At 40.7% G+C, this 71,424-nt stretch overlaps 4 protein-coding genes across 9 annotated transcripts; 1 reads left to right on the top strand and 3 right to left on the bottom strand.

The window, feature by feature from the left end:
• Positions 1 to 19,085: 19,085 nt before the first annotated feature.
• LOC121795536 lies at positions 19,086 to 24,484 on the bottom strand. 4 transcript variants are annotated; one of them, XM_042194078.1, is made up of 10 exons: positions 24,123 to 24,484; positions 23,307 to 23,463; positions 22,616 to 23,026; positions 22,373 to 22,535; positions 22,055 to 22,296; positions 21,096 to 21,979; positions 20,677 to 21,008; positions 20,349 to 20,603; positions 20,071 to 20,276; positions 19,086 to 19,988 (listed from the first exon to the last, which is right to left on the bottom strand). In XM_042194078.1, exons 1-10 carry the CDS (start codon positions 24,152 to 24,154, stop codon positions 19,308 to 19,310), a joined length of 3,363 nt encoding a protein of 1,120 aa, XP_042050012.1. In that variant the 5' UTR covers positions 24,155 to 24,484; the 3' UTR covers positions 19,086 to 19,307. The 4 variants fall into 4 exon arrangements, with proteins under 4 accessions (XP_042050012.1, XP_042050014.1, XP_042050013.1 ...); XM_042194080.1 differs by having other exon boundaries at positions 23,307 to 23,482; positions 24,123 to 24,216; XM_042194079.1 differs by having other exon boundaries at positions 23,307 to 23,503; positions 24,123 to 24,195.
• Positions 24,485 to 24,861: 377 nt separating this feature from the next.
• LOC121795534 (sorting nexin 1-like) lies at positions 24,862 to 30,173 on the bottom strand. 2 transcript variants are annotated; one of them, XM_042194075.1, is made up of 11 exons: positions 29,939 to 30,173; positions 29,658 to 29,798; positions 28,935 to 29,070; positions 28,636 to 28,769; positions 27,010 to 27,084; positions 26,582 to 26,741; positions 26,217 to 26,350; positions 26,079 to 26,147; positions 25,775 to 25,854; positions 25,362 to 25,422; positions 24,862 to 25,280 (listed from the first exon to the last, which is right to left on the bottom strand). In XM_042194075.1, exons 1-11 carry the CDS (start codon positions 29,948 to 29,950, stop codon positions 25,074 to 25,076), a joined length of 1,209 nt encoding a protein of 402 aa, XP_042050009.1. In that variant the 5' UTR covers positions 29,951 to 30,173; the 3' UTR covers positions 24,862 to 25,073. The 2 variants fall into 2 exon arrangements, with proteins under 2 accessions (XP_042050009.1, XP_042050010.1); XM_042194076.1 differs by having other exon boundaries at positions 29,658 to 29,795.
• Positions 30,174 to 51,469: 21,296 nt separating this feature from the next.
• Positions 51,470 to 53,241, top strand: LOC121796775. The gene is made up of 2 exons (XM_042195558.1): positions 51,470 to 52,033; positions 53,206 to 53,241. The coding sequence occupies exons 1-2, from the start codon at positions 51,470 to 51,472 to the stop codon at positions 53,239 to 53,241; spliced, it is 600 nt and encodes a 199-aa protein (XP_042051492.1).
• A 9,100-nt stretch (positions 53,242 to 62,341) lies between these two features.
• Positions 62,342 to 65,376, bottom strand: LOC121797320 (peptidyl-prolyl cis-trans isomerase CYP18-2-like). Of its 2 annotated transcripts, none has more exons than XM_042196072.1 (5): positions 65,122 to 65,376; positions 64,909 to 64,970; positions 64,302 to 64,435; positions 63,297 to 63,389; positions 62,342 to 62,858 (listed from the first exon to the last, which is right to left on the bottom strand). In XM_042196072.1, exons 1-5 carry the CDS (start codon positions 65,302 to 65,304, stop codon positions 62,842 to 62,844), a joined length of 489 nt encoding a protein of 162 aa, XP_042052006.1. In that variant the 5' UTR covers positions 65,305 to 65,376; the 3' UTR covers positions 62,342 to 62,841. The 2 variants fall into 2 exon arrangements, with proteins under 2 accessions (XP_042052006.1, XP_042052005.1); XM_042196071.1 differs by having other exon boundaries at positions 63,305 to 63,389.
• Between the last annotated feature and the right edge of the window lie 6,048 nt (positions 65,377 to 71,424).

The following is a 71,424-nucleotide window of genomic DNA, read 5'->3' as shown; positions in this document are numbered from 1 at the left end:
CACACTTATGAAAAAGTTCCTTCTCTAGACCTTTGATAAGATCTTGTTGAACAAGAGAATGGATCCTCCTTTCATTAGCATGACCAAGTCTAAGGTGCCACAAGTACGTTTCGTTCATTGAACTTGAAGGTTCCTTTCGTTTCTTTGAAATTTTCGATGCTGTATTGAGTTCTGATTTGCAATTTTTAAACTGTGTAGAAGTGATTGTGTACAGATTGTTTTCCATGATACCACGACAGATATAAGAACCATCTTTCTTAATAACGCAGTTGTCATTAAAAGAAATCAAATATCCATCATAAACTAATTTAGAAATTGAAATTAAATTTCTTCTAAAAGAAGGTATCAACAAAACATTCTTCAAAATAAAAAATCTATCACTACTAAAACGCAAATAAATGTCTCCCACTGCAACAGCTGCCACTTTGGTAGCGTCGCCCAGCTGGACTTTGATCTCACGATCACGTAGCCGTCTTGTCACCTGCATTAAGTCAGGATCAAAACAAATATGATCAGTGGCTCATGTGTCAATAACCCAAGTGCAAATTGATGTTGAAGTCAAACAAGACTCGACAACTAGAGCCTGGTGCATACCTGTAGCCTTGCCCCATTTAGGACAGTCTAGCTTCCAATGCCCCTTTTCTCCACACTTGAAACACTTCCCCGTGGGCTTCTTGTTAGCCCTCTTCTTCTTCTTTCCCTTAGCTATCTTGGCCGGTCCTGAGTTCGGTACCTGCCTTTTTCCTTTGCTAGGCTTTAAGCTAGAGGAACGAGGAGCCGAAATCATCATGGCCGCCTTAGCCTGGACCATAAGGTCCTCTGCCGACTGAAGTTCAGTCAACAGCTCTACCAAGGTGTAATTCCTTTTGTTCATCTCGAAGTTGAGCTTGAACTGTTGGAAGCTAGGGGGAAGACTTTGAAGGATGATAGTCACCTGGGACTCGGGATCGATCGTCCCTCCCAAGACCTCAATTTGGTTGAGGTGGCCCATCATCTCGAGGACGTGGTCCCTCACAGACGAGCCTTCCTTCATTGTCTTCGACATGATACTCCGAAAGGCTTGAGACTTAGCCGTTCGATTCTGAGTACCAAAAAGATTCTTGAGATTCTGCATAATCTCGGCGGCAGTTTCCATAGCAGAATGCTGATGCTTGAGTACTGATGACATAGATTCCAACATGTAGCACCGTCTATGTGCATCTCTGACTCCTGCCGCAGCGTTAGCCGCCGGTACTGGAGGTCGCAGGGTGGTGAGCACAAAGATGTACTCATCTGCTGTGAGAACGATGTCCAAATTTTGTTTCCATTCTATGTAATTTTGGCCCTCGAGTTTATTTTCTTTGAGAATTGCAGAAAGAGGATTGAACGACATATTGACGATTTGGATTGCACTACAAAACAGAGTATTTTGCTATTGTCATAAACTTATGTAAGAAGTTTGATTAGATTAACCATAAAATTTTTCAAAATCTTACAACTGTAAAATTAAAATTTTGTACCCTCCAGAGGAAGTCAATACGCATTAAAATCTTACAGTTTTACTGGTCACAACACCGACAAATAGTCCAGAGACCACAGAGTGGCATGGCCGCCAAATGTTGCCTAAGCAAGACCATCTCTTTAGCATTACAGAGTCTTGTTTCTACAACACACTCCCATAACAATGCTTATGTGAGCTAACAAGATCAAGCTATCTCATAAATTCTGTGTGAACTTCTGAACCTCGTAGTTTCTTAGGATTATTGTCCCCACAGAGCAGGTGGCGATAATATTGGAAACCACATTCTAGTTCATACTATTTATATTTGAGAAGTCCGCCCTCATGAACTTGCTATTTTCTTAGGATTATTGTCCCCACAGAGCAGGTGGCGATAATATTAGAAAAAGGCTTCATAAATTACAGACCAATTGATGGAGACCATATACAAACGTTGAGTTCGTAATTATAGCTTAGATATTTCGGTTATGGTTTTTCTTTAATTATCCTTAGTCTTAGGGCAGAGAAAGACTTGGTTAAATTCTGTTGGTATTTAATCTACTAGATAATTAAATCTTTTATTAATTGGTATCTTCCTTTAGGGAATAACTATTCTAGAATATAATTCTTATTCATGTCTACTATAAGATTTGACTAAAATAAATGAATGATTTAATTCTTAATAAGACATGAAAAATTAAATTCAAATTAATTCCATGTTCAAGATTAGGAAGAGATATTTCATTATTTAATGTATTCATACATATCTATCCTTTTTAGGATCTTAGATATATAAATATTAGGAAACTATTAAATTATTCTTATCCATATCAACTAGGAATCAAAATATTATTATTTATTTCCATAGATATAGAAAATAATAAAAATATTCCTTAAATCTAGATAAATATTAGGAAACTATTAAATTATTCTCATTTATATCATCTAGGAATAAAATAATATTATTTATTTCCATAGATATAGATAATAATAAAAATATTCCTAAAATCTAGGTAATCTTCCAAAAAGATTTTATTTCCATTAAATAATAATATTTTAATGATATCTTTTAATAAAATAATTAAATAATCATTAAAATAATCTTTCATCGTTATCTCATCGTACGAGGTTCGCACGAACGATGAACGACGAAAATCCGACGAGTTCTTCGTCGGACCACGACGCACGAAGCGTCTCGGCCACCAGCGCGCAGATGGCCCGCCAGTGTCTCGGCCAGCGGCTCGTCGAGTGTCGCCAGCGTCTCGGCCAGGAGCGAGCGCGGAGGCGCGGTTCCTCTCGGCCAGCGGCGAGCACCCGTCATGGCGTCTCGGCTTGTCGGGTGCCGACGCTTCTCGGCCAGGCGCGCACGCGGCGGCGTGCGCCTCTCGGCCAGCATCTCGGCGCCCGTCTCGGACATCCGAGCCGTCGGGTGGCGCGAGCTCTTGGCCAGCGGCGCGCACGATGGTGCTCCCGCTCTCGGCCAGCTCCAACCTTCCGCCTAGGGTTCGGCCTGGCGTCTTGGCACCTCGGCACGTTCTCGGTTGAACTGCCGTGCCACTCCATCAGCCGCGTCAACCTTGACTGGCGGCGCGCACGAGCCTTACTCGTCTGCGCGTCACCCCTTGATCACGGCTCCCGGCTTCCACTATCTCAACATCCCTACCTCGATCACACGTGGTGCGTTCGAGCAATTCAAGTTCTTTGATTTGATAGTTCTTGAGTTCATCATGCATAAAATTAAACAAAAACACCAAGAACATGCTTCGCAATCAAATAACACATGCATACATGAATTTCGCGAAATTTAAATCCAAATAATCAGAGCCAAAGACTGGCTCTGATACCAACTCAAGGGGCTGGCAGCAGAAGCGTGAGTTCAAAACGGACATGAATTTGATCTATTTAGCAGATTATTTAGACAAAATCTATTCGCGTAATTATCACATATATCATGCTCATAACTTGAATTAAAACATGCTTTAGCACATAAAATCCCTAAAACATGCTTACTACGGAATAAGCCAATTTACCTTGTTGATTCAATCAAGAATCGATGATGGCTTGCTCCATCTCCACGTTAAGATCTTCAACACAAGACCTCGGATCTTCTGACTGGTGTCCCGGACTATACGCTGATATTTGTGTGGGCAAATCTCACCAACGTACTAGGACTCGAATAATGGAAGACAGAACTCAGCTCACGGAGGAGGCACAAATTTCGAGCTCTCTCTTTGAGGGGGATGAAAATTTTGATAATAAATTGTTATATTTTCTGTCTCCTTTATTCTCCTATTTATATAAGTCACATATTGGGCCCAGTCAGGGATCTAAGGAAGAATTTGGAACAGGCCTCACCCAATTAGCTTTTTACTAATTAAATTGAACCCACAATTTAATATAAGCTTATATTAGAATATTACGAGCAGCCACTACAGAAGTAATATTGCACTGCCTTCCAAATCTGAAATTACAAGTATTCCGGGTTTCCTATAATTGCATTTGATTCATTTCCCGCGCTTAAGATTTGGTCTTGCTTAGGCCTAGACTACCTATCGCATTAAAACTCTTATTCTGATTAATGTCTGCTATAGAATTAATTAATTAATGTCTGCTATAGACTACATTAATCAATTAATCAATTAATATCTGCTATAGACTTAATTAATTAACATATTTCGAATTCCAAGAGTGGATTTAGCTAGAAACTCTTATTTATTATTCATAGAGTAATCAAACTCCAACTAGCTAGGTTCCGAATAATAAAACCTTGTTTCGAGCTCCTCTTGTGGATGTTATCAAACGAGACTCTCCTCGCGCACGTTTCAACATACTAACAATCCTAGCACCTCTAGATAATGATCACCACTACCCAATATACCTGGATCGTTGGGTTACTAAAAACTCGCACCTTTGGTAAGTCAAAGTATTGGATCCTCAATATCGTATGCTCAATGCTAACGTACATTGATTAAGAGATTAATTTTCAAGACCTCGTCTTTCAGTAGATAGCATAAAGACTCGTCTTGCTGTTAGATCCATTCAGTGCTATACCACACCAACGTCATCTTATTTCAATAAGGTTTAGAAATAATCGGACTGACATTGCAACCTTTCGCGATAGGTAGTCTAGGCCTATCTAGGTTGTGAAATTCTTATTTTTCTTTGTTTAGAACTGACCGTGTTACATTAAATTGGACGACGCCCACAACCGGTCTACTAAAACAAAGACTTAGACTTTGTTACGTTTGCTCATACATTTAAATATGTAATAAACAACCATTAAATGTAAACCATAACAACATTATGACAAAAATAATTTGTTGCATTTATTGGAAAATAATCATTAGAGTTTTACAGTATCCAATCACTCGAAAGGTGATTTCTAGTATACAAAACCCTAACACACCCTCCTTTGGTCCTTCATGCACCACATGAAATAGAGCTCGGCCAGAGTAAGAATTGACAATGTATTTGCTTGGCCCAGGAGGTTGCAGGCTAGGAAGGCTTGGGCAAGGCGAAGGGCCGGATCAACAATATCGTCCGCTCTGGACTCAGACTCTTTAAACTCGGGGGCATGTCTGTTGCACAGGCTTTGCCAGACTGCTTGCTGATCAAAATCCGGCCTCCTCTGAGGAGATCAATGTCGCGCCCGAACCATTCTCCACTGGCTACCTCGGTCTCGGTATGGAGTCCCATCTTTTGCTTACGCCTGAACACCCGGAAAGAGACGCTCCTGGCCTCCAAGTTTGTACTCCCGGAAAACGTGAAGGATGTGAAGAATTCTTTTGCCAGGTCTGCGGGCATGAAGGTATCCTCGCTCTCCAACAGCCACTCAAACCCGATCCCAGTAATATACTGGGTAAATTTCTCCTCAACCAGGATCTTCTCCAGGGATGGTTGGTGGAGTCTCTTGCCTGCCTTCATCAGCTTTGTGGCCGTCACCCTGTGGTGGACCTCCTTATTCCACTTGGTGTCTTCAAATACCAGCATCTGCCGGAGGAGGTCCATGGTCAACACCACAGTTTGTTTGGCATGTTCAGCAGCAGGAGGTGTTGCGGGCCTTCCTTGGTGCCTACGGGATGTATGGGCCCACCGGAGCTCTCTCCTCTCTGTGTCACTGCCCCCAACTCCTTCTTGTGGAGGGGTTGGTTGGTCTATCGTCAGTAATAACGATGCACCACCGGAGGTATGGCTTTACCCTATGACCATTCACCATGAAGGAAGGCGCATCTGAATCGCCTCCCTGGAGTTCGATTGCACCATTCGCTCGGACAGCGACAATGGTATAGGGACCTATCCACCTTGATCTGAGCTTCCCTGGCATCAATTTCAGCCTGGACTGAAATAGCAACACTTTCTGGCCTACTTTGAGCTCCTTCTTGCGGAGATTTTTATCATGCCACATCTTCGTCTTTTCTTTGTACCACATAGCAGAGTCGTAGGCATCCAGACGGAGCTCCTCAAGCTCCTGTAGTTGCATTCTTCTTTCTGCAGTCCCTGCGTCGGTATTCATATTCATTTCCTTGATGGCCCAGTAAGCTTGATGCTCCACTCCCACTGGCAGATGACACATCTTTCCAAATACCAGCCGGTATGGGGACATTCCTATAGGCGTTTTGAAAGCGGTCCTATATGCCCAGAGTGCGTCTTCCAGACGACGGCTCCAGTCCTTCCTCGTGGGATTGACTGTCTTCTCTAGGATAGCCTTTATCTCTCTATTAGAAACCTCAGCCTGACCATTGGATTGCGGGTGATAAGGTGTGGATAGGCGGTGGTGGACTCCATACTTCCGCATCAAGGCTTCGATAGTTCTGTTTACGAAATGAGTTCCTTGGTCAGAGATGATAGCCCGTGGTACCATGTATCGGGTAAATATGTTTGATTTCAAGAACTTCGCTACTTCTCTGGACTCACACGTCCTAGTTGCCTTTGCCTCGATCCATTTGGACAAATAGTCCACTGCCACTAGTATATATAGATTGCCTTCAGACGCGGGAAAGGGTCCCATAAAGTCCATTCCCCATACATCAAATATTTCACAGACAATAATGGGGTTTTGAGGCATCTCGTCTCTAGTAGATATCCCTCCAGTAAGTTGGCATCGAGGGCACTTCTTGAAGAACTCATTAGCCTCTCTATGGATGGAAGGCCAGTAAAACCCGCTATCAAGTATTTTCCTTGCTGTTTTCTTCGGTCCAAAGTGCCCACCGCAAGCCAGTGCGTGGCAGTGGATCATCACATCTTCCTGTTCCCACTCTGGAATGCATCGTCGGATTACTTGATCTGCCCCCATTTTCCATAGGTAAGGATCGTCCCAATAGAAGTATCGGGAATCGCTTTTAAGCTTTAGCTTCTGTGCTCTTGTAATCTCATCACTTCTAGGTAACTCGCCCGTTACCAAGTAGTTGGCCATGTCCGCGAACCATGGCTCCTTTCTCATGTTCTGTCCCTTGCTTCTCTTGTTGCCTTGATCAACTCCCTCCGCTTGGTTGATCCACCGGCATTCAGGTGATGACTCGATCAGGCAGAGATGCTCTTCATGGAAAGCGTCTGGAATTGCTTCTCCATTGTCCTTTTGCAAAATTCGACTTAGGTGATCTGCCACCTTGTTCTCACATCCTTTCTTATCCACTTCTTCCCAATCAAACTCCTGTAGAAGGAGTACCCACCTGATTAACCGCGGCTTTGACTCCTTTTTTGCTAAGAGGTATTTGATGGCCGCATGATCTGTATAAACAATTACTTTGAAACCAAGCAAGTATGGTCTGAACTTTTCAAACGCGAAGACTACCGATAGCATCTCCTTTTCGGTCACATCATAGTTCTTTTGTGCCTGATTCAGAGTTTTGGAGGCGTAAAAGATGACATAACTCTTCCCTTCGATTTTCTGACCTAATACGGCCCCCACAGCATAGTCACTAGCATCGCACATCACCTCAAAGGGGTGATTCCAGTCGGGGGCACGTATTATTGGAGAGCTTATCTATCGATCTTTTAGAGATTGGAACGCGGCTTTGCAAGCATCTGAGAACTCAAACTCGACCTCGTTCTGAAGAAGTCGTGTCAGTGGTTGGGCTATCTTTGCAAAATCTTTTATGAATCGTCTATAGAACTCAAACTCGACCTCTGATCTCCTTCTGGTTGGTAGGATATGGAAGTTTTGCAATGACCGCTATCTTTGCTAGGTCGACCTCGATCCCTCTGCTTGACACTATGTGGCCCAAGACTATTCCTTTGGTAACCATAAAATGGCATTTCTCGAAATTCAGAACCAAGTCCTTCTGGCGGCATCTTTCCAATACCCTGTTCAGACTATGCAGCCCTAGATCAAAATCATCGCCATAGACAGTAAATTCGTCCATGAAAATCTCAATGCAGTCCTCCAATAGGTTTGAGAAAATGCTCATCATGCATCTCTGGAAGGTGCCTGAGGCGTTACAGAGGCCAAAAGGCATTCTCCTGTAAGCGTAAGTGCCAAAAGGGCAGGTGAACGTCGTCTTCTCCTGGTCTTCTAGATTCACAACAATCTAGAAATAGCCACCGTAACCATCCAGGAAACTGAAGTACTGCTTCCCTGCCAACTTCTCCAACATTTTATCAATGAACGGCAGAGGGAAGTGATCCTTCTTCGTAGCTTGGTTCAGCTTCCTGTAATCTATGCACATTCTCCATCCAGTAACTGGCCTTGTCGGGATTAGCTCATTTTTTTCATTTTTTACCACTTAAATCCCTTCTTTCTTAGGCACCATCTGCACTGGGCTGACCCAGTTACTGTCGGGAATGGAATAGATAATCCCGATTGAAACCAACTTGACGATTTCCTTTAGCACCTCTTCCCTCATGTTGGGGTTGAGTTTCCGTTGTTGGTCGCGGTGTGGCTTGGCTCCTTCCTCCAGTCAGATGTGATGCATGCATAAGTCCGGGCTGATGCCTACCAAATCTGTCAGCTTCCAGTCGATGGCCCTCTGATTCCTTCTTAATACTTCCAACAATCTGTCTTCCTGCCCCTGGTTAATTGATTGTTGATGATGACAGGCTTGGTTTCATCTTCACCCAGGTAGGCGTACTTTAGATGTGCGGGAAGGGGTTTTAACTCTTTTGTAGGTTTTGGTTCTTCATTGGGCAGAGGGTTTTCTGCTGTATCTCTTTCTAGTAGCTCGCCTTGATCATGCCGCTTCGCTAGGCTAGATACTTGAGCTGTCCCTCTTGACCCAGCTGGCTTTGGGCGCCCGCAAAAATCATTTATTGCACTTGCGACGGCTTGGTCGTCCATTTCTCCGACCTTCATAGTCTGAAACCATTCTTCCACTTCCTTTTCGACTTCCTTATCTGCGGTGGAGTCAGTGAACTGCCTTTTTAAAAATTCTTCCTCCAAATACTCATGTACCAAGGGCTCAGTCACATCGATGGAGTACACGTTCTCTCCGTCGGCTGGCCTTTTCATGGCCTCATCAATATTGAACGCGTATTGTTCTCATTTGAAATCTAGGCTAATCGTTCCATTCCGTACGTCTATGATAGTGCTGGCTGTGGACAAGAACGACCGTCCTAGTAGGACTCCGCTTGACTCCTTTGTTGCGGGCTCCGTCATCTTGATTACGAAGAAATCAGCTGGGTACAGAAAGTTATTTACCTTAACAATAACATCTTCCAAAATTCCTTCCGGGTGAATACATGATCTGTCAGCCAGCTGTATCATTATATCCGTGTCGACTAGCTTTGCCTTTCCCAGCCGTTGATAGATGGAGTTTGGCAGAACATTGATAGATGCCCCCAGGTCGCACATGGCATGCTCCACCTGGACGTCTCCGATTGAAATTGGGAGCGTGAACATTCCTGGGTCGGTCTTCTTTGAAGGGAGGTCATTCCGTTGGATCACGGCAGAGACAGTTTCATCTGCAATCATTCTAGCCTCCTCATTGACTTTCCCTGCCAGGTCGTCTTTAATAAAATTGCTGACAGGGGGCATTTTAAATGCCGTTAAGAGTGGTACTTTAACGTCTACATCTTTGAACATACTCGCCACATCGATTGTGGCATCCTTCCTTCTTGCCACCAATCCGCGGTACGGATACGGCTTAACTCTCTCACCCCCCTCTTTCTAATTTCCTTCTGAGTTCATCTCCCACTTTTTCCTTGCCTTTCTCTTTCGTTTGATCCACCACCTTGGGTTCTTCCTTCTCTTCACGGTTTGGTCCAGGATCAATTGTTTGGGACGTCGCAGGATAACTGGGGCCTTGGTAGGCCCTTCCCGACCTTAGGGACACTTCACTAATGTGTTCACGCCCAGGCGGCTGTTCAGTAGCTGGAATTCTTCCGTCATTTCCCTTTAACTCTCCTAGCGACGTTGCAACTAGAGAAAGTTGTTGTGTCAGCATCTCTAATGCCGTCCGCTGCTCCCTCTGAGTTTCCTGGATTTCCTGCATCGCATCATTTGTGTGGTGCGGTACTATCATATTGCTCGGGCTATCATTGGAGTAGCGATTATATTTTTGATTTGGCGGCCTCCCTCCATGGTTGGGCTGCGGGTAGTCAGATCGCTCGTAATGTTCGAGCAGGTGTGGCTGATGGTTGTAGAATTGATTTCCCTGTTGCTGGCCTCCCCGTTGGTGTGGCGGGACATAAGTAACCATCTGGTTTTTTGGATGCCTTCCCTGGTTGCTTGACTGAGAAGCTAGCTGCCTTTCCTAGTTGCTATACTGGGGGATTTGGTGTTGGTATCCTCCCCAGTCTCCTTCCTTTTGTCGGCTTGACCAATTGGATTGTCCTCCGCTTAACCAGTTCCCTTGAGGGGCACTTGACCAACCTGCCTGACCTCCTTGCACTCTATTTCCTCCAGTGTTTGGTCTATCCATGATTCGGGACGGCCAGTTGGACTGCCCGTCAGAGGAGTGCGTCTGATGTGGAGGGGGTAGTTGTGGTTGGTTCTAATTTTGATCGGTCCATTTAAAGTTTGGGTGATTCCTCCATGGAGCATCTCTCTGCTTCCCCTGGATCCAGTTGCCATTTGCATTCCAGTGGCCTGCGGCATTCACTTGCTCAACCTCAGGGGGAAACTCGCAGTAGTAGTAATGATGTTCCTCTGGCGGCGGTGGTTGCGGCACATACTGCGTTTCTTTGGGTGCAGTTGGTGGTGGTGGTCTGGCTTTCTCCACTGCCTCCAGCAGCCTTTTCTCCATTTGCTCAAATCGAGCCTTCTAGCTTTTCATCATTGCGCGCCTCTGCTGCGTGCTCTGCCCCTCGTCAGTACTGCCCTCGGGTTGTCTCATACGACCGCTTGGCCTCGATCAGCCTCTCTAGAATATTCTTAGCTTGGCTAAAAGGGGTTTTTGGGAAATCCCCTTGAGCTGCGAGGTTGAGGTCGTTCTTGCTGTCCACCGTGAGTCCGCTGTAGAAGATCGAGTAGATCTCCTTTTCTCCCAGATTGTGGTTGGGGCATGCTTGAAGCAGCCCTTGAAATCTGTCCCAGTACTGGCCGAGGGGCTCGTCGTACTCTTGTCTGGCCTCTGTAATCTCCCTTTTCAGGGCACTTGTCTTTGATGCTAGGAAGAAACGGTCGAGGAATATCATGCGAAATTCCGCCCAAGTCCTGATGGATCCCTCTGGTAGCCTTGACAGCCATACTACTGCGTCCCCTTTCAAAACGAAGGGGATAGCCTTGAGCCTGTAATCTTCAGACGTGGATCCAGCCGGGATGGACTGAATATCTCAGTATCGGCAGAACTCCTCCAGAAAGGCGTACGGACATTCATTCGAGAGACCGTAGAAGTGGGTCAAGACGGCCAGCACTCCTGATTTGATAGCGATGGTCCGCATCCCAGGAGTGGCAGCAATGGCATGTGTGGGCTCCTTCTCATCCTGAGCATGCAAAGATCTGATTCCCTAGTCGTCGATGACAACGGCCATCTCTGTTTCTGCTTGCTTTGGTGGTGGTGGTAGTGGGTTTTGCTCAGTTGCTGCTGCTGCCTCTAAAGCTGCTCTGTAACGAGTGGTAACTACGCTGACTTCCTGGACTCTCCAACGATTGTTAGTTCTTCTATATATCAAAGGATGATTCCAGTAATCGCCTTGGTGTTACCTTCTCATCAACAACAGGAAAAACAAATAAGAAAAGAAAGAAATAAACTATTTACTCCTACGCACTACACACAAACATAAAGTAACACCATGCTTCCCCGGCAACGGCGCCATTTTGGCTGGCTCGGAAACGCGCGGATTAAGATTGGATCAAGTTATATGGAGGATAACTGAATCGGTTGGACCAGTTAGAAAATTGTCGTTGCCACTTAATCGAATCAATCCTCGAACCGAAACGCGCCAAAGATAACATTTATAACTCCCTATTTCACACTACTTTAACAGTAAATCGGCAAGTTCGGGGTCGATCCCACAGAGAAGTTGGTGTGTCGAGTGTGTGAGTAGTGAACAGGGGGGTTGGCTGTTGCCACGCTTTAACTTGGGAGTTTTAACTACGGTTTTTATCTAGGAAGAATTCAATCTAGCTAGCTTGATCAACGGAAATTTAAACACTGGGTCAAGTAAATTGCAGGTAATAACAGAAAAGTAAATGCGCGATTTAAAAGAGAGAATAACTTCGATTAAACTAAGATACGATTACAGCGGGAAAATAAACTAAGCTAACACTTCGAAAATAAAGAAGTGGTAAACTGAGAAGAATCTCAGCGGGAAACTTAAGTTACGCCGACAGAAATGGTTATTCTGCAGCGCTCCCTTCGGTCGCCCTTTTAACTATCTAAACTAGAGATCTGAACTAAACTAAGCTAAGAGAGCAGAACTAAGCTAAACTAAGCTAGAGAGCTGAACTAAGCTAAACTAAGCTAAACTAGGCGGAAAGTAAAGTCTCGGATACTTTCTTGTGGTGGCGCAGCCTCTATTTATAAGCTCGATTCGGCCTGCAGCTGGATAACGATCTTGACAGGGAATATTCACTCATGCAGAGGATGAGCGACTCATTGATTGCTACGTGCTCTTTCTTCTAGAATAACGACGCTTTTTGATAACAAATTTCTGATCGGTTCGTCCTGGCGTCTTCACAAGCTGGCACGTGTCCCCTTCTAGAACGTCATCCTGGGTAACAGAATGGTGCGCCACATCCAGCTCATTTCCTCACGTTTTCCTTCTAGAAACCAGCGGTCCCCACTTTAACTGCTTGACCTCGCCCCTTGATCAACTCCCTTGATTTTTAGTCTTTTTTCGCCTTTTGTACGTGCTTGATCAGTTCGGCCTTGCTGCCTTGGACAACTAGCATTTCTGCACATTTTAACACTTGTTTGCGCGATAAACCGATCAAGTAGTATATGTTTTACCCCCAAAACCGATGCATGAAATGAGCCTTATCAAGGTTCAACGAAGATGGAATGACCATTATACCCCGCCTTGTTATTGTGGAGTAAATTTGTGATTGAGGGAACTAATTTCTCCTTAAATTCGAAAATTACATGTATTAATAATAGCTCTTGATTTTCTTGATCTTGTGGCTGTGATTTGTTCTCTAGTTATAGGTTTAAGGGCTCTTACCCTAGATCACTACTCTATATATATATATATATATATATATATAGAGAGAGAGAGAGAGAGAGAGAGTCCCATTATTCACAAATACACTCTTAAAGACCGAACTAGAGACCAAATTAGGGCCCTTAGATCTAGGGTTTAATGGATGAGATTAGACCATGCTATATGAATTTCGCTCCTTCATTAGGTAGACAATTTACTTCAATGCAGGGGTATTTCGGTCAAAACATATATGAGCTCATCTCCTACCCCATCTCATCTTCTCTTATTTCCTCCATCTAAATCTCCCCTCCATCCATCTCTCTCTCTCTAAACAAAATTGAAATCCCTAGAACTCGTCGTCCTCAACGCATTTGGCCCTCCTTCGCGGTACCGCTGCCTTCACCGACGTGAGACGGCATGTGCTGCTGTCACTCTCACGGCTGTCACGCCCTTTCAGCGCCGTCACCTCACCATAGTCGCAGATGTGTCGTAACAGCCACCATCGGTTTGCGCTCGGAGTTATCTGGCTCCACCTCTGCCTATTTCCACTCGAAGCTACGTTGTCGTCATCTCCTTCGCGCTGCATCTGCTCACCGTGTTCATTGCTGCTCAGATCTAATCACCACAAAGGAGAAATGTACGGTGTTTCCATACTCTACCTTGTGAGAGAAGCACTCTTCTCTATCTATCACAAATCTAATACCAAAAGCCCTGCCGAAACTGCCTAGCATTACCATCAGAGCCACTACTGCAACTGGAAGCCTCATCTACAACCCAATACCATAACTTCATCAGTTTTTACAAGGGAAGGTGAAAGAGCCTCATGGGGCACAAATATTTTGGCATGTTAAATTTAAAAGCACAAATATAAATACACACACAGGTACATGCAGGTTATACATGCTGTAAATCTATTGAAAATCAATTCATTCAATTAATCTTGTCAGTTGTCATCACTAACTATTGAAATGTGCTTCAAATTGTATGCATTATAAAATAATGTTCTGATTTATGAATGAATTATAAAACTCACATTGCTTGCTTGCTGTCGAGTGACCACTCTAGAGTGGATTCCGTGGACACTGCAGAAACGAAGTATTTGTAGAATTTGGAGTCCTACTGGATGAAGTAAAAACCTAATATAATGAAGTATTAACCTTTTGGAATGAAGTAATAAACCTACTGGAATAAATTGTGCTATTATTTAAAGTGAATAAAGTAAAAAAAATCCAATGAATTTGAAAGAAACATGTGTTGAATCATGTGAAAACCTATTGGAATGAACTAAAATCCTATTTGAATGAAGTAATGACACATTTGAATGAAGTAATAAACCTACTGGAATAAAGTAAAAATATGTTCATTTCCAATTTATTACGTAATGGATGGAATGAAGTAATACACTTACTTGAATGAAGTATAAACGTACTAGAATGAAGTAAAAATATATTCATTTTCAATTTATTACGTACTGAATTGAAGTAATAAACCTATTGGAATGAAGTAAACACCTACTAAAATGAAGTAATACTTACTGGAAATAAGTTCTGCACTGGTATTTTTCAATTTATTAGTTCAATATGTTATACGCCATTATTAATAGTCATTTGGTTCTTTTCATTTCTAATATTATTCATTCATTATTTATTAATTCATTTAACCAAACTATTACTTAATTCAGATAGTTCCATCACTTCATCTATTAGTTTGTAATTTATTACTTCATTTATTTGTTTTCTGACAATATAATGATACATTTATTTAATTGTAATTTGTTACTTCATTCCAGTAGTTTTGATACTTCATTTCAGTGGTTAATTACTTCATTACATGTGGTTATAACTTCATCAAGTACGTTATTTAGTTCATTACAAATATATTTTTTTGCAAACTATGCATACAACACGGTTCAATTCATATTACGTCATTACTTGATGTTATTACTCCATCAAGTGCGTTATTTAGTTCATTAAAATTATAATTCTTCACAAACTATGCATATAATACAATTATGTTCATATCACTTCATTATTTGAGGTTATAACTTCATCAAGTTCGTTATTTAGTTCATTACAATACTAATTCTTCGCAAACTATACATACAACACAGTTCTCCAACTGTTCTTCTCCACTCCCAAAAATTCCTTCAATCTACAGCGACGATTTCCACCAGAAATCCTTCTAAATCAAACCGGATGACGATAAATTGTTCTCGAAGCATCTCTAGCCCGAATCAAGCAATATATGCATTTCTTTTTTGAATAATTCTCCCAAGTAGTATTTTTATTTTGCACTTCATGCTTGCCAGTAATCTGCATCACAACTAAACAATACGAAACAAGAAGAAACACACACAAAGATTAACACAACCAATCATATAACTCAAAGGTCGTGGATTTGGCAGAATTATACTTGTTGCAAAATTATTATTATCATTATGTGTTAAATCATTTGAAAACCTACTGCATGCAATGAACTAAAAACCTGTTTGAATGAAGTAACGACTCATTTAAATGAAGTAATATGGAATAAAGTAAAAATGTGTTCATTTTCAATATATTACGTGCTGGAATGAAATAATAAACTTACTTAAATGAAGTAAAAATCAACTGAAATGAAATACAAACCAACTGGAATGAAGTAAAAACCTAGTTCAATGAATTCGAATGAAACATGTGTTAAATCATTTGAAAACCTACTGCATGCAATGAACTAAAAACCTGTTTGAATGAAGTAACAACTCATTTAAATGAAGTAGTATGGAATTAAGTAAAAATCTACTCATTTTCAATATATTACGTGATGGAATGAAGTACTAAACTTACTTGAATGAAGTAAAAACATTTTCATTTTCAATTTATTAAATAATGAACTGAAGTAATAAACTTACTGTAATGAAATAAAAAACTACAAAAATGAAGTAATACCTACTGGAAATAAATTACTTCATATTGATATGTTTATTTCAACAAGTGTGAAAAATTGAACAAAACCTACTGGAATGAAATAATTTACTATAAGGAAATAAGCATTTCTTCTTCTCCTTCTTCTTCTTCGTCTTCTTCTTCTTCTTACTTATGCATACAACCTAGTAATTCATTCAGATAAACTATTACTTCATACTGATCTGTTTATTACTACCAACGTGAAAAAATAAAAAAAAATACAAATTGTTAATCTCTTATTAAATATAATTCATTCATCAACAAGGTTCAACAATAGATTTTTCATCGGATGTGTTAAAAAACTTTAGCAAAATTAAAAACACATCAGGTATCCAAAAAAAATGAATAAAAAAAACTGTGAACCTTCAAATGAGTTGTAATCTTCTTCTACCTCTAAATCTGAATTTGTATGAAGAGTGCCAATTGGTGTTTGTAGATCATCCATAATCAGAATTTTTCTATGAGATTCTGAAGGTAAGCTTGAGAAGTAATCGGAATTCTGGTCTCACGAAGTACCTCAATTGGTGTTTGTAGTTCATTATGGTTCGTATTGATCGCATATAAACTACTGTTAGTGGAAAATAAAAACAAAAGAAAATATATTCATTCAACAAGAATATAAGTTCATTCCCCTGTATTACTACTTCATTATAATTAAATATTAGTTCATTATGAGTCGTATTTATCGCATACAATATAGAGCATGTCAGCATATCATATTACGATAAAAATACTTCATTAGTGTATTTTTTTACCGCATTAATTCGACCTTTTTACTTCATTATGAATCTGTTTACACTATAGAATGAAAAAATTAACAATTACAAACCTTCAACTGAGTTACTTTCTCCTTCTAGCTCTGAATCTGAATCTGAATCTGTATCGAATAGAGTGCATCCTTGATATTGTAGATCATCCAGAATTGATCCAATACTAGCTTCTTCATTATTGGTCGATGAAGATCCATCTTCAACCGCAGAATTTGTCGGTGTTTTTCCTACTCCATCGAGATGCTGATGAATTTCACGTGTGGAATTCTCCATGGATGACAATTGAGGCAGTTCGTGAATTGAAGGAATTGTGAAAACTGAGGAAAATCGATCGAGAATTTGATGCAGATCGCGATTGATCGACGATACAGCAATTGCAAAACGATCGTGAATTGAGGAAGCAAAACCCAATGGAGTTGAAGCATTCGTATGCTGCATCGATCAGCAAAGTAGTGAATCAGCAAACGATCGTGAATTGAATGATTGAGACAGATCGCGATTGACAACAATTGCAGCAATTGCAAAACGATCGTGAATTGCGGATTGAGACAGATCGCGATTGAGGTAGATCGTGGAGATCGATGCTGATTGAAGAAGAATATACAACTAACGTAAATTGCGAGAAAATTGATGAAGATTTCGTAAAAATTGATGAAGATTGCTTGAAGATTGTGTGAAGATTGTGTGAATTGAGAGAAGGAAAGAGATTCACGTTTTTTATGAAGATTAATAAACTGATTTCCGAAAATACCCCTCAACATGTTTTTATTGAATAAATAATTAAATTAATTGTAAATTAATCCTAACCACAAGATTAAAATAATGGAGGGCCCTAATTTGGTCTCTAGTTCGGCCCTTAAGAATGGTTCGACATTGATCACATCCCTATATATATATATATATATATATATATATATATATATATATATATATATATATTAATTAATTTGGGCTAATCTTTTTGGGCCTCACTAAATAAATTGGAGAAATAAGGTGGGCTAAGATAACAATTATCTTGGGTCAAATTAATTAATCCCTAGGCCGATAATTTAATTGTTGAGAGTTATTTAGTTAATTTTTTTTGGAATATTTCGAAGGATGAAAAAATTATCCCAAGTCCGAAATAAATACGAGGAGCCAACGGAGGAATTATGGGCGTAAGCGGCGTCTCAAGCGACGCCTTGGGCGGCCGCCGAATAATCGAAAAATGAGAAAAAAGAGATAAAAGACTTTACTTGGGATGCATGCATTCTATTTATTTATTTAAAAAGTGTGTTGATTTATGTATTGTCTAAATGTTAAAGGTGAATCCTCGCAAGTGAAACGTGATACCAAGGGAAAGAAAGTACTTGTGAATTAAGTTGTCGAGGTGGGCTTTTTTTAAATAAGGACGATGTCCTAAATATTTTATCGATGGGAATGGAACTATGTTTATCATGCCGTGATTTGATTCTTTTAACGTACCTATCTGATGTGGCTTTTTCCATTAACATTTAAATCAAATTTGGGTCCTCGTAGGGCAGCAAACCCTACTTAGATTAGTGTACACCTATGGTAGACCGTGTGCTAACGTATGGGTTGGCCGGTCTAGTGACTTGGTTTGTGGCCACATTCCATGTCATGTATGTGCGGATATGGTTAACGTCTATGGGAAAATGACTTATCAGTCAACTTTTTACAATGGGAATGATTTTGAGTGCCTCGGGCCTTTCTAAAGCTAAACCCCGATGGTTACTTATGTATGGCATAATAAATATAATTTTTGATAACTTGTTTTTGTCATAAGTCCACTGAGTATTTTTTTAGTACTCAACCCTGCATGTGTTTTCCTTATGTGCAGGTTGAGCGGTTCTTTCTCTTGAACGCTTCTGCTGAGACATTGTTTTTACTCGTCATTTATTTAGCTTTGAACCTAATTATTTGGAAATTTGAAAACTTGATATCTTTTGGATAATGTCAAACCCTTGGTCGTTTTTTTTAAATATTAATCACGATCAAACTCTTTATTGAAACCCTAGTTTTCTTCGTCTGTTTACTGAGTTCTTTTAATCACGATCGCTCGTATTTATTAACCCTAAAGGGCGGTCGTGACAGTACTCTTTAGGGAGGGACAAAAAAGGAAATAGTTCATACTCTCTGGGGACAGAGGAAGTAGAATTCTCATACATCAGAGTCTTGAGATTTAAAGTAATAAAATTATGTTTCTTCTGTAACCCTAGCCTCTTGCTAGGGCCGTTCTTCCCTTTTCACGTACGACGAGTGCTCACTTTTCTTGATAGGCCCTCTCGTCATATCAGACACACATTCCACTAAGTTTTTCAAGCTACTTTCCTTTACATTTCTTAAAATTCGTGTCTAGTCAAAGTGAGACACATATTGGGTGATGGAGGGAGTATTTCATAATCCTCTAATCATGTTCTTATTACATGCTAGAAAACTATAAATGGAAATGTTGCATAATAACAAAAAATCAATCCTCATCCCAAAACATGCTGGTATGATCTGCGTAGTTCTTGAATTGGTGGCTCAATCTCATTATCTGTGATAGTAGCCGTATCAGTTCCGGATTTGGCAGCTCAATCTCCTTATCTCTCAAATCTACCAATAAAATCCTGCTATGAAGAGAAGCACAAGCATTAGTATGATGATGCAGCTCCCAAATCCTGCACCATCTTTATACGGATCATCACTCCATGCTACGGCCTCCTCGTAGTTTCTCAATGAATCTTGCTCGTCTTCAGCCAACTCGATATGCCTCTGAATGTGTGGAAATACTTTTTCATGCGATTCCTCTCCGATCAAAAGGTCAGAGTGGCCGAAGCCGTCGACCACCACCCTCTCATGCCTATAACCAGACTGATGCAGCTTCATGTATTTATTAGCAAGAAAAGAAGTTTCTGGAGTCACGAGGATCACTCTTTCGCCTGATATGTAGAGCGTTGGCAGCGCCATTCTCTCGGGGTGGATTAGATACGTGTTGTTTCCGCTGCTATCTACTATGAAGCCGGCATTGCAGATCTTTCTCAGGTGGGAGAATCCTGCCATCGGAAGCTTTGTCTGATTCTCCTTGTTCATCCATTGATGTGTCACGTGGCTGACGTTCTCGTGCCAGAATGTGTTGCCAAATATGCCTGAGAAGACCTCACATTCATCACATGTGCATCTTTCCTGGCGCGGGATTAGGTGCGCTATTGATTTCAGGAGGCGATGTCTGATGCTCGTGGTTGATGTTTGTATGAGATGCAGCGTCTTGTTCTTCCCCATTATCCTCATCGAGATCTGCACGTTTTTACATCCTGTTGAAATGATTGGACTTTTTGTAGAGGGTGTAGTATCAAGTATGTTGAGAAAAGAGGCTTACTGGAATAAGGGGCAGCCACATTTTGATGGATGCGGACGTCGTGAGCTTGAAGAACATTGAAGAGTTTGTACAAGACAAAGAGGCAATGTGCTTGGCTGAAACATGGCCTCCCATTATAGAGATGTGGATGGCTAAGCCTCCCACGCAATGTGCAACAACGTGTACTTTTATGGATTCCCCATACAGCTCGACGATCTTTAGCATTGCTGCACAGAAAGACTGTATGTTGAGCTATAGCTGGGAAGAGTGATGGTTGAAAAATGCAAGTATGAATTTACCAGCTGGAATGTCTATTTTGCCAATATCTTCAATAGAGAAGTCGTTTGAGGCGTTCAAGGGGTGCAGCCTCGTTCGTAGTAGCAGTACATCATGCCCCTCCTGTAGAAAAGTTCTTACAAGATCATTTGGCTCAGTTGGTAGGGAAAAGCTTTCAGTTGAGTAGCCGTTGAGTAGCAGGAGGGGATAATAGTGTTTCGTTGAGCGTCGTGATTGGTGGCTTCGCCAGTGCTGGCAGCTGATTATGAAGTCATCTTCTGCAAATGTAATGATAATTGTAAGAAAACTAAAAAAAGGTCATAATCAGCTGTTAAATGTGGATGTCTTCACCTGTCTTGATTTCATGAATCTTGCTACTAGGACAGTGTCTTTGAGTGGAATCCGAGGCATTGACGCTCTCGTGGCTTGTTCGCGGTACTTGAAGTATGTAAGTCCTAATGAGGGATCGCGTTAAAAGACACAAAAACTTAATCCTGCTTCTGCCCTCAAGAGTGCACATGCATTTCAGAAGCTCTAGCGCAGAAATGTGAAGCTTCCCTTTTAGATTCGTCATCTTATCTCCCGTTTGATCACTGAGTTTAACATTCAATGTGGTCGACTCTCTCCATGCGTATAACGCTAGTAAGTAAGGGCTCATTACCTTTCTCCCTTCAAGAACATATCTGCACGGAACGCCATTCTTTTTTTATCAGTCCGTTTTCGTTCAAGAATAAAAAACCAAAGAAATGTGAAGATGGAATCAATCAAACCTTGAACCAGATGAAGCTGCAAGGAGGAGATGATAATGCATATACTGTGTATAAGGTGCTCTGCTATTTGTTTTGCACAATTCAACTTCTCCATGAATGATATGCATCTTCTCCATTTCTACACTCTTGCATATGATGTGGCCGCCTACTTCGCCTTGCAGAAGGGAACGACACTTCCCAGCTCGTGCACGTTTGAACCTCAGCTTCAGATAAGCTGTGCATGGCATTCCACCAACTTGCCCTCTCATTGTTTCTTTCGCCACAACTTCTGAGTCATCACGGCTCGTCTCCATCTTAATTTTTGAGTTGAGCTCTCGTTCCCCGAAATCTCGAATATACTTCTTTGCGCCATTCTGGACTAGCTTCCTACTCACATGCTCGGCTGCAGCAGCAATAGTGAGACACGGATTGATCCCAACTGAACAAGGTATTATGGAGGCGTCACATACATAAAGTCCAGCGTGCACCTCTTTTAGAGACGAGCCATCAAAAACTTGACCGTGCGGATTACAGACGCCAGATGAGGCGTCGGATGCTGCAATACAACCTCCTAACAGATGCACGGAAGTGCTCCTGTATCGCGACATGAAAAGAGTTCCTCCAAGCTTCTTTGCAAGTTTTTGGAAAGCTTCAATCTTGCGCGGAAGCAGAGTATCACGAGGAGGGCAAAATTCGATCCTATTTGCATCTTTATCAAAAGTGAGCTGTCCACTGCTGTCATCATATCCCATTACATTTAGAACCATATCTTGGCCGCGTTTCAAGCCTACAGCTCGCTTTAAAACATCTATCACGACGTGTAAGAAACAGTTGCTAGATTGCCATTTGTAAGTTGTGATTCCTTTGAATAGGGAACGCGGATATGCAGCGGGAATCACAGCACTCTGCAGCAAAAACAGAAACAACTGAAGCATTATACTGCACAAGAAATCTGCTTGAGTGATTGCACATTAGTATACCTGAATTGTGAACCCCAACGATGAAGTATATGACGAAGAAATTGAAGGTCCTGGTCTCTCTTGAAAAGGTAGACCGGAAAACTGCGTTTCGTTTAGCCCATAAGCATTTAAAGGGGCTGAGCTTCCAGCCAAGTAGGCCACATTACTGCCATTGCAGCTCAATCCTGAGCCAAGCTTCTCTGACGTTGACAATCCTCTCAAACGCGACTGGAAAAGTATTTTTGCTGTACCAAATACCCCAGCTGCAACAAGGAACGACCGACCTAAGCTATATTGTTTAAGCAAAAATGAAACTATTATCCTCTGGGATGAGTATACCTGAAAGTATAACTATGTCAGATGCCACATAGTCAAATTCATTGAGAAATACAAGCCATCGTCGTTTGCTTCTAGCTTTGAAGCCTCCTTTTTCACTGTAGATATAGTCGTCGTTTCTCACCACATACTGAACCTCACTTTCTGTTTTTATGGTGCATCCTGCCTGTAAAAGTAGTTCAGAGAATATGATGAGAGATATTACAATGTTTGTTGAAAAAAAACTCGATACGATGAGAAACACACTTTAATGGCTGAGACCAAATAAGTTTTGTCAGTAGAGTTTTTAGCATTGTAAGGACATCCAGCAAGGCAATTTCCGCATGCTAGACAGTTTACTGGTTGCTGGAACTTTCTAGAATCTTCCACGCTGAAGTTTATGCTCAGTTTTAATTGCTCGTGGATGCTCTTATCGTACTCATTGTCGGCCACTTGTTGCATGATGTTGGAATTCTGGAACACAGTTGGAACACTCTGTACATTTAGCATATCCGATACTAAGGCCTCGTATCTGTCCCAGTCTTTTTCCCATGGCTCAGGCCATCTAGGATCACGTCGTGCACGAACTGGTGTAGGTAGTATAACTCCTGCATTTACAAGTGAGCCTCCACCTAAGCCACAGGCCGTCGCAGCAAGAGAATCGTCTTGTACATGTACCTATAGTCGAAGCCAGCATTGATTAGAATTTGTTATATAAAGAAGTTATATACTTTCAACTATCTTTTCTAAAATAGTAGGAATGAAAATTAGGTGCAGTTTACGATTGCAAAATATCAGGAAAAAGAAATGAGAAATATCTTCTATATTTTTATATATAAAAATGTGTTCTAAGTGTGTGAATTAGCACTGAACTTGCAGCTCAACTTTGCTGATCCAAAAATGGCATGCACCAGAAAGAATATCTGAGAAAATCCTCAATGTTTCAGACGAAATGAACCTGAAACAGCGCATCTTTACGGCCGATGTTGATACCCATGCTCTTGTTTTCCAATCTAACAGCAGAAAAAATCTTGAAACTATCTAATGGAAAATCCTTAGCTTCCCATTTACGCCCTTTCTCGAACAAACACACGTTAAAACCTGCCATGGACAACCTACAAGCAGCAACGGAACCTCCATATCCGGAGCCAACAACTACAGCATCATAACCATCACCACCACAGAAATCATATGCATGTAGCTTCTCCATTACTCAAGACAAATTTTATTGCAAGTTTACGCACTGTGCACATGTATATATGGCAACGTGTGCGCGCGTGAGTGTTTACGTATGATTAATGAATTCTAGTGACTTAGATACGGACAAAGGCGACTTTAGTCAGCTGAGATAATGAATTTTATTCTACATTAGCATTTGATAGATGACAAAATTACTTAGCTGCCAGTCATAGATATATGCTCCAGGAAAATGATTTTCCTTATTTGACAGATGAAATCAGTAACATTGCAAGAGTTGTGAAAACAACAAGAACAATCATCAGACAAGAACAATTCTTGTCTCAATTCCACATTGTTATTAACTTATTGTACACTACGAAAGTGTTTGTCGATGAATACTATGATCTCTCTTAATTTACAATGTTCGGAGGTCAGGTAAACATTTGTCATTCAACCCAGCACCTCAGTACTAATACCAACTACTAAGGAAAAAACCTATCCTAGTAACCAATACTTCTCAAACCTATTGTTTTTTAGCCTACACAAAAACAAGATTATGCATCGAAGTAAAAGGGCATTTTGGGACGTGCATTACCTGAAACAACAATGTCTCGAATCTAGCCACATCGGTGTCGGGGGGAAGTTTCATAGTCCCTAGAGAAACTCCCTCGTCATCGTCTAGGGGTGAAATGGCATCTGCTGGGGAGGCCTTGGACACTGCAGCTAGATTATGTTTCCTTGAAAATTCGGCTAGATTAAGAAACTGAACGATGCTTGTAGAGGCAATGAATGTGGAAGGCTTCGGCTTAACAAAAGGAGCGACGGTGAAGATTTGAGATGGGATGCATGAGCTATGTTAACAATGTGCCTAATTGCCATGGCTTATTTGTTTACTAGTTGCTGCTTGTAGTGAGTGTGTAATCTATGTGTGTGTTGTTCATGTTATTATGTGGTGCTGAAAGTGGCCAAGGAGATATCATATCTGGATAGGAATTTCACATTCAAGTTCAACCGTGGGGGTCAGTCTGGGTTTGAAATGAATTGGTCCAGTTTTTCTTTTTTTTTTTTTGTAATCATACCTCTTTTAAAAAGAATTTCAGAATATAGTTGTTATTTTGATAATAGTTGGTACAAACAAATAGTAGTATTATCATCTTTTTAATCCCTGCCTAACTTGTCTTGTGTGTAGACATTTTCGATCTTTAATTGGGGGGCACCTTATTTCAAGAAAATGAGCGTGGTATGAAATAGGAATACTATTATTTATAACACACATATCCTCTTTATTCGTCATCGAGAAATCCTCATTCCAGTCTTGGGAGAAACGTGAGAGGTCGCTGTAAAAAGACAGATCAACTAGTAATGGAAATTGCATAATTCAGTTAAAAATCTTAACATGATCGGAGATTATAACCAATAAGAGAAGTGCGACTAAACAATAGGGTCGAGACGAAAATGGCTATGGATCTGTACAGTAACAACCGGGAATGACTCAACCATGCATCCTCCTCAGATGAGAGTAACTCTCTACTGATTCATCATTTCACTATGAGGAGCAAGCTTCGAGCTTCGGAAGAAGACTGCGCCAAGCACTGGCAATACTGTTAGCCAGCTGTGCCTGACCCAGGGCAAATTCATGGAAAGCCACACCTAAATCTACTGTCTTTTGTTCTTGGAATCGAATGATTTCTTCATTCATTAGCTTCACAATTTTCTCGAACCTTCTCCAGGCTTCTGCACCCTCAGCTTTTAGCTGCAACAGAAAACCAATTATCAAACAGAATGAATTATCCAACAGGTTGCACGAAAAGAATGCCATGACATCAGCGACTACCTCCTCGTATTCATGCTCCACATCGTACAGTTTGTCTGAACGGGTTAACCTGAGTTTGTTCCTGCACATGAGTATGCCAAATTAAGCTGCCAATGAACTAGAGTCTTTGACACCAAAAATATTGAAACGCAAGGCCCTTTTCTTAGAGCGATAAACAGTTGGGCAGCTTCATAAACTTTCCTGATTCTGTTTTCAGATAAACAATCTTGACACTGTCAGAAGATAAGAGTTTTAGGGGGGGGGGAATCAAGTGGAAGAAATTAGGGAACTGTCTAAACGACCACTCTTCATATAAGAAGCAAATCTATCAGCAAGCCCAATATTAATGATGTCATACATATCTTAATTAGGAGTATAATCACAAGATCCATAAAAGAAATGCAAAGAGTTAGTTAGGAGTTAAGGGACCATACATATCTATTTCCTTAAACTTAATTGCTTCAGCCAGTTCACAATGTTGCCTGAATGCATTTGCCCTTTCTGCTATTGTTGCCTGTCCCAAAATCAACATAAAGTACAATCAATTCTTTAAGAAACGTTAGGGAATTGTCAACACAGAACTTTCAGGCTCCATAGCTCAACAAATTTTATCCTCGAATATGTTGTTGACTTTTTTGTGTGCTTACAAATACATCCTTGGAGATTTCAAATACTTAGAAAATAAAGGTCAGTTTTAAGAGTATTGCTAGAATCTGCAAATAGAAAACATGGACTTACCTTAATAGACTGCACTGAACGCACATAATCTTTCAAAGGTTCTTCAAAATTCATCAGGAGGTTCTGAGCCTAAAATCAGGAAAAATGAGGAGTTAAACAATATTTTATTTTAAGAACAATTACTATTACAAATCATACCTCTTTCTGCAGATGAACTGACAAAATCTCTGATTTCGCACCCAGTTCAGAAAAAGCCTTGCCAAGAGCATTTCCTTCACACTCACCTAGTAGCTTCACTGCCTTACTAAAGTCTGATAAAGATTGTCCTAACTCTGTAATGCAACGGGATTGACAATCATATAGAGAAATACGTCTCGGAAGAACAGGGAAAGAGAGAAGACAAAGGCAGGTGGAATAGGCATTAAAATAGCAATTAAAAAAATAAGTTATGCTAGAGAAATAGTCATTTCTAAAAAGTCGCCACCTAGGATTGAAAAAGAAAAAGAAGAATCCATAATATCCATAAAGTGCAAACAAAATAAAAGGTTTTTATACTTGCATACCCCTGTGTCTCTTCACAAGACGGTAAGCATGCTTCTGCGCTTCAGCTAGGTGATCTTCGAGCTGAAAAACATAATTCTTAAGCTTCTCATATTCAGGGCTTGATTCTTCAACCGGTTTCTCTTTTCCGAGAACAACATCACTCACTTTGGACTGTACATCCTGCCAGTATGAAAAGACTGATGTCATATATGAAATGCTTTACTCATTGCCCAATAGACATGATATCCAACAGGCAATTAATAAGATCATCTAAGACAAGCACATAATGAATGGCTCAAAGTAGCTAGTGTACGCTTTCAGTCGCAACCAGAAAATAATGTAACAATATCTGGTGCAGGCAATATGAATTAATAAAACTCAAACCAGGATTCTGTGCAGGCTAGTTGCTCCAATTGCGATAATTACTAATCCAACATAAATGTGATACCTTGAAAATCTGCATCAAATCTGCTGGCTTTTTCTTGAAAATACCAGTTTCCTGGGATCTTGCTCTTTCCATTGTCTGGAGATCACAGAAAAAATATTTCTTAAAACTGCAATGAGCGATGTAAGAGGATATCTCACGAGCCACAGCCCAGAATTTATTCGAGATTATTTTTTCTAGGGTTTCTTTTGAAATTCTTTTGATTCTTTCTATGAATTGACTTTTACATATAGTTATTCAAAAATTACCAGTTATTTCCTTTTGACTGATTTATACTTCTAAAAGGTTGCAAGTAGCTGAAACAGATAGAAATGGATGAGCAAATCAATAAGTAAAAGACTAGGAAACATATATACAGTCAATTTCGAACTCTTTCCTGCATAACATCATTTAAATTAGCAGAAAATAGATACTCTAAAACTATCCAAACTTTTTTATATGTAAAGTATTGTCAAATTGCTTTCTCAAGTATACACAGGTCTTCGAATCTAATTTCTATGGCGAAAAATTGGAAGAAGTTAAATTGAATTTGAAATGAATTCGATATCGATCGTATGTGGATGGTACATACGAGTGGAATGCAGAACGTGTCATACTTCACGGAGCTTTATGTTGATCAAGTTGGAGCAATGTCTTGAGGATTTTAATTAAGTAATCAGATCATGGGTGGGATTCGTCCATCCTTATAGCTATGTTTCTTTTTTATTCAAGTACGATGTTAGATTTAATTCCCATGTCTAGTTAACTAAGGAGTCTTGTTCATTTCAAAAGTCTTTTTGGTTTAAGAGTCTAGTTTCAATTCTTACAAATTCTATAGTAGGTTAGAAGGGAGAAAGATGTTTTGGTTAATGTTGTAATGGTAAGACCGTAGCATTTCTGTTTACAACATATGTCAAAGTTCTTGTTATTTCTTTCATATTATTAATACTCCCACCGTCCCATAAAAATATGTGCAGTTTCCATTTTCGTCCATCCCACAAAAATATGTGCATTCCATGTTTGGAAAGTTATCCGAATTTATTACCCCTATACATCAACTTATTTACAACTTATACCACCATTAAACACTACTAATAATATGGGTCCCACTATCCACTAACACTACTTTAACTACTTTTCTCCCCCTCTCTCTTACTTTACCAATTTTGTCTTAATTACCGTGTCATATCAATTGCCCATATTTTATGGGACGAAGGGAGTATTGCATTCTTTATACAATATGTCACACACTTGGAGAGCAAGTTGTTGGACAAGGAATCTGTCGAGTAGTTGGAGGATTTTTCCGTCACTCCTCTATCAATTCACGTTCACCGCACCAATCGATAGAGGAGTGAAGGCGGAATCATGCAACCTATTTGTTGTGAAGCACGTAAGCATCGTGCATCGTGCTCAATGATTATAGATAAGGGTGGTCAAATCCCATCCATTTTCTGATTACTTGAAAAAATCCTCAAACTACTCCTGCAACTTCATCGACATGAAGCTTCGTGAAGTTTGCCACATTTCACTTCCCTATTGTACAGACCATCTATGTCTTGCACATGCTCTTCTCATGGAGTTCTATGTAATGCATGATTTTCCGTCCACAGAAAGCAACCATAAGTTCAAATGCTCAATTTATATAATTACCTGCTCATCAACTGTCAAAAAGATTCTTAAATCCTCACTATGTTGAAGCTCCTGATGCGAAGCTACACGGTTGACAAACACATCCAAAGCTTTACGCCTCATCTCAATGAACTCAGCACTGAATCTGAACTTCTCTGTGTGCCAAAAGCCAATGTTATTATGCTCATCAATAGTTCAAATTTTGTGAAATTTATAAAGTCCACAAATCAACTTCATGATCTGTCACATAGTTCGAAGAAAAGATGGTAATATCTACATTTACTGATAAGGAAAGGAAAACCACATATTCAGCTTATTACCTACAGTGCTCTTCTCGGGAACAGGAGGGATGAAGACACCCTTGTACTTTTCAAAAAGGCGATCTCTTAGCCAAACAAAATCACTGTACCTTCGGATAACAATTTTTTCAGGGCCATCATATTCAGGGAAGTTGGTCTGTGGACAAATGTTGAAGCTTATTATCACATTAATCCAGGTTAGAATCGTGAGTCATAAATTGTTACAATAACATCAAAGCTAGATAAAAGGCAAAAAGGCCACTATAAACATCAACAGAGGTGCAAGGAACCGGAAGTTTGTAGTTAACAATGTGAAGATAGCATGGAAGAATTCAAAAAACCCAGTGTAGAACTCTCGTTTTTTTAACATATTTCCACCAAACTAAATATATAGTCTAAAAGAACACTATTAGTAAGTGCAACTTGATGAATTAGATGACAAATATGACACAAGCCATCGATATAATGACTCTAGTAGGGTCTCGTTCAGCCTATCTTAGCATACACATTCTATAAGCACCATGCATAGTTGTTATTGAGAATCCAATAATGACTCTAGTAGGCTCTCCCAGAGCCTACGTTCACACTGTCATTAAACACTAACTATCGGGATATATAAACCTTCTACTTCCAACCACACGCTAGGTCAACTGATTACCATGGCCACATACAAATGGAAACCCAAATAAGCTAATTTGTAAAATGTTGATTATGCACACATGTACAGAATCAATTAAGTATTACCCTGGTGATAACTTTGTAGGAGATGTAAGCTTGAACTCCATTGCCCATCTTAGCTGGATCGAGCACGGATACGGTTATATACTGCGACTGTGAAGGTGGGGATCGAGGGCTTTGCACCAACGGCCCCGATCCACTTTCCTGCTGCGCGCATTAATCTCAATTTCACCAAAATTGCAAATCGAAAGGGAGAGATGAACTAATTATGATAGCATAATTTGACAATACACAGATTTGCGATATCGATTAAGAGAGAGGATGGTGCCGGGGCGTTTCGGAGTTACCGTGTTTATCATATTCGTGTTCAGGTAGAAGCCAATCTGAGGCTAACCTACGCCGCGTGAGAGAAGCTTATTGTCGGCGACGACTGAAAAGGTTGAGGAGATCGGGTGCGCCTCGAGCGTGGTGACTGCTGCGCTAAGTTACGCAACCAGGGGCGCGTTTGGGAGAAATTTCAATATTATTTGATGAGGCGCACTCAATTCATAATTTTCGGATTACCACTTCATCTTGAGCTAAAAATTCACTTGTAGTACTCCCTATATTATCACATGTCATGTTGATACGGTGTCGTATTAATAGCCACATTCAACTGGATGTACAATACAAAGATATTTTTTAGGAATACAAAGATATTTTCTATTTTGAGATGTTGTTTATTAATTGTTCTTTTTTTATCTGCTATTAATTGTTACAAATTGACTTAATTCATATTTTAAGAAATATAAAAAAAAATAGAAAAAGTTAATAAAATGTGAGTATTATTTTTTATACATAGTGAGCTATATAAACAGCCTCTAATTGCAGTCATGAACATGGATGATCTCTGAAGATTTGTTTCAACTAAGATGACTCATTACAAAAATAAAAACACATTCATATCTATTTTATTTTCTCTCTCTTACTTTATTTTCTATTTAACACATACAATAAAGTTGTACTATAAAATATCGTGCCGCTCAAAGAATCGGTCATATTACTTGGGACAGAGGGAGTATGATAATTTTTCTCATGTTTAGATACTTGAAATGATATTTTAAATTTATAATTGTAAGAAAAAGGTATTTTAAATTTATAATTGTAAGTTTATGCAAAGTAAATAAATAAAATAATTTTCTATCTCCCAAAAATAATTCAAGATATTTTTTGACTCCTTATATATGAATAAGAAATACATAAAGTATGATTTTGATTAAAATTGAATATTCTCACTTGGTCAGTTTTTATTAGTAAAGTAAATTATCTTATACTTTAGTATTGATTTTTTCAACTTATTTTAATTTTACATAGTAACAAGAGAAGAAATAAGGTAGGAGGAAAAAGAATTTTACATAGTAACAAAAGAAGAAAGAAGGTAGGAGGAAAAAGAAGAGAGATAGAGGGGAAGGAAGAAAAAAATGGATATTATTCAACTAAGAGCATCCACAATAGTGGATGAGCGCGGGGATGAGCAATCAGTGTGCCGCTCGTCTGTCGCGCTCGTCCACTACTGCGGCCGGCGAGCGCTAGAAGGATGAGCCAGACGGATGACTCCTTATCCGTCGGGATATCCGCTTGTCTGTGCGCTTGTCCGCTATTGTGGATGCTCGACGGCCGAGAGGACGGACGAGCGCTATTTTCATTTTTTTTCAGAATTCTATATATACGGCTTATTGCACTTCAATTCATTTGCTCCACTTGTATTAACGAGTTTCTCTTCTTTCTCTCTACATCCCGAAATGGCTAGTGGTAGTGGTGCGGGTGGTAGTGGTGGGATGCTGAGGACGTAAGGCAGTGAATTAATGAAGAGTTACGGGCCTATACGTCCGCAGAGATAAATTGTCTGATACTAGCGGCCTTGCAACAGCAGCAGCCAGCGGTACCTCGCCCCTTCCAGCATCGAGCTGTAGTACCCCGGGACCATGTCGCAGCACACCAACGGTTGTTTGACGACTATTTGGCTGAACAACCGCGGTTTGGGGACAACTTTTTCAGGAGGCGTTTTAGGATCCACCGGGATCTATCTATGCGTATCATGAATGGTTTAGAGCATCGGTACAAGTATTTCCGGTTCAAGTTGGATGCGAGTGGCAGATCCGGTCTCTCAAGCATACAGAAGTGCACTGCCGCAATCAGACAGTTGGCCTACGGAGGCGCGGCCGACATGTTCGACGAGTACCTACACATTGACGAGACGACTGCCCACGAGTGTCTGAAGTATTTTTGTCAGGGCGTCATTGCCATATTCGAGGAGAGGTATCTTCGAAAGCCTACCCCCAAAGACTGTCATGGTCTAATGGATATGCACGAGTCGGTGCACGGGTTTCCCGGGATGTTGGGCACCAGAGATTGTATGCATTGGGAGTGGAAGAACCGCCCACCGCCTGGAAAGGGATGTACACGACTGGCGGGCCTAACGATCGCGGCTTTTTCTCTTGGATTCAAGTTATATGGAAGAGATAACTGAACCTGATGGATCAGTTAGCAAATGTCGTTGCCACTTGATCAAGTTGATCTTGCTTTCGCACGCCACCAATGTAATTTATAAACTCTCAATTTTGCACTACTTTAACAGTAAAGTGACAAGTTCGGGGTCGATCCCACAAAGAAGCTAGCGTATGAAGTGTGTGAGTAGTGAACAAGGGTTGGCTGCTGCCACGCTTTAACTTGGGAGTTTTTAACTACTGATTTTTACTCTAAATAGAATTTAAGTCACTAACTTGATCAAGGAAATTTTAACTACTAGGTCAAGTGAATTTCAGACTGGAATGAAAATTAACTACGTGAAACAGTAAACACCATGATGAAAACGAGAACAGCTTTGATTAAAACTAAAACTCAGAATAGTACAGGGTGAAATTTAAACTAAGCTAACACTTCGGAAATACGAAAGCAAGTAAAATCGGGGACATCCTCGGCGGAAAACTTAAGAATACGCCGACAGATATCAAGTATTCTGCAGCGCTCCTTCGATCGCCCTTTCTAACTAAGCGTTACTTATCTAAGCTATCTAGAGAACTGAACTAGACTAGAGAGTTAAACTAAACTAAACTAAAGATGGAAAGTAAAGGATCGGATCTCTTTGTGTGATGGAGCTTCCTCTATTTAAAGGCTCGGCACGACTTCCAGCTGGATAACGATCTTGGCAGGGAATATTCGCTCATGCTGAGAGTGAGCGACTCATTGATTGCTACGTGCTTTCCTTCTAGAATGACGACGCTTTTCTGTAACAGATTCATGACTCAGCTCCGTCCTTGCGTCTCATATATCAGCACGTGTCCCCTTCTAGAACGTTGTCATTTATAACAGAATGCTGCGTACCATCCAGCTCATAGCCTCATGTGTCCTTCTTCGGGAAGCCTGTGGTCCCCTCCTTGCCTGCTTGGTTACTCCCCTTGATCAACTCCCCCGATTTCTGGCCTCTTTTCGCCTATTGTACTCTCTTGATCAGTTTGGCCTTGTTGCCTGGTCAAGCGGCATTTCTGCACATTTAACACTTGCTTTGCGCGATAAACCGATCAAGTAGCGTACACTTTACCCCTAAACCGATGCATGAAATGAGCCTTATCAAACTGCTCACACTTAAAACATACTTGTCCCCAAGTATAAAGAAAAAAGAAAAGAAAACGACAAGGCAAATTTCAGGCATGGTTTACTCATTTCAAGATATTAAAAGAAAACGAAAAAGAAAACAAGACTCGAAATAAAAAAACTCATATTCATATAGATGCATTAGATCGAATAAATTTCCAACAATCATACCCGAGGTCGAGGTCAATCCATTTGCCAGCAGCTTATGTTTCTTCCTTTTTGCTTTTGCTTGATCAAGGTGTCAGTTCGTCAATATTGCTCAATTTAAAAACCACTGTTGGATTCACTCAATCACTCATTTCTCACCAGAGATGTTAGGACTGTTCACTCGGTATTGCCACAAATTTAATACCTCGAATCGGATTGCACAAGATATTTCCTTAAGGTCTTTGTTTCGGGTGTAATGGGGCTTAAGGGTAGTGGTGTATCAAGGTGGGGTCCTAGGGGTTCTAAGTTTAAAAATGTAAACTGTAAAAAAAGAAAAACACATGAGTCAAGAGACCAAAGATTTGAACTATTTATTTCGCCACTAGATATCCTACTTGGTCAAGTGGCGACTTCTATCCATGAACTTTTGGTTTATTTTTTCTAACTTCCGACTTATCGGGTTAGGTTACAACTTTTCATGCCCTCTTTTTCTCAAACTTTTCTCGATAACAACTTTTTTTTACTTGATTTCTGACTTGATCAACCTGATTGACTAACTCGCTCAACCCGGCTACCCTTTTATTTTTACTTTCTATCGTACTACCCCTTACTTTGAAATGACTCATTTCCCTGACCCATTTTCCTCACGTATTTATAAAAAGTATATGGATATGGGTCTCGGTTATCAAAGAACGGGAAAAAGTGTATGAGCTCAACTTAGCTAACTAGGGGGTGCCTTTCTTGACGAGCCAGGTTCGTGGAGCGAAAGAAGAAAAGGCTCAAAGGGTTAAGTCCTAATGCCTTTAGTCCTTACTACTTGTGCAATTTTCATCTAAATATTAAAATTCAGCCTCTCGTAAAAATATTTTTCTTTTGTAAAAGTAGTAGAAAGTGTTCTACTTTGGCTTATAACTCACATATAGAGGGGCTTCATAGTAAGTTTTAAAATTGAGCATTTCCATCATACTTACGTCATTCAAACTGATCAAGTTTTTTTTGCAATCAAGTTTCTACATGTAAACATACTGATTTCTTTTTCTAACTCTTCCCAAAGTAATCAAATCTTCCACTTATCCGATTTCATGCATATTGCCTATTTATTACTATCTGATATTTTTTATTTTCAAAATTTTTTGACATGTATGACTTTTATTTTCTGGAACTAACCCTCCCCCTCCCACTGCATATGAACTCGTCCTCGAGGGACTGGATGCAGCGGAAAAAGGGTTAGGTACAGACAACGGCACAACAGAAACCAAGGAAAACTTCTCACACTTAGACCAGACACTGGGCTAAGTGTGAGACAGTGCCAATAATCACACATGCCAACCAAAACAACAAACAAAACACATAGGCAAAACATAGCAAAACGAACATGTATAACTTCTCACACTTGGACCCAACACAGGGCTAAGTGTGAGGTGGAGCAGAATATCAGTTATACATACCAAAAACAAATAAAAATAAATTATTTTGAAATTTGAAATGAGTAGAGATCGGGGGGTTGTACTTAATGCCTTCTGGGTGGTTGACCGAGAGATGCTGAGGGTGGCCGGGAGGATGATGGGCGCCGAGACGGAGGAGAGCTTGTAGAGGGAGGTGATGGTTGGCTGGCAAGGGTCTGTTGGCGGATCGCCTCCAGAATCCTAGCTTGAGCAACCAGCTGGACCTGTGAGTTCTCCACAACATGCGTAATCATTTGCTCCATGCGGAGCCTCCATTCGTTGGTAGTCCGTGCAGCCTCCTCTAGCTCTGTCGCGGGGACCATCTCCAGCCTTCCCTGCTGCCTCTCAGGATTTGCCGGACGATCGGCCGTCCTCCTCTCTTCCTCGCGCCTGGTCTCCAGCTGCTTCGTCTGCCTCTCATGCCTAGCTTTATGTAGAAGCGAAGCTTCCCGCGGGTACCCGTTCAAGTACCTGTATTCTTACAAAGAATTCCAGGTTAAATAATTTCCAGAATTAAATAATCATAAAATAATATTTCATCGTTATCTTGTTGATCGAGGTTCGCACGATCGACGACGATGAAAATCTCTAGCGATCAGCTCGCCGGAACTGCGAAAACGCCGTCCAGCCCTCGCCGGTAGTCAGCGTCAGTTGCTGCCGCTTCCGTCTTCCTTTCCGGCGTGAAACGCCAATTGCTCCCACTGTCGTTGTCGCCCAGCTGCGCAGCCACCGCCACGCTGCTACGGGCAATTTCCCTTCTCCGTCGGCGACCTTGCGTGAACCTGCAGCAGCCGTACACGGCGGCGCCATATCTCCAGGTTAAATAATTCGGGCTTAGGGCAACGGATGGGACGCCCCATATCCCTGTGGAGCACCAGGGACCAATTCCGCCTTAAGTAGACTCCAAGCAGGTGGCAGACGTTGAGGTGGCAGGCAGGGCGAGTGGCAATCTGATTCATAGAGTTCGGTCAGAGTAATTGTCACGACCGCCCTTACTAAGGATAGCAAGGACGGGGAAATCTCGACCAAGGGGAGGGACTAAGGAGCGGGGAAGAAATGAGGGACACAATAAAAGTTACGGGGAAATCACGACCAATGGGAGGGACTAAGGAGCGGGGAAGAAATGAGGGACACAATAAAAGTTGACACTTAATGCAAAAATTTGATTAACTTCCAAAAGGGAAAATACTTTAGTCTACAAAAACATTTTAGTTTATCAAAAGTAAGCAGCGGAAAAAAGTCTCAAAGTATTTGACACAATAAAGTCATACGAAGTAAAGTAAACTCTTGTGACATCAGTTTTCAAAAGTAGCAGCGGAAATAAGTTATCAAAGAGAGTCATAGGATGACGCCTACGTATGAAGACACAACACATCCAAATTTCCTATGCCGACTCAACATCCATCGGAACACCCCGCTCAACCTGCACATAAAGAAAACATATGCAGGGATGAGTATTTGATATACTCAGTGAACACACGCCAAAATATTTGATAAAAGTTATGTCATCCATACTATAGTGAACTCGAGTTTTAACATTTTAGAAAAGAAGTATCATCGAGTATCACAAAAATATTTTCATAGCCCAGCCAGACAATCAATCTCCCACTTTCTCAACAACCTAACAATCACATCATCTTTCCACAGTGCGACGAAAGTGTGGCCACACTATTCGCCCACGAGACCGGCCGACTAGCAAGGACGGCTCCCGATCCCACCAGTGTACATAGCCTGATAGGGTTTGCGGCCCTTCTCAGACCCGAATTCGTTTCACACATAGCCCTATAGCCTAACGGAGCAAGCTCAAACGAACTAGACATTAGCCAACAATCTCAACATCAAAACAACCTTGGCATGACATAACACTTTAAACCACCCTTATAACTCCAATATCACAACTTTGAAACGTAAAAGAGTTTAATAAAGAAAGCCCACCCCGCTTGCTTAGACAACACAATACACAACTCAAAAGCAACCTTTGTTCCTTGTGCGCACGTACGCACAACAACCCTTGTAAATATCACCACACAATCAGGTTTTCCATTATTACAATTATCATACATGTTCTATCGTTCCTTTCATCGTTTTCTTAGATTGCTCATCCCCAAACGTTCATCAACAAAAATGAAACGAACACTTAAGCATACATCAACCTATAACACATAGCCACATCATAGGATACGTTTCTTATTCACACATGTATCATTTATTCACTCAAAACTTGACAACAAATATTATTTTAACATGATAGAAATCTGGCAGAACTGCACAGTCATTTTGTAAAAATCATAAAAAATCCATCCAACCTCCGTTGGGGCTGAAATTTTATCACAACACAGTAGACACATCAAGGATCATCTGGTTAAAATTTTACATCAAAATCATATCTTTAGGTCGGCCAAATCAAAAAAGAAACTCACTGGACGAGAATACAAATTCTGACAGAACTGCGCAGTTAACTTTAAAAATTCATTTAAAATTCATCTTTCGTCAAAAGAGGCTGAAATTTATACACAACACCGAAGACATCCCAAATTTCACTCAGTTCATGCCAAAATAAGACCGTTTGTTCGGTCAAACACATGTCGGAATCCACTGCCCGAACACCACAGTTTTCATGCTTCACAAATTCGAATTAGGGTTTATCTATCGTTCATCCAAAAACATATATTCATGCTTCCAACACATAATCATGCTTCAAAAAGATCTCACAACCAAGTTCTCATATATTCACATATCATTCACGAACGAATCATCCACAACCTCACACATACATATACATAAACGCATATCACATACTTTCTCATGCAAAACATCAATCCCAACCGATTAATTTTTAGATCTATGATTTCTACACTCACTATATGCATGAGGGGATCAAGAAACATGGGTTCAATGGAAAGGATAAGAAAGAGAATTCAAATATACCTTTCTTGTTAAAAAACAATCGGTAGGAAAGATAATTGATGCGATTCTTCGATGAATCTTGAATTTCCAACTCCAAATTGATGCAAGAACAAAGGAATGGTGAAGAATTGGTGGAGAAGGAGAGGAAGAGAGGAAAAAAAATGTGTGGGAGGAGAGAAGAGAGGGAGGCGAAAAATATAAGGGCTAGGGTTAGGGTTAGGGTTAGGGTTCTTTTAATTTATAGTCTAGGATAAATCCCATAATTAAATAAAATAATTAAATTGTGGGGGAATAAAATAAAATCCCATAATTAAAAATGAAAGTAGGCGTGTGGAATGGGAGAGATCAAGGAAAAAAAATACTTAAATCTTCAAATCAAATAGGGATAGGATTTAAATTTGGTAAGATATGGTAAGATTTAACTGGATTTTAATTCAAGGAATGAGACAAACAAGATACAAATAAAATCCACAAAATAATTACTTCTCCTAATTACTAGGAGAAGTCGAAAATCTCAAGGGATGGCCAAGGGGTCGAAAATCATGTAGAATAGCATAGGGATAATTTGGTTTGGATTTAATTTGGATAAATCTCCCAAAGCAATTAATTAAATCCGAGAAAAAAATATTGTTTCCAATAAATAGGAGGGCCGAAAATTTCAATAGAATGGCTAGAACAATTATGCATGATCCCATTTAATTTAATTCACACATTGGAAACTTAATCACATTAACTCATATAACTCACAACAACTAATTTCACATAATTAACTCAAACACATAGAGACTCAATTTCCACAAAAGAAATTCTCATTCAACATCCACATTAATTAAAAAAAAGACCATCAAATAAAAATAATAATAATAAAGTCACAATTTTCTGGGGTGCTACAGTAATGATCGCCAGTGTGTTGGCTTGGCCGAGGAGATTGCAGGCAAGGTAGACCTGGGCAAGGCAGAGGGCCGAATCAGCAATATGAGTTCCTCTGGACTCAGAGGCTTTAAAGTCGGTGGCACGTCCGTTGCACACGGCCTACCAAACGGCCTGCTGATCAAACTTCGGCTTCCTCTGAGGAAGGCCAATGTCGCGCCCGAACCACTCTCCACTAGCGACCTGGGCGTCTGTATAGAGTCCCATCCTTACAGAAAACTCGTTCAGGCTCATCGTCTGCTCACGCCCAAACACCCGGAAGGAGACGCTCCTGGCCTCCAAGTTTGTGCTTCCGGTAAACCGGAAGGACGTGAAAAATTCTTTAGCCAGGTCCTAGGGCATGAAGGTATCCTTGATGTCCAACAGCCATTCAAAACCAATCTCAGTAATATACTAGGTAAATCTCTCCTCAACTCGGATAGTCTCCAGGGCTGGGTGATGGATTCTCTTGCCGGCCTTTAGCCGCTTCGTGGGCGTCACCCTCAGGTGTACCTCCTCAGCCAATTTGGGGTCTTCAAATCTCAGCATCCGCTGGAGGAGGTCTGTGGTCAACACCACAATCTGTCTGGAATAGTCGATGGCGGGGGGTGTTGCACGTCTTCCTTGCTGCCTGCGGAATGTTCAGGCCCATCGAAGCTCTCTCTCCTCGGTTTCACTGCCCTCATTTCCCTGCTGTGGAGGGGCAGGTCGGTCAGTATCAGAAATCACAATGCCCCGGGTTGCGGGGCGCATCCTCTTTGGAGGAGGAAGAACAGTCTCCTTCCATTTTTTCTTCCTTTCAGCCTTCTGACGGCTGTCCTCAACTGCCTTGGCCACTCCGGCCACTTGGTTTATCGCCCCAATGGCTCCTTGGTTTTTCGGCTCCTCCGGCTCATCCAACAGCCTCCGCACTGCATGGGGCCTCTCCACCTGCTCCTCCTCCGGCTTCCCCGGGCCACCACCTCCTCCACCAACCGGTTGATCTCCATTCTGCGCGTCCGACGATGCAACGACTCCTCCTCCCTATCCGAGACTGGTTCATCCTCTGCATGAGGAATGAAGTCCCAATCTGCCTCCCTTTGTTGCAGTATTTCGTTAGGAGGAGGCGGAAGGTCCTCCGTAGAATCGTCGTCAACATTTACAACCTCGATCGGTTGTGTCAGCCCTAGGAGAGTAGGGGAGTTGGAGCCTCCGCCACTTGGTGGTGTCAAAGCGTTGGGAGCAGCCGCGCCCTCGCCACGTGGTTGCGGCACGGATTCTGCTTCGGCAGCGGGAGTGGCAGCTGGTTGTGCCCCTTCTTCCTCAGAATCTTCCCCACTGTACTGTACCAGTGGAAACGCGGGTGTAGGCATAGGAGTATGACGGGGGGTCGGTGTTTGGGAAGAAGATGGAGGGTTTTGAGGAGGATTTTAGGGTGTGGAAGTTGTGGCTCGGTCCCTTGATAGGGAAATCCCCAGTCGGGCTTTAAGGGTGGTGTAAACGGTCGGAATATCCGCATTGGAGGACATACTCCGAAGGATTCTATCTAGGCGCCTGATGGCTTCTTCGTCCACCTCGGGAGGCGGAGCGGCACTTGTTTGTGGTGGAGGTAGAGAGGATGAGCTAGGGTTTTCAACTTGGGCATGAGGTGAGGTCCTCCGGTCACCACTATCGGCGCCGGAACTGGAAGAGGAGGAATGAAGTTGGGAGTTGTTTAAGCAACATTTTTACTGGTAATGGTGATAGCCTTTGCTGAAAAGGATGATGGTGTTGGGCAAGGGTTCTTGAACTTAGAGTGGTATGGGAGAGCAAAGAGAATGTACTGTAGGCGATTTGGTTAAAAGTGACATCCGGATCTGAAATTTTCCTTTTATACTGATATTGTGGCTGTTGGGATCCTCTACTGTTGAGATCCCTGCGGCTGTTAAGATCCTTGCGACTCTTCACATACAAACGCGCCTTTTCAGAGTGCCAGCTGGCTTAGCTTCTCTGATACGCTTCCTTCCTCTCTCCAGGACGTTCTGTCCAATGCGGAAGTTGGCGCTTCCTGACACCCTTTCAGTTATTGCGCACGTCCGTTCATCACCTGCCATGATCAACGAAAGTACTGTACCACCAATTAAATTCGAATTGTACTGATCAAGTGGACAATTAATTCCAGATGAAAACTCAAATAGTTCCACTTGATCAGCTTCCATCCTTACTTTCGACTTTTAATTTCTAAGAATTAAAGACTAACACACGAAAAATTATTTACACTAACTACAAAGGATTTGACCAAGTTCCCATAGGATGTCACTTGATCAGTTTAATAGATCAAGAATTTGTCGTTTTGATCAAGAAGACTACCCAGAGTACCCGATCACTCCTTTTACCTGCTCACTGGATAAGATTAGGTAGGATCAATGGAATTTCTTCCACTGTGCCTGCTTCGGTCTTATCTCTGTAGGGCTCAACCCGATGACTATTTACCACGAAGGAAGACGAATTGGGGGGTCTCCTGGGAGTATGTTTGCCTCCTGTGTGTGCACTGCCTTCATGGTACGAGGGTCCGCCCACTTTGAATTCCGCCGCCTGGGTATCAGTTTGAGTTGACACTGGAAGAGTAGCTCTTTCTGCCCCACTATGAGCTCTTCCTTTCTCAAAGTGGGGTCGAGTCTGCGTTGCTGATCACGGTGGGGTGTTACTTCTTCTTCTATCCTGGCGGGATTCATGCACAGGTCTGGGTTAATCTCTGTTGTTTTCCACTTGACCACCTCTTGACCCAGTCTCAGTTCTTCCTTCAATTGTCCTCCCTGTCCTTGCGGATTTGGTTTGACGTGTTTTTGGTACGTCTGGTTGGACAGGCTCTTGAGGGTAACTGGCGATGTAGGTAAAGACAATAGTTGCCTTGTAGGCGAGAGATTTTCCTTCAGCATTCCTCTCAATGGGTCAGCCTGGTTAGGTGGTTTCTCGACCCTTGCCGGTTGAGTGATCTCAGCTGGTCGTGGCGGCTTACAGAAATCCATAATCACCCTTTCAATGGCTTGATCATCCATTTCCCCAGTCATCGTTGCATCGAACCATTCAGCTGCTTCCTTCTTAAGTTGTTCATCTTCAATGGAATCAGTGGGCGGTCTTTTGAAGAGCTTCTTTCCTAGATACCCTTTCTCCCAAGGCCTAATAGTATCCACCGACTGTATGCTCTCACTGTCCTGTGGCTTTCTCACAGCTCTATCAATGTCGAATGTAAGTTGTTCTCCATTAAAACCTAACTTCATTGTCCCATGGTGGACATCGATGACTGTGCTGACTGTAGATAGGAATGGCCTTCCTAAAAGGACTCCGGTAGACTCCTCCGCTCCTGGCTCTGTCATGTTCATGACGAAGAAGTCGGCAGGGTACTTGAATTTGTTGACCTTGACGATTTCATCTTCCAGAATTCCCTCTGGGTGAATGCAAGACCCGTTTGCTAGCTGTATCATCATACCCGTATTGACGAGCTTAGCTTCTCCCAGCTTTTCACATATAGAATACGACATGATATTAATGGAAGCCCTTAGGTCGCACATTGCGTGCTCCTTTCGAACGTTTCTGATGGAAATTGGGAGTGTGAACACTCCGGGGTCAGTCTTCTTCGGTGGAAGATCACTTGGTTGGATCACCACGACTAGACTTTCTGCTTCGACCATCCTCCCTTTCTCAGTGACTAGTTCAAGGGCACTAGACTCTCCTTCTTTTGCGACTTGATCAAAGGCGATGGACTCAGGGCCTTCTTCATGATTGGGCCTGTTTGTGGGTGCTGGAGAACTCAGAAAATGATTCTGTTGGTTCCCTTGGAAATACTGGTTTCCTCTTTGGTACGGTGGGACATAATTTACCACTTGATTATTTGACTGTCTTCCCTGGCTGCTTGACTGAGGGCCTTGGTGTTGGTACCCCCAATTTACGTCTTGTTGTTGGCTTGACCAGTTGGCTGTCCTCCACTGGACCAGTTTCCTTGGGTTCCATTTGACCAACCTGCCTGACTTCCCTGCATTCTGTTACCTCTAGTGTTTGGTCCATCCTGGATCCGAGCAGGCCAGTTGGGCTGCCCTTCAGAAGGTTGCATCTGCTGTGTCGACGGTTGTGGTGGCTGGCTTTGATTCTGGTCAGTCCATCTCAAGTTTGGGTGATCTCTCCATGGGGCGTCTCTTTGCTTTCCTTGGATCCAGTTGCCATTAGCGTTCCAGTGGCCAATGGCATTTACTTGGGGCAGTGACTCTACCTCAGGGGGGAATTCACAACAGTAGTAGTGATGCTCTTCTGGCGGAGGCGGTGGCGGCCATACTGCGTCTCTTTCGGTGCAGCTGGTGGAGGCGGTATGGCTTTCTCTACTGCCTCAAGCAGCTTCTTCTCCATTCGCTCAAATCGAGCCTCCAGCTTTTCATCATTGCGTGCCTCGGCTGCGTGCACCGCACCCCTTCTGTACTGGCCACGAGACGTCTCGTACGAGCGTTTGGCCTCGATAAGCCTTTCCAGGATGTTTTTGGCTTGGCTGAATGGGGTCTTTGAGAAATCCCCTTGGGCTGCGAGGTTTAGGTCATTCTTGCTATCGACTGTCAGTCCACCGTAGAAGATCGAATAGATCTCCCGCTCCCCAGCTTGTGGTTGGGGCATGCTTGAAGCAGCCCTTGGAATCTATCCCAATACCAGCCGAGGGGCTCATCGTACTCCTGTCTGGCTTCTGTAATCTCCCGCTTGAGGGCGCTCGCTTTTGACGTTGGAAAGAAGCGATCAAGGAATATCATTCGGAACTCGGCCCATGTTTTGATGGACCCTTCTGGCAGTCTCGACAGCCATACTCCAGCATCACCCTTCAAGACGAAGGGGATGGTCTTCAGCCTATAGTCCTCAGACGTAGATCCAGCCGGTATAGGATGGATATCACAGTATCGGCAAAACTCCTCCAGGAAGGCGTACGGACATTCTTTTGAAAGGCCGTAAAAATGGGACAAAACGGCCAGTACTCCTGACTTGATCGCGATAGTCCGCATCCCAAGAGTAACGACGATGGCGTGTGTGGGCTCCTTCTCGTCATGAGCGTGCAGAGAGCCAATTCCTGAGTCGTCAGCGACGAGGGCCATCTCTGCTTGTGCTTGTTTAAGTGGCGGTGGTTTAGGTTGCGCGTTCTGCTCTCCTTCTTCTTCGCTGGTCAGTTGATCAGCGGCTACTGCTGCTGCTAGCGCGGCTCTGTAACGAGTGGTAACTACGCCGGCTTCCTGGACTCTCCAACGCGCGTTAGTTTCTCTGTATAAAAAGGGATGATTCCAGTGTCCACCGTGTTAGTACCTTCTCATCAACAGAAGAAAAAAACAAATGAGAAAAGAAGGAAACAAAATTATATACACCTATGCGCTACACACAAACATAAAATAACACCATGCTTCCCCGGCAACGGCGCCATTTTGGCGGGCTTAACGATCGAGGCTTTTTCTCTTGAATTCAAGTTATATGGAAGAGATAACTGAACCGGATGGATCAGTTAGCAAATGTCGTTATCACTTGATCAAGTTGATCTCGCTATCGCACGCCACCAATGTAATTTATAAACTCTCAATTTTGCACTACTTTAACAGTAAAGCGGCAAGTTCGGGGTCGATCCCACAGAGAAGCTAGTGTATCAAGTGTGTGAGTAGTGAACAGGGGGTTGGCTGCTGCCACGCTTTAACTTGTGAGTTTTTAACTACTGATTTTTACTCTAAACAAAATTTAAGTCACTAACTTGATCAAGGAAATTTTAACTACTGGGTCAAGTGAATTTCAGACTGGAATGAAAATTAACTACGTGAAACAGTTGTAACATCCCAAAATTTTTGTGACTTTATTTTTCATATGGGTGTCGAATAAAATTTCCTTTTATGAAATTAATTGTTTCTATGTGATTAAGTTGATTATATGAAATAATTGTTATGATTGATGTGGAATGAAGTATTGTCAAATTGTTATATGTTCCAATGTGAGGAAATTAATTAAGTGAGATCATGCATTTTATTCTAGCCAATTTAATGGGATATTTTCGGCCTCTTCTTGGATTTAATTAATTTTTTTGGGATATTTATCCAAATTAAATCCAAACCAAATTATCCCTAATTTATGCTACATGAAATTCGAACTCTAGCTACTTTTTTTGGGAGTTTCGAAAAATCCCCTATTTAATAGGAGGATGAATTATTTTTCTTTGATTTATTTGATGCCTTATTGATTCCCTTCTTTTATTTCAAATCCAATTAAATCATGCCACATTTTACTTCCTCACTCTAATTGAATTGATTTTTCAAATATTTCCTTGTGGCAATTAAAGCCAAATTTTCGCCCCTTCCCTATTTGTGGAGAAATTGTATTTGTTTCCTATTGTTGTGGAATCCCTTTTTATTCAAATAAATACCAAATAAATACCTATGTCTAATTAATTGGGGATGTGAATATTTTCTTTCTATTTTGTCTCCATCCAACACGCCCCTATGCTTCTATTTTCCTTGTGGAAATTTATTTATTTGTTACCTATTTTATGGGAGTATTTTCCTATAACAGAATTTCCAAATTTAAATCCTATCCCCATTTAATTGAGGATTTAAATAATCATCTTCTCCCCTATTCAAAATACACGCCCCCTCCCTTTTATTTTGCTACTTGTAGATTCTTCAAATTAATTTATTTCCTTGTTTATGAAATACTCAATATCTTTTACCAAATTTTGAGTATTTTTCTCTCCAAGAAAATACCAAGTCAATTCCTTGCTAATTTATTTGGCAAAATTTTCGAAATTCACCCCCATTCCACACGCCTACTTTTATTTCAATTGTGGGAATTTTTTTTTATATCTCCCACAATTTAATTAATTCATTTAAGTGTGGGATTTTAACCTAGACTATAAATATTAAAAACCTTAACCCTAGCCCCCATTGTCATCCTACACGCCTCCCTCCATCCTCCCTCACTCTCACACGTTTTCTCCTCCTCTCCCACTCTTCCTCCCCAAAAACCTCCCATTCAAGCTTTATTCTTGCACCCATTGAAGTAATTTTCAAGAGTCTCCGACGGATCGCATCGTTCTTTACTTCTACCGATTTATTTTTGTCCAAGAAGGTATATTTGCTCACTTTTCCTCATCCTTTTCGTTTGAACCATGTTCTTGAGTCCTACATGCATGTAGAGGGTGTAGGATTAATAGATCGCAAGATTTATCGGGGGGAAAGTGTGTTGTCGTAAGAACTTGGATGGTTATGTGTTTTTTATTGAAATCATGTGATGTTGGATTGGAATATTTGGTGAATGATGTGAGTTTATGTGCAAATATGTGTATGAGAAACCTTAAAGCATGATTATGTGTTTTCAAGCATGAAAAATTGGTGTTTGTTTGATGGAAGATGAAAACCCTATTTTCGAACTATGAACCTGAAATCTGTGGTGCACGACCAGTAACTTATGAACTGTAATTGACCCACCGAACGAACGAATTTTGATATGAAATTTTTACTGAGTAAACTTCGAGGTGTTTCCTATGTCTCGTGTGAATTTCAGCCCTTTTTATCAAAAAATGAATGTTTAATAAATTTTTGAAGTTGACTGCGTAAATCTTCCAGAAACTCGTGTTCTCGCCAAGAATATTTCGTTTTCTGTTTGACTAACCAAATGACCTCCGATTGATGTCATTCTTGAACTATATGAAACCTTGAAGTGTCTTCTGAGGTTTGTTAAATTTTCAGCCTTTTTGGGCATTGGATGAATTTATGGTGAATTTTTCAAATGAACTGCGCAGTGCTGTCATAAATTGTATGTTCCGACCAGAGAGTTTAATATGTGATATGACTGACTAAATGACGTGATTTCGGTGTGAAGATTTTCATGGATGAACTTGAATGTGTCCTCTGTATTGTGACCAAAATTTAGCTTCTTTTGAGGTCAGGTGAATTTATATGGATTTTTACAAAACGGTCGCTCTGTTCTGCCAGTTTTCTACCTTGTTAAAATGACGCCTAGTTTCAAGTTTGAAAGTATTGTATGATGCATGTATGTCCAAGGAACGTGTCTAAATGGTGTAATCACTTGTGACTAAAATTCTTACATTATTTGTTTTTTTTTTGTTACAGCTTCCATACCATTCCACCAATATGAATTAGGTGACTAAAATTCTTACATTATTTGTTTTTTTTTCTTCACACACACACACGCATCGGAGTTCGAGATACATTGGCAAGCGAACTAGCCTCCCCCATTCCTTCGTGTCCGCACGAACTAACTCTCTTCCCAGCCCTTCGTGGCCACAACGAACTAGCCTCTCCCAGCCGGTACTAAGCATGTAAGCTATATACCACCTCGTGGCCCCCAAACGAACTAGCCTCTCGCAGCTGGTGCTAAGCATGTAAGTTATCCACCCCTAGACGAGTCAAGCACGTAAGTGAGGCACCATCAGACGGGTCCAGGCTCGTAAGCTTGCAAAGCCCCAAGGCAACCAGCCTTGTAAAGGCCCACAGGAGAAATTAATCCCAAGTTGCGTCATCCAAGATTCGAACTCAAGACCTCTTGGATGGCGCGGTATCCTTGCCACCCTCCTCAACCACTTGAGCTAGGGTGCTTGGATACCTTTGTGACGTATGTTGGGTTGGAGAATTTGAGAAAAACGATGAGAGAGAAGCGATAGGACATGCATAGTAAAATGTTGTTGTGGAAGGCTGACTTGTGTTGTCGTTGACAAGGGTGTTGTGTTTTCGTGAACTCGAGGATCGAGAGTTGCTATAAGTTGAGTTGTGAATTGCTAGGCGAACGAGGTGGGCTTTCTTTTCAAACCTCTTTACTTTTCCGAAAATGCTATGTGGCGTTATAAGGGTGGTTTAACTGTTATGTCATGCCATGTTGTTTTTATTATGAGATTGTGTGCTTGATGCCTAGTTCGTATGAGTTTACTCCGTTAGGCTATATGACTGTGTTGTGAAACGAATTCGGGTCTGAGTAGGGCCGCAAACCCTATCAAGCTGTGTACACTGGTGGGATCGTGAGCCGTCCTTGCTAGTCGACCGGTCTCGTGGGCGAATAGTGTGGCCACACTTTCGTCGCACTGTGATTGTGATTGATGGATTGATGTGGAAAATGGGGAGATAAATTTGTCTGGCCAGACTTGAATATTTTTGTGTTTCTCGTGATATTTCTTACTATATAAAACTCGAGATCACTGGTATGGATGACATAACTTATTAAAATGTTTTCGGCATGAGCCCATTGAGTACAACAAGTACTCTGCCCTGCATATTATTTTTCTTATGTGCAGGTTGAGCGGGATGTTGCGGTGGATGTTGAGCTGGCTTAAGTACCTAGGATGCGTTGTGTCTTCATACATAGGCGCTATCATTGACTCTCCTTTAACCTTATTGTTTTTCCGCTGCTATAATTTGAACTATGTCTCAAGACTTTAATCTTCTCTTTATATTTTGTGTTTGAACAAGTATGGTGGTGTTAGGTTTCAAACAAGTTTTTACGTTGTCTTTTGAAAATGGTGTTCTCCGAGATTTAAGTTAAATGTTTGTTTTACCTTAGTTATTAATTGTTTTATTTCATAAGTCTAATTTTTCCCGTTGCTCTTTTAAAAGCATTTTACCTTAAGTCTTCTCAAAAAATTTTATAACCTTAAACTTCTTAAAACTAGGTTGCTTTCCTTTCTTAAGTTAATTAAGTCTTCTTTTAAACTGTTATCCATGCATGTCGGTCACGATTGCCGATGTTGTGGTACCCCTTTGTATGGGCGGTCGTGACAACAGTAAACGCCATGATGAAAACGAGAACAGCTTTGATTAAAACTAAAACTCAGAACAATACAGCGTGAAATTTAAACTAAGCTAACACTTCGGAAATACGAAAGCAAGTAAAACCGAGGAGATCCTCGGCGGGAAACTTAAGAATACGCCGACAGATATCAAGTATTCTGCAGCGCTCCTTCGATCGCCCTTTCTAACTAAGCTATCTAGAGAACTGAACTAGACTAGAGAGCTAAACTAAACTAAACTAAACTAAAGACGGAAAGTAAAGGATCGGATCTCTTTGTGTGATGACGCATCCTCTATTTAAAGGCTCGGCATGACTTCCAGCTGTATAACGATCTTGGCAGGGAATATTCGCTCATGCTGAGAGTGAGCGACTCATTGATTGCTACGTGCTTTCCTTCTAGAATGACGACGCTTTTCTGTAACAGATTCATGACTCAGCTCCGTCCTTGCGTCTCATATATCAGCATGTGTCCCCTTCTAAAACGTTGTCCTTGATAACAGAATGCTGCGCACCATCCAGCTCATAGCCTCATGTGTCCTTCTTCTGGAAGCCTGTGGTCCCCTCCTTGCCTGCTTGGTTACTCCCTTTGATCAACTCCCCCGATTTCTGGCCTCTTTTCGCCTATGGTACTTGTTTGATCAGTTTGGCTTTGTTGCCTTGGTCAAGCGGCATTCCTGCACATTTAACACTTGCTTTGCGCGATAAACCGATCAAGTAGCGTACATTTTACCCCTAAACCGATGCATGAAATGAGCCTTATCAACGACCAGCTTCAAAGGCAAGAATCCCACAATGATCCTCGAAGCCGTAGCTGAGTACCGGCTGTGGATTTGGCATGTGTATTTTGGGGTAGCCGGGTCGAACAACGACATCAACGTCCTCCAGTCGTCGCTCCTTTTCAACAAGCAGTGCATGGGCGTTTGTAACATCCCAAACTTTTGTGACTTCTTTTTATGTAATTGGAATGTTGGGGAATTCTGAAACGTTTGATTCTATGTGATTAAGTGCTTTGTGTGAAAAAAATTGACGTGGTTATTGTGGAATGACGAGCTTGAGATTTATGTTATTCCAATGTGGGGAAATAATTAATAGGATCATGCATTTATTCTTTCTCAAGTCAATTCATTGAAAAATTCTGCCCTCCCTAATTATTGAAATAGTACTTCTTTTGTGGATTTAATTAATTGTTTTGGGACTTTTTTCCAAATTAAATCCAAACCAATGGACCTTAAATTACACAACATGAAATTCGAACTCCATCCTTTTATCCTTGGGAGTTTCGAAAATCTCCAATAAGAGATTGGATTATTTTTCATTTGATTTAATTGGTGCTTTATTGACTCTCTTCTTTTTTATTCTTCGAGATTTAAGTTAAGTATTTGTTCAACTTTAGTTAGTTGATGTATTTTTTAAGTCTAATTTTTTCCGTTGTCCTTTTTAAAAGTATTTTACCGTATGTCTTTTCAAAAAAAAATATTAACTTTAAACTCTTTAAACTAAGTTGTTTTCTTCCTTTAAGTTAATCAAGATGTTCTTTTTAAATTGTTATCCATGCATGTCGGTCACGATCGCCGCGTTGTGGTACCCTTGTATGGGCGGTCGTGACAGAGTGGTATCAGAGCTTTGTTCTTTCGCTCTGGTCCGAGAGTCTTCTTTCACTTTAAGTCTAAGTTAGTGAACCCTTATTTGACTAGAAGTGTCACGAAGGCTCAACATCCAAAGCATCACGCTCAACCGATGAAAGTGAGGTATGTTTAAATTGTTGAAAGTATGGAAGATTGATGCATGAAAATGTATGATGATATGATATGACGTTGACAAGTTACGCATGTGAATGAACGATATGCATAAGGATGAGTTGTAATGGAATGATTATATGAGCATGATCGGTATGATAACTTAAGCATGCATTATGTGCGTAAATATGATGTTGTAATAGCATGATTTCATGGAATACGAGAATGATTGACATGGTAAATAAAACATGCCTTGTGTGTACAAACTTGATATTGATATGGTATGAATATGTGTGAGCATGAAGTTAGTGATGTTCCTAGATGTGTGTTATGCGCGAAAATACTACAACAATAGCATGCAAAGATATGAAACGTTAAGACAACGACAAACTTTCAAACTACGCGACAAACTTAAGAACTTTTTCGAACAAACAATAATACTTTTGGTGTTTTAAAAGAAACTTTCGTCTTCACATAGATGGTGCGAACGAAACGAACCGCGCTTAAGAGCAGTCAGTATAGTGCCAGAATGCGACAAGCGATATACGATTACGACCACTATGAGAGAGAGGAAGGCAAAGCCTTGAGAGAGGTTGTTGCCCGTTTTGAGACCCTATGGCGAGATGTCTGCGGGTACCATGTAACGGCCTATGGTGGCATAAGGAGACTAATTGAGTTGATGCCCGACAATTGGGAGCCTTGGATGGAAACAACAGCCAGTCGGTTCATGTGGTACGAACCAAGAAACCAGATGATGGCTGGCGACATGAAAGGTTTTCTAAAGGCCTTAACGTGTGCTTTGATTGACTCACGTTCCGAGCGACCACCGTCGACACAAGAAGAAAAAGATGAAACGGTATGGGAAGACAAAGACGTGATCGAGGTTAAACCCACGGCAGAAAGAGAAGTCGTACCACAAGAAAGCATGGTTCCGGGTTTTGAGGATGATTATATGGAGGATGGCATGGATATCGAAGAAGCCCTCCGCATGGTCGACGAGTATCACGTAGAAGAGGAAGAGGACCCGGAAGAGGAAGAAGACCCGGAAGAAGATATTAACACTAGATAGATGAGTGATGTTGTTTCTTTTTTTTTGCTTAAGTTGTTAAAACGATGGAAGTAGTATCTTTTCGTTTTCCGATCGAATGTTATGTCTTTCTTTTCCCACGTTGTTTATGGAAGCTTCCCTTTTCACGTGCTTTTAAGTACTTGTGTTTCTATCGTATCGTACGCGTGCATGAAAGCGATGATGTTTTATTAACGATGTACTCACAACGGTGCTAATCTGTGTTTTAGATCAACATGCCCCCAAGACGTAGACGTGGTCCGCATGTGGGGAACAATGTGGGGGAACAGACGGAAGGAAGTGTCGGGAATCCGTCCCCCGCCTCCACCACCACCTCTACCCCAACCAAACGAAAGGGAGTACATCAAAGCCTTTCGGAAAGAGAACCCACCCAAGTTCGATGGATTGGGAGAGCCCCCGAAGGCGGAGGCATGGGTACGCGACATTGAGCGTGTCTTTGAGTTTATGGGATGCACGGACAGAGAACGCCTGGCCTGCGTGACGTATCAGCTGACAGGACCCGCTGACTTTTGGTGGGAAACGAAGAAGAGAACTATGGACCCCGCTCGCCGTGAGGCGCTTACTTGGGAGGAGTTTAAGGAAGAAGTTTACAATAAGTATGTTCCCATGAGTTATCGGCGGGCAAAGGTAGTGGAGTTCCACACTTTAAAACAAGGAAATATGACGGTCACGGAGTACGACCGCGCCCTATGTGAGATGACTCGTTATGCGCCAGAATTGGTGGATACAGACGAGAAGATGGCCGCGAAGTTCCGTTCCGGCCTTAGGCCAGAGATAAGGGTAGCGGTGGCTAGTCGCAGGGGAATTCCTTATTCCGAGGTATTGGGCTGTGCCTTAGATGTGGAGGAAGCACTGCCCAAGAATGAGAGGACAACAAACCCTACCCCATCTGCACCCCAAGCGAACTTTAGAGACAAGAGGAAATGGGAGGGAAACCGAGCTCCTTTTGACAACAAGAGGCGTTTCTCCACTTTTCGGCAACCACAGAATCATGGGCGCCAAATTGTGCCACATCAGAGGGGAAACCCGCAGAGAACACCCTACTGTAATCGGTACTCCAAGCATCATGTTGGGGAGTGCCGAGTTGGAGGCATTCGGTGTTATGCCTGCGGTGGAAATGGGCACATGTCTCGAGAGTGCCCAAATAACAACAAAGGTGGAGTGAAGAATGGGCAAGGACAGAGACCACCACAGCAGCCTCAACCAATCCGACAAGTGGCCCCACAGCAAGCAAGGGCATATGCGCTCAAAGGTAATCAAGGGCAGGAACCCCAAGCCAACAAGGGCAAAGAGAATTTGGCAGGTATGGGAAAGCTCCAACAACTGCCTATTATTGTGCTGTTTGATACGGGTGCTTCGCATTCTTTTATTTCCATGTCATGTGTGAATGCCTTAGAACTCCCTACTGCAATGCTTGAATCGAATTTGAATGTATCTTCACCGGTTGGAGGATTGATTGACATTGTGAGAACTTGCTCGAACATAGAGTTTGTGTTAGGAGAATTAGGAGTAGTGGCCCAGCTTTTGCACGTTATGCCTTTGGAGAATGTAGACATAATCTTGGGAATGGATTGGCTTACCGAGAACCACGCAACGTTTCACTGTAAAGAGAGACAGATTTCTTTTCAAGCCCCGGGCGAAGAGCCGGCTATCTTGTATGGGATCTCCATGAACCGACGAACCTCCATAATCTCTGCTTTGCAAGCAACTACGATGATAAGAAAAGGGCGTCCGGCATATCTGGTGTACTTGAATGGGGAGGAAAAGAAGGATTTGAAAGTGGAAGACGTGGCAGTAGTGCGAGATTTTCCCGATGTGTTTCCAGAAGCTTTGCCAGGACCGCCACCCGACAGACAAGTGGAGTTCACTATTGATTTGGAACCAGGGTCGGCGCCAATATCAAAGGCGCCATACCGAATGGCCCCTAAGGAGTTGGCCGAGTTGAAGGTTCAGTTGCAGAAACTGTTAGACTTGGGTTTCATTCGACCCAGTGTATCACCATGGGAAGCGCCAGTTTTGTTCGTTAAGAAAAAGGATGGAACGATGAGGATGTGCATCGACTATCGAGAGCTTAACAAGATGACCTTGAAGAATAAGTACCCACTGCCAAGGATTGACGACTTGTTTGACCAACTTCGAGGAGCGGGCGTATTCTCGAAAATGGATTTGAGATCAAGGTATCATCAACTAAAGGTCCGACGAGAGGATGTGCCTAAGACTACTTTTCGCACTCGTTATGGCCATTATGAATTCGTCGTGATGCCATTTGGGCTGACCAACGCCCCAGCCGTTTTCATGGACTTGATGAACCGAGTTTTCTACGAATATCTTGACAAGTTTGTGTTAGTCTTCATCGACGACGTGCTGGTATACTCGAAGAACGAGGAGGAGCATGGACAGCACCTACGAACAGTGTTGGAAACGTTGCAAAGGGAGAAACTTTATGCCAAGTTTAGTAAGTGTGAGTTTTGGTTGACTCGAGTGAACTTCCTTGGTCATATTGTGACGGCAAATGGGATTCAAGTAGACCCAGCAAAGGTCGAGGCCGTACAGAATTGGAAATCGCTGAAAACGCCAAGTGAAATCCGCAGTTTCTTGGGATTGGCGGGATATTATCGACGATTCATCGAGGGATTCTCTAAGATTGCGAGACCGATGACGCAACTACTAAAAAAAAGAATTAAGGTGGTTTGGACGCCAGAGTGCGAGGCGAGTTTCCAACTATTGAAGGAGAAATTGACTACAGCACCAGTCCTAGCGGTACCAGAACCCGACAAGGACTTCGCCGTCTATACGGACGCGTCGAAAGTAGGATTAGGATGTGTGTTAATGCAAGAGGGGAAGGTGATAGCATATGCTTCCCGACAGTTGAGACCGAATGAGTTGAATTTTCCGACGCACGATTTGGAGTTAGCAGCAGTGGTGCATGCGCTGAAAATTTGGAGACATCATCTCTACGGAGTGAGATGCGAAATCTACACCGATCACAAGAGTCTCAAGTACTTCTTCGAGCAGAAGGAGCTAAACATGCGACAACGACGTTGGTTAGAGGTCGTGAAAGACTATGACTGCGGTATTAATTACCATCCGGGCAAGGCGAACGTGGTCGCCGATGCTTTGAGTAGGAAGAACCAACCTCAACTGGCTTATTTCCTAACGCAAGAGGAAGCGTTGATTCACGAGTTCGACAAGATGAGTTTGGAGATAGTGAAAGCGCCCGAGACAGTGGGTGCAAGATTGGCGACACTAGTGATTGAGCCAGATTTGAGGACCAAGCTCATAGAAGCCCAGCGACGTGATGGAAAGTTGGAGGAGTTACGTGCGAAGGTGAGAGCCGAGAAGTTTGATCATTACCATGAGGAGGCGGATAATGCTTTAACGTATGATGGACGATTGTGTGTGCCAAGCGATGAGGTGCTAAAAGAGGAGATTTTGAGTGAAGCGCACGACACGCCTTACACCGCACACCCCGAAAGCACGAAGATGTATCGGGATTTGAAACAACGGTTTTGGTGGAATGGAATAAAAGGAGACGTAGCGTCATTTGTGGAACGATGTCTAGCATGCCAACAAGTGAAGGCCTTACACCAATGGCCATATGGGAAGTTACAACCGCTCGAAATTCCCGAATGGAAGTAGGAGCATCTAGCTATGGATTTCGTGACAGGTTTGCCAAAGTCACAGAAGGGCAACACTGCGATCTGGGTGATCATTAATCGACTTACTAAAAGCGCGCACTTCTTACCGATCAAGATTACTTATGGCGCGGACAAACTAGCAAAGCTCTACGTGAACGAGATTGTGCGATTGCATGGAGTGCCAAAGACCATTGTATCCGACCGCGATACGAAGTTCACATCAAAGTTTTGGATGAGTATGCAACGCGAATTGGGCACACAACTGAACTTCAGCACTGCATATCACCCGCAATCGGATGGGCAGTCAGAGAGGACGATTCAGACACTTGAAGATATGTTGCGAGCAGTTGTCTTAGATCGAGGGAAAAGTTGGGAAACGGTTCTACCATTGGTTGAATTTGCCTACAACAATAGCTATCAAGCGGCGATCGATATGGCTCCGTATGAAGCTTTGTACGACAGAAAGTGTCAATCCCCACTTTATTGGGATGAAGTTGGCGAGAGAAAGATGTTAGGACCCGACGCCATAAAGGAGATGACCGAAATTGTGCATCAAATCCGTGCAAGGATCAAGGAAGCTCAAGATAGGCAGAAATCATATGCTGACGTGCGTCGAACGGAAATCAAATTCGACGTTGGTGACAAAGTGTTCCTGAAGGTGTCCCCGACGAGAGGAGTTGTGAGATTTGGGGTGAAAGGCAAGCTGAAACCGCGTTTTGTGGGACCGTACGAGATCATCGACGAAGTAGGTCCTGTAGCGTATCGATTGGCGTTGCCTCCCAGCTTTGGGAACGTGCACAACGTGTTCCACGTGTCGCAGTTGCACAAGTACGTGTTCGACCCCAAACATGTGATTCATCAAGAGGAAGTGATCCTAACCCCCGACATGAGCTACGAGGAAAGGCCCGAAGCGATACTAGATCGAAAGGTACAAGAGCTTCGAAACAAGTCGATAGCGTCCGTGAAGGTGTTGTGGAAGCACCATGGTCCCGAGGAAGCTACGTGGGAGTTAGAGGAGAAGATGAAAGAAAAGTTTCCCGAGCTGTTTGTGTGAGACGTTTAAATTTCGGGACGAAATTTCTGTTTAGAGGGGAAGGATGTAACATCCCAAACTTTTGTGACTTCTTTTTATGTAATTGGAATGTTGGGGAATTCTGAAACGTTTGATTCTATGTGATTAAGTGCTTTGTGTAAAAAAAATTAACGTGGTTATTGTGGAATGACGAGCTTGAGATTTATGTTATTCCAATGTGAGGAAATAATTAATAGGATCATGCATTTATTCTTTCTCAAGTCAATTCATTGAAAAATTCGGCCCTCCCTAATTATTGAAATAGTACTTCTTTTGTGGATTTAATTAATTGTTTTGGGACTTTTTTCCAAATTAAATCCAAACCAATGGACCTTAAATTACACTACATGAAATTCGAACTCCATCCTTTTATCCTTGGGAGTTTCGAAAATCTCCAATAGGAGATTGGATTATTTTTCATTTGATTTAATTGGTGCTTTATTGACTCTCTTCTTTTAAATTAAATCTAATTAAATCATGCCACATATTATTTCTTCACCCAAAATAAATAGAGAGTTGGAACATTTCCTTGGCTACTTTAGCCTAATAATTTTCGGCCCCTTCACTAATTTTTGGAGGATAATGTATTTGTTTCCTATTTGTGGAATTCCTTTTATTCAATTAAATCCCATACTAATTCCTATGTCTAATTAATTGGGGATGTGAATATTTTTCTTCTACTTTTCCTTCATGTCACACGCCTCATATGCTTATTTTCCCTTGTGGGAATTTAATTAATTGTTGCCTATTTTATGGGAGCCTTTTTCTTAAAGAAATTACCTAATTTAAATCCTATTCTATTTAATTGGGGATTTAAATAATTTCCTTGTGCAAAGTCCTTGAAATTTTCGTCCACTACCATATTATTTCCTACTTGGAGATTTAATTTATTTTGTTCCCTTATTCATGAAATACTCATTATTTTATTTCCTAAGTTGTGAGTATATCTCTCTCCAAGTAAATATTGTTATTTTTCCTTGCTGATTACATCAGCAAATTTTCGAAATTTATCCCCATTCACACGCCTATTTTGTTCCTTAAATTGGGGAATTTTATTTTATCCTCCCACAATTTAATTATTTTTTTTAAGTGGGTGTGAATTAAACCTAATGTATAAATTAAACTAATCCCTAAACCTAGCCCCCACTTTTTCAACGCTCCCTCCTCCTTTCTCCCTCCCTCACACGTCTCCTCCCCCCCCCCCCCTCTCCACTCTCCCATCTCCAAAAATCTTCCATTCAAGCTTATTCTTGCATCCATTGAAAGTACCTTCGAGAGTTTCCGACGGATCGCTTCGTTCTTCTCTTCTACCGATTGGTTTTTGTAAAGGAAGGTATATTTGCACACTTTTTCTTCTCCTTCTCTAGTGAACCATGTTTTGAGTCCTACATGCATGTAGAGAGTGTAGGTTTGATAGATCGCAAGTTTTAACGGGAGGGAAATTGTGTGTTCGTAAGAACTTGTTTGATTTTTACGTTGTTGATTGGAATCATGTGTATTGGATCGAAATATTTGTGAATAATATGAGGTTGTATGCAAATATGTGTATGAGGAACGTGTAAGCATGATTATGTGTTTTCAAGCATGAAAAATCGGTGGTTGTGTTGTGGAAGTTTTAAAAACCCTAATTCCGAATTTGAACCAGAAATCTGTGATGCACGACCAGTGACTTGTGATCTGTATTCGACCCATCAAACGAACAAATTTTGCTACGAAATTTTTATTGAGTAAACTTCAAGGTGTTTTCTATGTCTCATGTGAATTTCAGCCTGTTTTATCTAAAAATGAATTTTTAATAAATTTTTGAAGTTGACTGCGCAAATCTGCCAGAAACGTGAGTTCTCGCCATGAATGTTTCGTTTTCTGTTTGACTGACCAAATAATCTCCGATTGATGTGATTCTTGAACTATATGAAAAGTTGAAGTGTCTTCTGAGTCGTGTTAAATTTTCAGCCTTTTTGGGTATTGGATGAATTTATGGTGGATTTTTCGAACGAACTGCACAAAACTGTCAGAAATTGTATGTTCCGACCAGAGAGTTTAATATATGATATGACTGACTAAATGACGTGATTTCGGTGTGAAAATTTTCATGGATGAACTTGAATGTGTCCTCTGTATTGTGACCAAAAGTTAGCATCTTTTGACGTCGGGGGATTTTATAGTGATTTTTACAAAACGGTCGCGCAGTTTTGCCAGTTTTCTGCCTTGTTAAAATAACACTTATTTTCATGTTTAAAAGTATTATATGATACATGTATGTCCAAGGAACGTGTCTAAATGATGTGATCACGTGTGATAAATCGAAATGTGTTACGATGTGTTCTCCCATCTTTGTGACGTATGTTGGGTCGGGGATTTGAGAAAAACGACGAGAGAATCGATAGGACATGCATAGTAATATGTTGTTGGGGGAAACTAATTGTGTTGTCTTTGACAAGGGTGTTGTGTAGTCGTGAACTCGAGGATCGAGAGTTGCTAAGTTGGGTTGTGAATTGCTAAGAGAACGAGGTGGGCTTTCTTTTCAAACCTCTTTACTTTTCCGAAAAATATTATGTGGAGATATAAGGGTGGTTTAACTGTTATGTCATGCCATGTTGTTTTTTTTTGTTATGAGATTGTGTGCCTGATGCCTAGTTCATATGAGTTTACTCCGTTAGGCTATATGGCTGTGTTGTGAAACGAATTCGGGTCCGAGTAGGGCCGTAAACCCTATCGGGCTGTGTACACTGGTGGGATCGCGAGCCGTCCTTGGAAGTCGGCCGGTCTCGTGGGCGAATAGTGTGGCCACACTATCGTCGCACTGTGATGTGATTGATGGATTGATGTGAAAAGTGGGGAGATAAATTGTCTGGCCAGACTTGAATATTTTTGTGTTTCTCGTGATATTTTCTTACTACATAAAACTCGAGATCACTGGTATGGATGACATAACTATTATTAAAATATTTTCGGCATAAGCCCATTGAGTACAACAAGTACTCAGCCCTGCATATTATTTTCTTATGTGCAGGTTGAGCGGGATGTTGCAGTGGATGTTGAGCTGGCTTAAGTACTTAGGATGCGTTGTGTCGTCATACATAGGCGTCGTCCTTGACTCTCCTTGATCCGTATTTTCCGCTGCTATAACTTGAACTATGACTCAAGACTTAATCTTTCCTTTATGTTTTGTGTGTGAACATGTATGGTGGTGATGAGTTTTAAACTAGTGTTTACATTATCTTTTGAAAATTTTATTCTTCGAGATTTAAGTTAAGTATTTGTTCAACTTTAGTTAGTTGATGTATTTCTTAAGTCTAATTTTTCCCGTTGTCCTTTTTAAAAGTATTTTACCGTATGTCTTTTCAAAAAAAAATGTTAACTTTAAACTCTTTAAACTAAGTTGTTTTCTTCCTTTAAGTTAATCAAGATGTTCTTTTTAAATTGTTATCCATGCATGTCGGTCACGATCGCCGCGTTGTGGTACCCTTGTATGGGCGGTCACGATCGCCAACGGCAACTAGCACGATATGAGCTACTATTTGGCGGATGAGATATACCCTAAGTGGCCCGTCTTTGTGAAGACGATCAGATGCCAATAGATCAAAAGAAGATCATTTTGCGCATCGACAAGAGGCGGCGCGGAAGGATATGGAGCGGGCATTTGCTCCAGACTCGATGGGCGGCGGTGAAGGGTCCAACTGTAACATTCGTGACCCAAATTTTGTATCAGTTTACATATTTGCATGTAATTCGTCAATATAAAAAAATGATAGTAAGTGGGTATGGTAATATTTTGCAATAAGACGACGATAATTAAATATGGCTAAGTACACATATATACACATGTGAGGTAAATATATTATTATTGTAGTACTATAATACACCATATTTATTATGTAGATATATGTACGTATATATTATGTGTTAATATGTGTAAAGTTGACATATGTAAGTGTGTGTATATATATACATATTGTTTTAGTTAATAAATTAAAGTTTATATTTAAATAGGAAATTAAATGGAAAAATGGATAATGACGTGGGTAAGTTCATGCATTGGCACATTATAAAAGAAACATGTGTACATCTATATTAGTAATTTGGTTGACAAGGCATTACTATAGCTAAGCTTTAAGAATGATATCATTAAAATAGTAAAAGAATATAGCAAAATCGGTGAACATACTGACATAATAGGATTGGAGTAGGATATAAGTTATATGCTCGGTTAAGTAGGATGCCTATTTTTTATGGAGAATAAACGGAAGGAGGAAAGGAAGAAACAATTGAAGAATAGTTGATGATGGGATTAAGAACCATAGAGTGGGAAGAGGAATCAACCGTCCGGCTAGAGTATTAATCGTGGATAAAATCATACTTTTAATTTTATGTGTTTTATATGATTGGCCGTGATAGGCTGAATTGAAGTAAATATTTGGATTATGTGTAATTTGAAAATGATGGTGGAGTATGATACGATATGTGATTGGTGGAATAGGTATGTTTTATACATTTTATTGGAATTATATAGTGAATATATGATAGGTGCAAAGGATATATTTATATACCATAGTGAAATTATTTGATGTATAATATGGATATGTAGCTGATAGAATTGATATGTTTTACATGTGGTATTGAAATTACATGAATCATATGATTAAAAAGGATCTGTGACGGTTTTGCCCTATATCTGAAAATACAGAGGGGCCTATGAGTCCAAATACAGAGGGACCTTCGGGTCATAGAGGAATCCCGGTCAGATACCAGACTTGATTTGTCACAGAATAATAAATTGACCAGAGAGGCATATGCATATGGATCTGAAATTGTTTATGATATTTGATGTTTATTTATATGTGCGGATTTAGAATATTTGTAAATAAACCTAATATATGATGGAGTTTGTAATTATAGATTTGGATGGTGATGTAATTAATATTATGCGATTTCTTTATTTTAATTTGAATTTGTTGATTATAAATGTATACGTCAGAGGGGTTAGGTATTACACCAACACGTTTGTGGTATGACGACTGCATTGCTGATGTCATGTACGCATATATTATCATGCACAACATGATCGTTGAACAAGAAGGTGTAGAACTGGCTGATTGGGTCAATGAAGATGCTGTCGGTCCAAGCCACGGCGTGGCCACCGCCAATGTACAAATGGGGATACCTCATGAGGACGCCGCACGGGTCCAGCATTTGCGGATATGCGCCAACAAGAAGCTCATATCCAGTTCCAGCTGGATATAATTGAAGAGTTGTGGGCGCGGAAGAGTGCACGTTGATATTTATAATGTAATTTGTGGAAATTGTTGTGTTTTTTTATTGAATTGTACTTTTAATTTTTTTATTTTAATGAAATTATGATTGCACTTTCTCCATCCGTATTTGAAATTTTAATTATGTATTTGTGAATTTGTGAATTTGTTTGTTGGGGTGTCCTTCCTAGTGCTTGTCCACTATTGTGCAGTGGGATGTCCTAGTGATGTGGCAGTGCAGTGGGATGTCCTAGTGACGTGACATGAGGTGTTTTTGGGATGTCCTAGTGCTTGTCAGCCGGGATATCCGTCTTATTGTGGATGCTCTAAGAAAGATAGACTGATGATTTGACATAAATTTCATTTATTAATTTTAGATAAATTTAAAATATCATTTCAATTTCAAGTATCCAAATATGTAAAAATATCACATTTAGTATTTGGATGGAAAGTCAAAGAAAATATCGTACTATCTCCGTCCCCTAAAAATAAAAACTCTTTTCTTTTTAATTCATCCCCTAAAAATAGAAAGATTCTATTTAAAGAAATTTCTCTCTCTCATGAGGTGTGATTTATTTTTCACCTCCACTTGGGTGGAAAGTAAAAAATGTCCTCTATGCCTTAAAGAGACATTTTAGGCCGGAAAACTGACTCAAGTACCATAAATTATACTACTTCCGTCCACAAAAAATAGACTAGTTTTACCATTTTGGACTGTTCACCAAAATTAGGTTAACTTCTAAATATGGAAAGTTCTAATCATTTAAACAATACTATTAATAATGTGGATCCAACAAGAATACCACTTCCCATTTACTTTTTTCACTCTCTTACTTTATTAATTGCACATTAAAACTCGTGTCATACATAACTATGTCTATTTTTGGTGGAGAAAGGTAGTAGTATGCGATTATTATGTACTTCACTGTTTAATAATAATAGCAAAATGAATTGCACTTTTCAAAGACTAAATTTGAAATTCACTCATAGGAAAAAAGTAGTGAAGTCCAGATTCCACACCACTACTTTAGTTTTGGTTTATGCTCCGTCATTCTCTTTGTCCGATATTGATGCTTTTGCATTTTTTATATTTTTGGTAAATGTCAATAGTTAGGCAAAGCTCAGAAAAGGAAAGAAAAGTGCAGCCTAAATACTGCTAGCGAACTAGATAAATTAACCATTATACCATTATTATATCTTATTCACATTCTACATAACAAATGTAGGTATGATAAGGGAATTAACCATGCATGATGCATTACAAGGAAAAAATAAGATAAAGAGACATCGATTCCATTCCCACCGCACCTGTATCAGCTAATGCGTATTGCTCATCCCACCTCAAAGCATACAGTAAATGAGTAAATGTTTGTTCTATCAGAAAATTCGCAGTAGGCGCATCAGCAGCTGCACGAAGCGGATTTCTCTAGTTATAATAAATAGGTTCTCAAATCTCAACCATAAGAGTGTTTTCCCAATGTGTCATCAAGTATTACAACAATCAGAATGGCCAAACTGGGAAACTGAAGGATTGAAAGTAAGTCCCCTCGTGAAACTTATCCGGACATCAACAGTTAACTAGTCATGCAACGCTTCAGTGGCACATCATTTGAAACTTGATTCAATAAAGAGCTATTCATTCCTTAACATTCGCGCGAAGTATCTTTACATCATGTTTAGGCCTGCACTAACCAAGAACCACATCAGATTCATTCTCCCCCACGCAGATGGTGAAAATCAAAGGTTAAATAATAAGTGGTGAATGCCTTGTGAATCGAAACAACATTATCATGAAGAAACTAAATGGTTTACGCAAAATCTAGCCCATTGAATGGAGATAGAACTGTAACAATGCTATCATGCAGGAGCTAAATGGTTTACGCAGAATCTAGCCCATTGAATGGAGAAAGAGCAACATTTGGGGAAAGGGACCTCCCTAACATCGACATAGAGATGAGACTACTTCAATGTTATTGTAATGAATGAGATAATTTTCTGGTGGGTTGTAAAATGTCTTATTCTACTGCCAGGCGAAAGCCAACCTACGGAAATTTCATTCATGTATGCTACTGTTTCACACAATCTAGTTTAATACAGAGAATAAAGAATAACAACTCAACGAGTATACCGATCGGTGTTATCAGTCTGAATGCTGCCAAGCCTCTTGATTATTTCCATTCCCCTGCATACTCTACCAAATATCGTATGCTTTCCTATAGAGACAAATTTGTGAAACACATGTCAAAACATGTAATAAATCATGCTAAAGTTTGAAGTAATTAATAATTGCAACCAAATCAAGATGGTTCAGATCAAAACACCTAAGCAGAAACAGCAGATGAATAACAGCCATGTGAGGAGTATAAGGGGAAAATGCGCACACCTCCCTCAACATATTTTATTTATATCATTTTGTTCTCCAATTATGCCCACCACAAACTCTTAAAATTTCTCTATATATTTTTTCCCCTTCTGAATCTGCTCCTTGCATATCATTATAATACAAAATCAACTTTAAACTGAAAATATAAAATTCATCAACCTCCATACAGAATACAATAAGGGGGGTGTTTGGTAAGGGTAGATAAGGCAAGATAGTTAAGTTATCAGCTTTAAATGGACGTTTGGTAGCCTAGATAAATTATAAGTGTGGCCCGTGTTAAATAGTCGGCCCGATCAAAGCAAGCACAAAATAGCTATCTCATTATGATAAATAATCAGGGGAAAGAAGGTGTGATTGTGTATCTATCTCTTCAAATTTATGCTCTTGACTTTAATAGCCCTCCTCCTCTCTCTCCATCTCTCTCTCTCCATCTCTCTCTCTCTCCTGCCCCCCACAACCAACCCCCCCCCCCCAAAAAAAAAAAAAAAATTCTTCTCCTCCCTCCTGCTGCTACGCGTCCCCCACCCTATAGCCTACCAAACACCCACACCCCCCTAAATGGATTCAGATAATCTCATTTGCAAGCATATCCTAGTTTCAGATATCAACACGCTGGTTACAAACAAGAAGAATCAAAATATCACATGTCAATAATCAAATTTAATGGCATCAAGGTTGGAAAACAAATGCTGTTAGTATATAATTTTCTTCATATTCAAACTTTCAAGACTAAAACGATTACCATCCAGAGAAGGAGCAGGAGCCAAAGTTATAAAAAACTGGCTTCCATTAGTATTTGGACCAGCATTTGCCATGGATAAGATACCAGCACCTGTATGCTTCAACTCCCTATGTATCTCGTCATCAAAGTGCTTGCTGTAAAAGTAAAACACACTGAAGTATTAAACCAAAACTTTCTGAAAAACTCATCCAAAACCGGGCAGGTAGATGGATGTATGTAACAGGTAAGCTATTTGTACTCAAAAACAAAATATTTTTGGACAAATTTAGGTGTAAGTAAATACAAACCATAAGATAAATCCCAATACGAAATCGAGAAACCTTATCATATAACATCTTCATTGAACATAAAAAAAATGACTAGCTAGATAAAAACAACATAAAGAAACAAGATGAAACCAATGAAAAACCTAACCGATCCAAAATCCAAGTCAAAGAATGAGTAAGCTCCAATCAGCATCCACACTAAATACCTTAAAACACTTGACGTGAATTTATAGTGGAAATGAAAATAACATCTAAAATATACACCGAGAGAAAAACAAATCCCTAAGAAATACGCACAAGTAATTAGCAAAGAGAGGTAAAAGCAAATGAGAGGCACAAACCCATAGATGGACTCGCCACCCCTTCCAGTTCCGGTAGGATCACCTCCTTGCACAATGAAATCCTTCAAACACCACAAAATACAAATTAGTATTTGAATTCGAATACAGAAAGGCACAAAACCGACTCCGAAACAACTAAATAGAAAAATAATCACAGATGCGGCAAAGCTGTACTAGCGCGAGAAAGAATATGAATGTGGAGAGACGAGGAACCTTGATGATTCTGTGGAATTTGACGTTGTTGTAGTAGCCTTTGCGAGCGAGCTTTATGAAATTCTCGCAGGTCCTAGGCGCATGGTGGTAGTACATCTCAACAGTGAAGGGACCCATCGATGTCTCCAGAGTTACCTCCGGCGGTCCGCCGTCGGCAGTCGCCACCGCCTCTTTCCGCGCCATTGATTCCTTTTCGACTGAGACTGTATGTTGAAAAAGGTCACTCTATTCCGCCCGTTTTGTCGATAATTATGGATTGGGACTCGGGTAGGGTTTTATTTCAGTTATGTGATACTCCCAGTTAGACATGCACAAACCGAACCGGACCGCCGGTTCATGAACAGGAATCGGAACCGGCGGTTCAAAGCGGTTGGCGGTTCGGCGGTTCAAGCGGGCCGGTTCAGGTTCGGGAATATCGTGAACCGTAACCGGCGGTTCGCCGGTTCAAACTGGCGGTTCAACGGTTCCAACGGTGGGATTCCGGCTAGGTGTGCAGAAAAACCGGCGGTTTCAGACGAAAACGGCCGGTTTCTGACGTAAACCGCCGGTTTTTGTCAGAAACCGGCCGTTTGAACCGTCGGAAACAGTGGACTGAACCGTCGGTTCAGGCGGTAAACCAGTTGAATTTGAAATTTAATTTTTTTTATTTCTTCCAATTTTACTCCTATAAATACCATACTTCCCTCATCATTTTTACTCACCCCATTCTTGTGTTAATTAGGATTTCCTTCTCTCAATCTCAATTTCTCTATTCTCTCATCATTCTCTCTAATTGCTCAAGTTGTTTACTAGTTGCTACTTACTACTATATTTATTGTTTTGTTCGTAATTTACCATTTATTCAATACTCCATTCCATACAACTTTCATTTTGCACTATGTCTTCTTCTCGTGGTGGACCTGACGAACCTGAGCCACCGGGTTAGAAGTTTAGTTGGGTTTGGGTAGAGGTAGTGCCACATTCTACCGGATGCTTTGTCGCCAAATGACGACGGAGGGTGCCATATCCCCCAGCACTCGCAAATTTGTAGACTTTATCACAAGAGTTACAATATGCATGAAACGCTGATGTCTCTTCTTGAGAGTGCGGATCATGAGGACTTGGAATCACCAACAGGACCTTCTTGTAGTGTTTAACAAAAATATCAGATTTCATAGCTTTTGTAGTGTTAGTGGGTGGAGGGGGAGGAGGCATGTCCTCATTTCCGTCGGTGCTAGATGGATTACGAGAATAAGATCTATCATCATTGTTGTCCGAGTCCGACAATATAAACATGTCGTACTCGTCATCTTGTTGGGATCCACCGCCCCTGCCCTACCTTGATGCATTTCAGCGAGTAGCATGACGGTCCTATGATCTTCTTCTATCTATAAATATTATATAAGTTGAAGTTTAATTAGGAACAGAAAAAAAAATTTAAAAACTCAATCTTGTGAAATTATGAATTGTAAATATAATTTTATTTTTTAGAACTTACTTGCATGTGTTCAGCCGCCACTCGGGAAATATCTTCCATAACTTCTCGACGGCTAGGTCGCCTTGATTTTGAGGGACGACTTCTTTGATTTTGGGCAATTCCTTTGCCCCGATCACCACGTCCCGGTTCACCACGCGAAGAAGGCATAGTGCAAAATGAAAGTAGTATGGAATGGAGTATTGAATAAATGGTAAATTATGAACACAACAACAAATATAGTAGTAAGTAGTAACTAGTAAAAAACTTGAGCAATTAGAGAGAATGAGGAGAGAATAGAGAAATTATGAATTGTTATTTTTTAGAACTTACTGCATGCGTTCAGCCGCCACTCGGGAAACCTCTTCCATAACTTCTCGACGATTAGGTTGCCTTGATTTTGAGGGACGACTACTTTGTGGACAATAGTTGGACTTTGAACAAACGTTTAATTGGTTTTAAAGAATTTGAGACACCATACACTGCACCTGAAATTGCTTCTTTAATTATTCAAGTTTTGAATGAATTTCAATTATGCAATAATATATTTTCTGTCGGTTTTGATGATGCAACTGCTAACACTGCAAGTATTAATGACTTGATTGCGACTTGTGCTCCAGTTATTAGAAGTAAGTATTTTCATCAAAGATGGATATGTCATATTTTGAATTTATGTGTACAAGATGAGCTTGAATTATGGCAAAAGCATGTTAGTCCTATTAGAACTGCAGTTAGATTAATCCATCAAAAGCCACCTAAAAGCTTGGAAGAAGTATTGCCATCAAAAGAATGTAAGATATACGAATTTTACCATGGATGTGCGACATATGATTGTCTGAATTCTACTTTGACGCATAAAGATTATTTGTGTGATTTTTTTAGAACCTATCCCGTTTCTGATTTGGATCTTTCGCATAGTTGTTGGGATCATAGCGTGGCTTTATTTAAATTGTTCAAATATTTAAAAAATGCAACTGTTGAATTATCGGGTGTTTATTATTGCACTGCTGTTCGTGTTTTAGAGCATTGCATGTATATATCACTTAGTTTTAAAACTGCGATGAAAAATGCTTACTCTTCACCTGAATTGATGTGTGTTTTATATTATATGATTGAGAAATGTAAGTATTTCAGTGAGATTCCAATGGTATTTTTGATTGCAAAGGTCTTAGATCCAAAATGGAAATTAGCCGGTACCTCCAGGATTTTAGATTTTTATTATAACAATTTGAGTTCTATTGATCTTGGTCCACTTAAAGCATTGCAATCGGATACCAGTGACGAATTCAGAGTAGACCTCTCAGACACATTTCAAATAAACCTCCTGGACCGGTCAATTATCCAACAAACCTTCGAGTTTAACTTGCGTGCTCTCTACACCTAATATGAAATCAAGTATAACAATACCCACCAAGTCAGAAGACCTCCCCCTCCTCAACAACATAACTTTGGCTTCGCATTTCAAGCCGATTAGGATGACCCCGACGCGCAATCCCATTTAGCCGACCTATACAGCTACAGCACCGGCGGAAGGTCGACCTCATGTATGGTAAGTGAGTTAGATTTATATTTCAATTCACTCTTTTTCTTTGGTGATGAAGGTCCTACTCCTCCCGCCCAAATCGACGTCCTAGATTGGTGGGGAACACAATAGAAAGATTTTCCCATACTTGCGTCAATGGTCAAGGAGATTTTTTCTGTTCCGGCTTCCAATGTCGCCGTCGAGTCCGGTTTTAGTGTTGGCTCACACGGGTGTTGGATGAATCAAGAAGTAAGCTCTCCGCGAAAAATATGGAAGCCGTGATGTTACTTGATGATTGGGCCAAAGCTGACGTCAGAGAACATGAAAATGATTGGGATGATCGTCAGGAGGGATCACAAGAAGAATTCACCGGGGATGAATCGTAGGCCAACCGTCAACTGACGGCCAAGCCAAATAGGTAAGTAAGGTAAGAGAACTACGTGGGCTTTGATTCCCTAATGCAAATGAGCATTGGGGATACGTAGGCACCTCAACTTAAATTTTAAATTTAAGTTGAGCTCAAGTCCTTTTTCCTTTATTTCTTTTTTTCCCATTTGTTTCTAGTTTAAAAATATGCAAATACAATTAAATAATTGTATTTTTATATACTCTAGTCGATGAAGTAGATTTATCTATAAGACTAAATTCGGGAAACTTTTGACAATTCTACTATAATTGTTGATTGTTAGACTAAACTCAACATTTAAGGTTGAATTGCTAAATGTGTCCTCAATTTAGTTATGTAGAAAGATCTCATTCGCCGACTAAGAGTATATATACTTATAAATTTATTATTCAGAACTTCATGTCTTTTTTGTAATTTGTAATTAGCTTCATTGTAGTTGTAGACTAGTAGTCTCATTGTATTTAAATTTTTGTTTAAGACTTCAAGACTTTAAGTTTTTTGTGATTTGTAATTATTGTAACTTGTAATATCAATAAAATTGCAACTTTCATCGTGTTTTTTTGAATTTTATTTACGCACATTTCATAGATAAATAAATAAAAATACAAAAAAAAAATTACGAACCGCTGAATCAGCCCGGAACCGGCGGTTTTGAACCTCCTCGTGAACCGGCGGTTTTTTGAACCGGAACCGGCCCGCCATGGCGGGCCGATTCTGGTTCATGGTAATGATGAACCGTGAACCGCCGGTTCATGAACCGGAACCGGCGGTTTCCGACCCGTGTGCATGCCTACTCCTAGTATTTCTTGGGTTTTAAGAAGTCTTTAAATTCATTAATTTTGGTTAAATTTTGATATTTTTTGTGAATTTAAAAATATTTAAAATATGTGTATTATGTACTTTTAATCTAAATAAAATATTCTTAGTGAAAATTTATTTTATATGGACAACTGTTAAATATTTGGGAGTCGTTTGGTTACTTAACTTCAACTAGGTAAGGTTTGGTAATCATGTGAAACCTACTAGGTGTTTTGGTTGTCAAATTGTAGCTTTTTGGAGCCAGTGTTTTATAACTGAGGCCCACATTGCTAATGTTATTTTACCTAGTTTCGAATCTACCTCAACACCCACATTTGAGTTATTTGGTCTCGATTTGTGTGTCCGATTATACAACTAATTTCCTTTTACCAATAGCACATCTTTAATTTCGAGATTCTGAAGCATTCTCCTCTGCATTTTCTACCCAATTTCAGCTCAGGCGAAGAAAACCTGGTGCAGTAGCTTTCCAAGATCTACATTTCACGGTCTAAAAATTCAGCGGTGCAAGGACAAAGCCATAGCGTTGGCATGAACAGTTACCCACTTGGCTAGGCATAATCGACGACAAGCTTTTATTTTGTCAATTGGTTAATTTGTTATACTTTTCATTAGGCATCGGTTGATTGGTTTGCTGCTCTCCGGCAGTTCAATTTCGTCTTTACGTACCCATTTCTATTAGGCTACTCACCTCAAACCAATTGATATATTGTTAAATGAGAATGAATTCAAATTTTTTTCAAGCACATTCGGTTTTATGATGTGGGGATTAGTTAGGGGTGGGGGTAATAACAAACTCAAAATACTCCTTTAATATAGAGCATAAAACAACATCTATGGAGTTTATCGGGTTTCATTCCGGTACACCTAAAATGCTCCTTACCATAGCTTTGAATATTGCTATGATTTTTGAATCATTTTCCATTTTTCTATGTTTTCATGTGGATAAATTGTCTAATTATTCTTGAATCAAATGAAGTATTGAGATGTGGGGTTGATAATGAACTCAAAGATACTCCTTCGAGTTGTTTAGTTTGCCTTGCTATCTTATTTTAGTATTCAAAGTCTTTGCTCATTGAATAGATAAATGTTGAAATTCGTATAGTTTAGATCTGATATGAGTAGACGTGTTTCTCTGATTGTGTTGTTAAGATCTGCTCTTGACGGATGCCACTTGTTCGTGTTAATGATTGATCCTATAAATTTTTATGAGTGTATAGTATTAGCATGATCCTTATGGACGTTCTGTAAATGCTAAATTCTGATGTGATGATTGGACATCATTCCCAATCTTAATCGAAGTAATAAAGTCTGCAACTGAAAATAACTTTGGGATATTTGGGGGATTAGTTAGGTGTTAGGGTAGGTACCCAATTTATTTCTTAATCTGTTGTGATGATGTTGCGTTAGAACACTACTTAGCCTCCGTCACACCGTTTTACCTCGCTATCTTAGAAGTAGTTATTTTGTTGAACTTTCTATATCTGACTTCCAGAACAATACAATAATGTAGATAGTGGCAGCTTGAAGAGCTACATATTCAGTTCCAATGTGTTTCTAACAATAAATTTTATTTCTTTTTTTTCTGTGCAGAAAATATCACTCGTCGATTGTATATATTTATCATTCATGGTACCTCTACAGCTATTTACCATACGTTAGAAGACATAATGAATCTTTTCCATATACAAACTGCCATAATCTTGTATTTTTAAATGAGGCACGGTAGACATATGCGTAGATGTCATAGGCGACACTTGATTAGGCGTTACTCTCTTATAGATCGGATTCCACCACAAGTCCAACATATGAACAGACTTGTTTTTGTTAGCGACATCGACTACTTAGTCAACCTCTGTATGGATAGGAATACCTTCGGGAGATTGTGTCTTCTTCTAAAGGAAAGAGGGTTGCGGAATAGTAGGCATGTTTCTAGGGATACATGCACATCACAAAAAAATCGTATAATAGGTTTCAACTTCAAGCAGTCAGATGAAACTATATCACACTATGTGCACCTAGTTTTACGAGCTGTTATAAGGCTACACATAATTCTCTTTCCTAAACCGGAACCTATCACGGGTGATAACGACGACACAAGGTGGA

Source organism: Salvia splendens, chromosome 3 (genome assembly GCF_004379255.2).
Source record: "Salvia splendens isolate huo1 chromosome 3, SspV2, whole genome shotgun sequence".
NCBI classification, from domain to species: Eukaryota; Viridiplantae; Streptophyta; class Magnoliopsida; order Lamiales; family Lamiaceae; genus Salvia; species Salvia splendens.
The sequence above is the reverse complement of the archived record's forward strand: the minus strand, read 5'-3'. Positions and strand labels throughout refer to the sequence as shown.

What these genes read in the sequence shown, in the direction of transcription:
- LOC121796775 (XM_042195558.1), top strand. Translation starts at nt 51,470, where the DNA reads ATGTGGGGGAACAGACGGAAGGAAGTGTCGGGAATCCGTCCCCCGCCT. An exon ending in GGGGAATTCCTTATTCCGAG is followed by an intron (nt 52,034 to 53,205) that starts GTATTGGGCTGT and finishes CATTCGACCCAG; the next exon opens with TGTATCACCATGGGAAGCGC.
- LOC121795536 (XM_042194077.1), bottom strand. Translation starts at nt 23,558, where the DNA reads ATGGAGAAGCTACATGCATATGATTTCTGTGGTGGTGATGGTTATGAT. An exon ending in GCAGCTTCATCTGGTTCAAG is followed by an intron (nt 21,009 to 21,095) that starts GTTTGATTGATT and finishes CGTTCCGTGCAG; the next exon opens with ATATGTTCTTGAAGGGAGAA. An exon ending in CAAAATAGACATTCCAGCTG is followed by an intron (nt 20,277 to 20,348) that starts GTAAATTCATAC and finishes CTTTCTGTGCAG; the next exon opens with CAATGCTAAAGATCGTCGAG.
- LOC121797320 (XM_042196071.1), bottom strand. Translation starts at nt 65,304, where the DNA reads ATGGCGCGGAAAGAGGCGGTGGCGACTGCCGACGGCGGACCGCCGGAG. An exon ending in GGTGGCGAGTCCATCTATGG is followed by an intron (nt 64,436 to 64,908) that starts GTTTGTGCCTCT and finishes TTACTTTTACAG; the next exon opens with CAAGCACTTTGATGACGAGA. An exon ending in CAGACTGATAACACCGATCG is followed by an intron (nt 62,859 to 63,304) that starts GTATACTCGTTG and finishes TGGTTAGTGCAG; the next exon opens with GCCTAAACATGATGTAAAGA.
- LOC121795534 (XM_042194075.1), bottom strand. An exon ending in CCTACAAAGTTATCACCAGG is followed by an intron (nt 29,071 to 29,657) that starts GTAATACTTAAT and finishes ATTTGTCCACAG; the next exon opens with ACCAACTTCCCTGAATATGA. An exon ending in ATTTGATGCAGATTTTCAAG is followed by an intron (nt 26,742 to 27,009) that starts GTATCACATTTA and finishes TCATACTGGCAG; the next exon opens with GATGTACAGTCCAAAGTGAG.